The following is a 60,651-nucleotide window of genomic DNA, read 5'->3' on the forward strand; positions in this document are numbered from 1 at the left end:
ACTATATATAAATGGACCCTGTTTTATGCAGCAAATATTTAACTATTGAGTAACACAATTTATGAAGAAGAAGTAGAGTTCAAACACTCGACACACTCTTTTCGCAGCGATAAGCAGCAACAGTTCATGCATTCAGTGGAATATGCTCAGACTGAAGCGTGAGAGCAAACCACACGGCAGCTGTGCATGGGCATTATATCTGAACCATCCATGTGGTTTATCGCTCTACAGATAATAATGAGCCCCTTCGTTTATCATCGTACACTAGACAATCTACTCTGCCCATTGTCTCCTCTCCCTGGGTGAGTGCGCCCTGCTAATCGTCCCCCTGGTCCCTCCAGCAACAAGGACAAAGTGAGAAAAGGCCCCCTTTCTCACAACACCTGAATACCTTTTTTACAGAACACAGAAGCTTTCATCAGGACAAGCATCGACCCACAATGAACGGACACACAAATTTGGCACGGGAAAGCCGGCGACAAAGAGTTTGGTGGAACAACATTGCGAAAATGTTCATTTTTTTGTGATCCAGCATGTGAGATTAGCTGTGGGTATTGTTCGAGCCTGTTATCAAAGAGGAACAACAATGGCGGCGGATGATGAAACAGGCTGGTGCTGAACAGAAAGTTTTTGTTTCCCCAGTTTTCAAAGCCTTCCCCTACGAGTCGCCCTGGGAGAGACGATCACCCTGACACAGGTCCATTGTTTCTGTGGCGGGTGTAAATACAAGAGGCCTAATGTGTCTGTTGTTTACAGTTTCTGGCTCGGCAGTATTCATCACTTCCCAGAAGATAGGTGATCACAGATAGAGACAACAGGATGCCAAAGAGATATCACAGAGAATGTGAGGATTTACATCTGCACCGCTCATAAAACCAGACGCTTTTACAATGGATCTGCAACGGGCCCACAAGGACCAAGCGCGACTGGGTGTGAGTGTGTGAGTGTGCACAATGGATTTCCAGTATTCTCTTGTTATCTGCTGTGTGGGAAACACCTATGGGAACCTCAGCAGAAAAACGCAACAGCAGCAATTTAACACAAAGGCCCAAGTAGCTGAATTATGCCGTCAAAACAAACCTCTGTCTTGGATGGAAGCAGATACACAATCCTTCAAAAGCGCACACAAACTTGCACAAGCACACAGCCAGATACAGGCGCACGGGCACATCACAGAGCACGGAAGGGATTACAATATTTCCCCCCTCAGCCAGATTAGACAAGATCAAATTATTTCCCTTCTGTGATGCCAGTGTGCTGCCGTCTAATGCCGGCTTTTCAAACAACACAAGGTTTTTATTGTGGGAAGTGCATAATGCTGCAGATTTCAAATTCCTGTCAAATGCGGTGCGAACAGAATGCGGCGGCTCCTCTCGCATTCAGCAGGAGGAGGCCCACGCAGGCCACTTACACTGGCTCCGGCTAAGCTGTTTATGTCCCCCATTCAGCAGTTACAGAGGCCAGCGAGTGTAAACACAACAGTATCTTTTTAATTGTGCTGTTTCAAGCCTCGCTTCTCTGTCGAATTAGAGAACAGACCACTCTCCGTCTCTCCCCCAGTCTGGCAGATTACGGGGGCCTCGCTGTAAGGAAATGCCGGGGTGGCTCGGTTTGGGTTGTCACAGAATCAGCTTAAACTTTGCTCAGCGAGCATGGCGAAGAGCGATAACGACCGGACGCTTGTTTGCGGTGCAGAGATGCTGCGGGCGGGGGGGGGGGGGGGGGGGGGGGGTTGCAGGCGTGCCACTAGTGTGTGTCTGTCTGTGTGTGTGTGTGTGTGTGTGTGTGTACGTCCAGCAGACTTTCCCGCTTGTTGTCCCCTTATTGCCGGAGATAAGGAGAAACAGAGTGAGCGGAAGAGACTGAGATAGGTTCTTTGTGTGTGTGTGTGTGTGATACAGACACTGAGTAAGTAGCTCAGTGTGTTGTGTGAGTGAAAGATCCTTCACTTGTATTGTGTACAGTGTAGAGTACATTGTACACATGTACGAGGAGATGGAAGTCATATAGTATCTCCACATGTTAACAAAAGGATGGTGGTGGCCAGGAGTGGAGCAATGATTTCAAAGGTGAAGGGGTGGAACAAGAGCCCCCCCCCCCCCAGTCAGTCTCCAATAAATGGATGGCATGTCTTTGGACTGTTGGAGGAAGTCAGAGTGTCGACAGAAAACCAATGCAGAGACAAGGACAACATGCAAACTCCAATAGAAAGACCCCAGTAGAGCTGGGATTCAAACCACAAACCTTCTTAGTGTGAGGCGACAGTGCCACAAGTCACCATACCGCATTTGATATATATATATATCATCATCATATTTTGCTCAGGCTATCATGATTTTTTTCTTGCTAGCATCCTTGCATCCCCTGCAGCTACACCGTACGATCAATGCCAGCTGTTTGACTTACTGGACTTAAATGGGCTATGAACCAAGCCTGCATTACCATTTATTTTGAAGTCCATGGTCACTTACCTTTCGGTTATTTCACTTCCTGCTTCCTGTCACTCACATGTCACCTGATCAGGCCAGTCCCTGTGTTTACCTCCAAGAAACCCCAGGCAGACCATGCTTTGTCATTCGTTTGTTGCCAGAGAGTCCCTCTACCTTCGTGAAATTAGCCTCTGTCGTGTTTTTCGAGTTCAGAACTTTTTACCAGCACATTGATTTTTCCACCTTTCCCTTTTAGATTGTTTTTTTTTGGTCATTGCCTTCAGTGTCTTCATGTAAGTTGTCTGCCTGTTGTTACATCTGCAGGTGGGTCCCTTCCCCTGAATTTTCTTTCAACGTTACACAATTCACACAAAAGTACAACAGTTTACAGTTTGTGTCATTTTGGTGAACCCTTTTTAATAAATCCTTCTCGTTGTGCCACTGAAATTAAAATCAACTTCTTATTTCCAACCATTAAACTTCCCAGGGAGTGGTAAAGATACACGGGACATGTTGGGTTTTAGAACTTTAAACATAATCTTAAAATGTGGGGGCAGGAATATACAACCCTGGTGGTCGAACTGGGGTCTGCACACACTGAAGCGGTTAACCTTTTCTGTTTTCAAGAGCTGTGGAGAAGAGACAGGGAAGTCTCCGTCTGTCACCTCTGGCATTCAGGAGAGAGGAGGAGAGGGTGAGTTAAAGAGGAGGAAAGAGGGGAACAGAAAATAATAAGGGGGAGGGAAGCTTATGAATATTATAATGATACTGGTAGTTTTTTTTTTCTGCAATAGAGCCAGACCTTGATATGTTCCATGATATGAGAGTGGCATGATCCTGTATATTGTATTTTTCCTGTCTTAATAGGAAACTGAGTGAGTTCAGGAGGTGTTGGATCTGTTTTTATTTTTAATATCAGTTTTATTTAGAGTTATGTAGAGATGTAAGGCTCATGTTTGAGGATCTCAATTAAATTGTTGTTTACTTAATTTCAGTTATTTGGATCAGTTTACATTTAGGCCCAACCACTCCAGGGTTGACTGACTGAAGTCTGACCTTGGTGTGCAACATGGTGGAGACCAAACCATGTTCTCATGTCTGGTTCTGTACAAACAACATTTAAAATTAATTTCTGAATATAGAGACACTGAATGTGGATGACAGGTGTTTAGCATATACTGTAAAAGAGACTGAAGAAAGAAGACATGAGAAGTAAAGAGAGTAAAAATAGATGTGACAGCTCAACAAGTAGACTATTGCTGTTTGTAAAAACATTATCCGGTCCCCAGTGGAGGAATCCAAGTTACTCTTTGTTTATTCTGTTTGTTTATTTACAACCTTTGCATGGTTAGCCATAAAACTTGGCATGGAGAACTGGGGCAACTTTTGTCAATGAAAAAATGATACTCCTAACTAACTTTACTGTGAGTTAAAGCAAAATATGAATTATGAATGTATCGTAACAACTGATCAATTTGAACCCCTAATCGTTCTGAAGTGCCACCTTCGAGTTAAAATGTGTATATTTTGGTTTATGATCAAATGGTTCCAAAACCAATGACACTTCATGATATTTATGACATATTATATATTCAACTGTATCTTGCTTTAATGCTAATGGGCAATTTTGTCAAATGCCAATATTAAACAAAGAATGTGAACACTGTAAATATCATACCTGCAGGAACAGCATCATGTTAGTATTGTCATAGTGAGCATTCAGCACACTGATACCAGCATTCAGCACAGTCAAGGCACTAGCACGAAGATTTATCAGCAAGAGAAATTGTTTATTCCTGAACTAATATGATGATTAGGAACAATATGTAATAGTTTTATTCTTAGTCAATGTTTTTCTTAGGCAAAGGCAACCATCTGGTGTGTACTGTCTGTTAGAATCCTGTGAAACGTTTGCTGTTCAACGCTACAACCTACGTGGTGTAGGTGTTGTATAATCATATTAATGATTATAAATCACCTTTCAAATAGTAGTTTGACAAATAAAAACAAGAACACAGAACATCATAGACCTGAAGCAAGTACTTGGCATGGCTGAGGTTTAAGTTCAATGTCTGAGCCTGAATTGGCATAGTTAAGCTACATAATGAAAATAAATAGATCTAAAAATGGTTAAGTTGTACTCAAAGAATCACCGGTCTATTAAATGTCTGAGGGTTTTTATAAGAAGTTGGGCAGAGGTGGAGAGCAAAAACCGTTTGTGTGAATATCACCTGTGTAGTTCTCAGAGAGCACCTTTCATTGCCTTGATTGTTAAACCTCATTGATATGCTCTTGGTCAGGGAAGATCTTTTAAAATACATAAATTCAGCAGTAAAATTGAATTTATATTAATATTTTCAAAGGCAAAGGAAAAAAATCCGGTCTGAAGAGCACCGAGGTGATGCCTATTAATCCCCTTCTCTCCGACAGCGGCGTCAGAAAAGGTAGAATTGTGAAATGACAAGCCCCTAAAAAAAAAGTGAACGCGCACACTTGAGCGATTTCGACTACAGCTCCCCTCAACCATGCCTGTGGTTTTGAAAAGGAGGCGAATATGGTGAATTCTGTCTCTCGACTGACGCAAAGCCAAGTGGACAGGCAGGTAATAGGAGGGTGAGGTGGGGAGTGAGACAGGCATGGAGCAATCATGAAAACGAATGCAAATGGAGGCAAGGGCAGCCATGGGAGGTCCAGGAGCATGAAGAAGAGGGTACTTAAAAAAGGATCTGTTCAAAGAGCACGGAGGGCCGAAACCCTCACTAGACAAATGGATTTAGAATCATGGATAACTTGAACTAAGAATAAACACATATAAGACTAGGGGCACTTCCACCGAGGCCAAACAGTCCCCTTTGGAAACCACATATAAATTCACTTGATCCAGATATTATTTTCGGATCTGCACCAAATTGCATAAAAATGTCACTTCACTCAAAATGCCAATTTTTTTTAAAATCCCAATTATTCTCTGAGAAATCAATTATCTTGTAGTGTTAAAGAAATTGAAAAGTAATTCTGGAAATGTCCACTGATCCAGATCCACATCAAAATCTACTGAGTTCTTCCTCGCGTCGTGCTCCACCTCTTCAAGAAATTTCATGGCAATCAATTGAGTATTTAACCAACTAAAATTTATTTTAAATTTCTTCAAACATTGTGAGATTGTCCTTTTTTGAAATTTTTACTGATATCCCAAATATCTGGCATATTTAGGGGACTGATGCTAATCCATATATCCAAATAACACCTTGCCAAGTAATCACATGTTTGCCAAAAGTGACCGACATTTGTTGTGGGATATTTGCGCCATATTTGCTTATTTACGAGTGGGCAACAAAAAGAAGGCCAGAAATATTGCATCATTGCCTGAAGTGGTCACATCTGTATGCTGTTATGTTTGGCAAAATATGTGTGTTATTATTCATATTCTTAGTTCTCTTAGATTTTTTTCAGTTTTTTACTTTATGTTGTGACCTGGAAATATTGTCTCAAACTTCCTTCTCCTCTTTTCTCTATGCTCAATGCACAATGTCACCTCTACGTTCCCTTCCTTCTCACCCCCAGGTTGACCTTGCACCTGGCTTCCATCTTTGCCTTTATCACCTTGCTTTCTGCGACCCCTTCACCTTCCACTCTCCGACCGTACCAACTGCTTCTCCCAGTTCCCCATATCTCTGTCAGTCCCTCTCCAATCTACCCTCCTATTTCACTTGGCCCTTCACTCCCTTCCACACCCCTCCTCCCCTCCACTTCATTTACCATACGGTGTGGAAGCAGGGATAGCAGCTTTTCTGCTCAGTCGTCCCAGACTGACAAGTACCTTTTAAAAACCCCTGCCAGTTTAAAAACATGACGTCGCGTGACCTTCCCATGGCCAATAAATAAATGCAAATATACATCAAAACTGTGAGGGAAGTGAGTGTATGTATATATATGTATGTATGCACTTGTGTGGTCGGGTTAAGTTCCACACATGCAAATGCAAAAAAAAGGAAATAAATGAATGGATATGAATAAAACAAGAGAGACTCTTACATTTGTATGATCAAAAACTTGAAAGGAAGAAGGATTCACTTCCACTTCCAACCTGCTCATGACAATAGAAAAAGCAGACAAATAGCCTCTTTGTGTGTGGTTGACTACAGTTCTTAGAGTTTAGTGACTTTCCAGATAACTTTGAACCCAGTGACTGTTGGGGCTCATGATAAAGTGTTGGCAAACATGCATACATAATTCCTCTGTCTCTCTTACGTATCTGCCCTCTTTCCCCTCACCACAGGTTCTGGCCGTCCTGCAGCTCTGAACATCTCAGCTTGTGGTTGCAGATTAATAAAACAGGAAATTAATGAATTTTGGATGGAATCTTCCCAGTTGGGGGCAGCTTGCGCCTCATTAAGGCCTGTATTATTGATCAGATTGAAAACCTCCACTACCTCTGGAACCAAACCGTTAGAACCAGGCGCCCGCATCCCCCTGGTCCATGAAGAATGCTAATTGCACGGAGGTAAAGGATTAATAGCTAATCGAGCATATTTTCAGACAAATCATCGTCATGGCTTGACACTAAAACGAACGTCTTTAATATGCATGCGCCGTGTCACACACGGTTAGCGTGGTAATGTTGTGGAGAAGATTAAGGAAGGTCTTGCAAAACCAAGAGAGCTGTTCTGTTCTGGACTTGGGGGAAATGACTGCATGAGGTGTAGACAGTAATTGGCACATGTTTTAAACTCGCTGTCCATCAAATATAAGCCTTCAAATGTTATTTGTAAGAATTTAAAAGGTCGTTTTCCGATGGTTTGGTTTATCGGTGGTTTGCATTTTCATTCGTAGCATCACATATAATGTCCGGCTTCTTCGATCAGCATTCAGCAGTTGTAAGAAAATGGGACTTTGACACTTCAGCAGAGATGTTCCTTTTTGCGTGTATAAAAAAAGGGTTAGGGTTAGCAACTGCTAAATTTTAAACTCTGTCCTTGAGGTTAATCTTTTATTTCCTGCTCTTCTCTGCTTTGTTTGAATCTCACAGTTAACTCTGAGGTTGTGCTCTTCTTTCCAATATACCCCCCCACCCCACCACCCCAACCCCCACTGTGTGACAACTATGTGCAGTTGCATCCTCCATGGCTCCATTTTGTTGTTTTTCTCTTCGGTGACCATATTTTTTTCCCTGCACAGCAGCTTGCCATGAAAAATTTAATGGATGCTAAGTGACTAATGCATTTTCTCAGTCGTATGTTGAGACAATAAAAAATTAACAATAGAAATAATTAATTTTGATTGGTGCCACAGTACTGAGAAACTTGTGCACCTATAACTAATTCATATCTCATGCAAATTCTCCTCTTCTCTTACATGCAAAATAATGTTGCATCCATGTTCTATAAATTCTGAAAGACTCTTAACTTATGTTCCGGCATGTTGTGATTTCAACATGCCCCCTTGCACTTTGGCGTGGCTCTGAAATTGTATTTGCTTTTATTGTGAAGTTCCACCCAGTCATTTAATATGCATTTAACCAGAGGTAAACATGCTTCCCGAGCAAGATCTCGCTTTGTATCTATTAATTCTTACCTTTCTCCCTGGCATGGCTCATTGTCACACGATTGTTAACATCTCTCCTTTTGTTTTGCTGTCTGTTGTTTGGCACATCGCTACCAGCCCCGCACGCCTTGGATTTAACTGTCATTTAGTCTAATGCGGCATCCAGTTCTCCTTGTTTACATGATGTTAGCCTGACTACTACCAGGTTAGTTTGTCTGTTTCCTCGAGCGATGCAACAAATAGGTCCAATGTTACCGGGATACCTACGGCACAAATGTGAGTCACCATCTCCACAAGAAGAACAGAGCTTCTACTTAACTCTTATGTATGGGAATCCTTCACTTCAGGGTGTAAGAGTCCTATTTGACTTGTCGGCAACAATTAAAAGATGAATTCTTACACACTTGGGTGTAAGTGGAAAATATTTTTTATTTTATTTGACTTGGGTTTAATACATGGGTAAAGTAAACGGAGCAACGCATAGCAATATCTGCATCAGGACTTCAAGTAATTTCTGCGTTGTGGTATTATAGAGACATATTCCACACACTTGTAAAACCAAAGTCACATGCAATAAAGTGTTTGTTTCTTTCAGTGAATGAAGGGGATAGATTAATAATAATATATCTACATCTACACAAAAACAAAAATGATTCACAATCCGTTTTTTAAACCATATTTGCAAGTATTTTTATCTTATATTGCAAAATACTACATCTCTCTGTAAGTGAACGTACTACACGCTCCGTAGTTTTGTAGTGAACAAAAGCTGCTTTTATCGCAGGTGACAGATGTTTCACCTGTATGTTGTGATCAGCAACAAACATTTTATCTATTTATCAACCCTATTTGTACAGGAATAACAAATAACACACCGTATAAATAACCAATATGAACTTATAAATATTAGATGATCTGGTGTTTAGCTAGTAAAACCAGCTGGAAAGTCCAGGACAAAAGACAACACAAAGGACACAGTGAAAAATATATTGTAGAAGAAATACTTGAAACATGTGGATAAGAAATGCCTCAAGCTGCAAGATTCACACTCACAAAGACGAGTAAAGTTCTCCCTGTAAACACCGCTGAGCACACAAACACACACACACACGCGCACACACACTCCTCTCTGCCCCTCATGATCCCCTTGTTATCCCCGTATGGCATCTTGCTGAATGAGTGAATCCATCCTGACAACAAATGGGATATAAGACAAAGAATATGTTTCCCTTCACTCTCTCATATTACTAATAGATAGACTGTTGGGTTGCATAGCATAAATACTTTAACCACGTCGTCTCCATTTGTAACTGTGTGGCCCAAACTGATTCAAACAGGAACATATGAAATATGAATTGATATTTTATAATGGCACTTTGTGTGTGTGTGTGTGTGTGTGTGTGTTTGTCAGTGTGTGTGTTGTATTGTAGTGACGCTCTGCAGGGACTCTGCAGCCCGTGTAGACAAAGTAAATTGAAGAAGAAGAGAGACCGAGCTTTTCTGTGGGGAGTTGAGTTGAGATGGCAGGCAGCTGGAGCAGGTCAGTGCAGGGAAAATGTATCCAGCAACATTTCTGCCCTAATTACCCCCTTAAACTTGCACACAACCTCATAAAACACACACCCACAGACACACACTTGCAAAAACCAAAGTCACATGCAATAAAGTGTTTGTTTCTTTCAGTGAATGAAGGGGATAGATTGATAATAATATATCAACATTACAGGCGAATATGACATATTCGCCTGTAATTTGTCATATAAGTTTAGTTAAACTCATCATCCAGTTTAACTAAATGTAATTTGCTTAGACTCATGGAATGAACATGTTTATTGTAATATCATACAGTCTAATGTAATGCATGAACAAGGCAGTGTTCGATTTTGTTCAGGAGTTTATTCAAAATGAATTTTTGGGACCATCATTCTTATAATTCTTTTTCATTATATTTGTATTATGACCTTTATATTGCATGGAAATGTTGGATGCTGTTTAAATTTTGTGCATGCATTATACCCCTTTGTGCATGACCTTTTAAAATTGTCGGAAAGGCAAAACTTAATTTAATATTAAAATTATACTAAAACAAGGAAAACGTAAAAGCAAAGGTCTTATAAAAGACTTGAGGGGGGAGGGATGCTGGAGAGGCGTGAAAGCGGCCCAGGGGTGGAACACGGTGGTTGCTTACCACAAGAGGGAACCTAGTTAGCTGAGCAAATGCACAGACCATGTAGACCAGAAGCAACATGGTTTCTCGGAGCTTGTACTACATTCCTGTTGGACATCATGTCAACCCAGGGCTGATCCATCACACTCAGCAACACCATACACTCTAGTTGTGCATCTCCGACCGCAAATCTGTCATTGTAAAGTCTGTAGAACATCTTGTCTGTCTAACACACACACACTGGAGCTAAACTGCCTTACTACTTAAAATCACGGGTCCATCATCGCACTGGGTGAAGAACATCTAGTCTGTCTTGTTGCAAACTTAGGACCGCGGATTGAAGCAATTACTGCTCCGTGGGTTTTTACACATATACGGCCCCCGCACACATACATAGTAAGAACATTTGGCTTTAGTTTGATTATGTCTGTGTAATACATTTCACACGTCATTACACAGAGAGTTAATTAACAGAATATTAATAACACAAATAAATACATGCATATACAAACTGTGCGGCCCTAAAGCGTCTCAACAGCTGTTTTCTGACACTTAAAGGACCAAAGTCACTGACTTTGTGAACAAAGAAATAGAAAAACATAAAGACAAGCATACGCCGTGTTCGCACATTAAGATATGGATGAATGTGAATTCAGGAGCACTTAAGCACCCAGGCTGCAAGTTTCCTCTAAATGAAGTTGACCATATGCTGTCAAATACAGTCCTGTGAGCAAGTGGAAGTACAATGCCACTGCAAATAATTTACAGCCCAGCCTACATTAATCTTCTTTCAAATAAATCTGAATTTTTCCATTAAATTGTAATTAAAGCCAATCAAAGGGCTTTTTGCTCATAGATGAGACATTTTAGATTGTGTCCGCAATCCCTGATTCTTTCACTCCTCCCTACTCAGTGTAGACAGTTCAACATAGAGGACAATATAATGAGCTCGTCGGGAAATCAGGAAAACTAAATGTTTGGCCAAACGAGCGTCAAAACTGATCAATTCTCATGAGTTTCCTGAGTTTTACTGTGAAAGTATTTATGTAAACATTAAAAATCTAAACCAGATTAAATTTCAGAAAAAAAAATATAATGTCTAATTATTTAAAGACTCAAACACTGAGATGGGACACAAACTCAAACAAATGGTGTCTTCATGCTTTCTGCTCTCTAAGGATTGGAATCACACACAACTCAGGTCCTTCAGATTTCTTTTATTGCTGATTCTCCTGTGGACATATATTCAGTTGACAGTGGTTTGCTGTGCATTGGTTCAGAGTTCTGAAATTCCTCTACTGGCTTAACACTTTCACCAGGTGATAACTTGCTGATTCTGTCTTTAATACCCAATGAGAGCAGAGACAAAAACACAGAGAGGCAGAGATAGGCTGTCCATCCAGCTCAGAGAGACACCAGCTCAGAGTGATTGGGACAGATGTTTCTTTGGAGATGGAGAGTGTCTTCCACTAATCGGAAGGTCGGCGGTTCAATGCCCAGCTCCTCCAGTCCGCCTTGGTGGAGAGACGTTGGGCAACACACACATGCACTCACAGGATGTCTGACCATACACAGCTGCATATGCACAGAGCCCCATGCATATGCAGGAACAATGTCAGGTCACACACACACATTAGGTTTTCAGCCTCAATGGACACACACCCATCCGAGCTTCTGACAGAGCACCCCGGGGATGGATAGCATCACATTTAAACACTTAACAGAGCAACTGGCTGTCTCAATGTATCTCCCACTCTTCCTCTCAATCCTACAGCTGCTGAGAGAGATAGACAGATACTGCAGATGTTCCTGCTAATGGATCAAAAGACAAATGGGGCTTTAAAAGGGAGAGCCGCCCCACAGAAGTGGTGTGTCCAACAGATAATTATGTGACATATTCTTTGTCTGGGGATTTTTATCATATGCCATTTTTATTAGCTCAGAGGAAAATGTATCCGGCGACTGCAGAAGTGTAATGTATCATATAGTGTGCTCCATATATTATTATGTTCTCTCTGTGCAATGAATTTTTCACAATGGCTGTCATCTGAACAGTGACGAATAGCATTGATTTTTACATTGTTACATGTGTATGCTCATTATTTCCTTTTGAGCGTTGTGCATATACATAAACTGGCTAAAGGTAGATCTGCTAACTGTATAAAAAAAACTTGGGCCTCCTTTGGCATTGGTTGAAATATTTTTATAGCGGAATACTAGAATCGTCGATTTAAATTGAAATTTACCTGATCCAGATTTTTATTTGGAACTGCAACCAATTTCATAAAATCATAAATATCTGTCCCAGAAATATGCCAGATTTCCCCCAAATTCAAGATCCATGAATTATTCTCAGAGAAATCAGTAAAAATGTTGAAAAATACTTTCTCGCAATTTTGAAGAATTTGATCTGCATCAAAATGTAATGAGTTCTTCCCAGACCCAAACAAAACCCTTTCAAATGTTTCTAGGTAATCCCTGGCTCTTGTATCTTCAAATAAATTATGATACTGACTGAAATATCTGCTTGGTTTTTCAGTTTTTATTGTCTACTCCAGAAAGGAACTGACTTTTGGCATCTCATTCAAAGGAAGCAATCACGTATCAATGCAAAAAAAAAATACCTGACGAAGGTTATCCATGGGTCAGTGAAATGGTTAAAAGCTGTTAATTGGTGATGTGGAGCGAAACAATAACGGAGATCAAGATTTTTGAGAAACCAAATCATACAGGGTCAGACTGTGGGTCTATGGGGAATGGGTCCCAAGGTACAGACGTCCTAACAGCCTGTTTTAAAACATAGTTACAGAGAACAAACTTGTTTATGATCCAAGAAACACAGGGAAACGCCACAGTCTAGAATATGGGAACTCCCCCCTTGTTTCAGGGATTTGTGTCATACTAGATGATCTAGCTGCTGACAGTAGCTTAATGACTACTCTACACTTTTATCAGTCTTTACTCTCAAAGAACTTTGCCCTCAGCTTGACTTGCTGCAGTAGCAGAGAAACGCATTTGGAGAACTTGCCATGCATGATGAACAGACTGGAGGAAATTTTTTATTTTTTTATTTGTCATCTGTTTACTTATAAAGATACACTTTATGAAGACATAGATTTGACAGATCTGATAACTGAAGCTTTTTAAGTTATAGACTGTTGGATCCAAGACATAAACTGTGGAATATCAATAATGTTGCTTGGTCTGTTTGAGGGAGGACTGTGAGAAAGAGGTACAGAGAGAATGCCACTGAGAGAGAAAATGGGAGAGAATTAAACCTTTAGTCAAATGTTATTAATGACTCGCCCATATGCATGTGCTGGTCAATTAACCATTCACAGGTGAATGTAACCGATAGGCAATGCGCTTTCTCTGTGGCAAATCAAATGAACTTCGATAGCATCAATGGCATCCCTCTCTTATTCCTGCACTCATTCATTCTGCCCGTTCTTTTAATGCATTGTCGGCGGCGCGCTGGTGTCCTTTTGGTTATCAAACTATCGCCAAAATTTGCCCACCCCATCTATCGAGGCAGAGAGAGGGAAGGAGGGTGGCGAGGGAGGAGAGAGGGAAGAGCCTAATTACTTTAGCCTGTTCCTCTGTCAGGTCATTAATAAAACCTAGTTATCTTCCCGTGACACCCAGCCAGGAGCCTCCCTCCGCCGTATCTTCACCTTATCTGCCATAAAATATTTGGGATTTTTTTATTTTCTCTGGAAATAATTCAAGATATTTGTCTGGGTTAGATATTAAGGAAGTTGCCCTGTGCCAGAGATATTCATGGCATAATGGAAAAATCCCGCTAAGTGTGGGAGCTTGTGTCTGCTCCCATGTGCATGTCTGCACACGTGTGTGTTCCAGCTGGATAAATGTACTAGAATTACACTGGCCTCGGCTTCATAAACATTGATGGATCTGGGCAACCTGCAAATGCAGATAAGGACTGTGGAAAAATCACTGGGGCAGCTTTTTACTTCTTGGCCAATGTATATTTAAAAAGGAGTATATATAGGTTACATATGCATTACTTATTCCTTTGCCCACATACATCAATGACAAGCGGGGGAAATGAATAGTCAATAATAGCAAGGCGGGGGTTGTCCTGCCGAGGCCAGCCTTGCATATTTTACACCTGCCTCTATCAAAGAGAAATAGTAGCGTGATATTGAGTTCATTTCCTGTAGTCTAACCTGTTTGGCCTGTTTGCTCGGGAGTCTGCTAGATAGAAAACCGAGTGCAGACTCTGTAAATCAGGTAGAAAACATGGGCCAGTCCTTTTTTTTAACCTGCTATCATTTGTCTAGCTACAAGCCTGGAACCAAGTTTACATTCTAAATCCACGGCCAGCTGTATCAAATCGGACAAACTGCTGACTGGGCCTGTGAGGGCTGGATAGCACCACAGCGTAGTAAAGTGATCATTCATGGATATTATGCCAAGGTCACTTGGGTAATTTGTCTTTTGGTTTGTGTTAACGAAGTGAAATTGGACCATTTCAGCTGTATGGCTCGTGTTACTCAGGTATGACTATGAAACACACAACATGTGTGTGTTTGATGTCCCCATAATCCTCCAGATACAATCCATATAATACCCATCCATTTCCCTCTCATCTCCCCTGCTGCTGATGACAGATCTTTTCCAGCTGCTTTGAAACAGAAGCGCCCTCAGCTGTGTTCGGGTCTCTGAACACACAAGAGCCGTATTCAGCGGGAAATGGAGTCACTCGATAACTTGGATATGGATCATAAAATATGCTGTTCGCTCACAACGTCTCATCCAAAGCATTCCAGGGGAACTTAACCCGGCAGACGAGGGAGGAGGACAGAGAGCTCAGAGTGTCTGGAGAAAACATGAACAGGTGTCTCCTCGTGTTCACCGGTCAAAGAGAATGAAAAACTACGTTCAGCCAGTTTCTGCTAATACATTATTTGTATTCTTTATTTAGTGAAACTGTTTGTTGTGGTTGTTTTGTATGTATCAGAGATCACATTGAGGAATATATCCAGTCCAATCTTTTTCAGGAGGGGTCCAACCTTCTTGCAGGAGACCTGTGGGTTTCCATGAACAGGCACATCATTTTTGTTTATGTTTTATTAAGATACAAAATTAATTTAACCTTGGTAACACTATTTTAAGGTTGTTCTTGTCGGCACTGAAATCAATCTTCATGCAACCATGACAGAATACATATTGTCTGAAATCTCTGTGCAAAGCATTTTCTGATTTTATTGCAGCATGTCAGTAGACACAACGAAAAACCTTCTTTGTAAGAAAATTACAAAGACACATGTCAAAGTGGTAAAATGGTTCCAATGAACCAACAACTTGACCAGTCTTAGTTGCGATTACTGATAGTGACGCTGAAATGACCATAATCAAAGGTCTTGTAGAATATCAGCTATTTTATTTTGCATGAATACATTTTAAGGCTTCGGCCTAAAAATAGGGTTGTCCACAAACCAGTTGAGTTAACAAGTCATTTTTCATTGAATTACATATTCTTATTTTATCAGTCTCAACCTGACCTGTTGGACCTGTGATAACATATATTGGGTTTTATCAATTCCATGAAATCAATATTTTATGTAGAATACCTGTGATTTGAGGGTTAAACGTCCATAGACACCAGTCGGATAAATATTTAAGGATCAGATGTTTCCATAAATGTGTGTGTGAAATTGAAGCGTATGATGAGAGCTAATCAAAGTTGACTATATCCTTAAAGTACCCCTGCATGAGCACACGCTCCAAACTCCCCTTGTCCTACTCTCTACCCTCACTGTCAAAACTTGTGTGCGTGGGCACGACGAAAAGAGCATGTTTTATAAATAAAGATTGCATATGCTCTTTGTTTATCTTAGATGGCCTGGTGGATAAAGTCAACATCGCAGCTGGTGTACCAACTTTGATTCAATCACACAGCTTTCATCTAATATCCCCCAACACACACACACACACACACACACACACACACAACCACACACACACGCACGCACAGAGCCCACCCCCTATGATTCAGGGTCAGCCATGCCCATCTCCTCTACTCTGCATTTAGGACTCATGAATAAGTAATGACGTCTCTCATCACCTCAGAGCACTGACAGTCAGGCCAAGAGCTTTCATCTGCTCCAGCCCATGTTCAATGTTAATGTTTTTTCTTCCTTCCTGATCATGTGACAGACAAGCAGCTGACCCGAAACCACCATAAACAGCAGCAACCTGTAAGTGCATGACGGTGAGGAAATGGAAATATCTCACCAGATCATTTGATTTTCATTTAAAGTCATTACTCAGGCAGGGTCAGCTCTCAAGTTTGCAAAGTTTGGTCACACCCCGGTGCAGAAATGTAGGGGTGCTGAAATGAATTTGTGAAATTCACCGGAGAAGAAAAAAGGAATTGAATTTGTAATGTTACCATCTGAGTTGCTTGAAAGTCATATAGGATCTTAAATCCGGCCCGCATCTGCCAGGAACTAGCACAAAACAATGTTTTAAAATCCCAGAATAGCAAAAAAGATGAAATATCTAAGTCAAGAGAGCAAAAATGGGCATAAAGTAAGTAAATGTTTGTGGTTTTATTACCTCCAATGATGTTAGGTTTGTTTGATTGAAGAATTTGCCAAAAAGCATTGAGCTGGTTTGCATCAAACTCAGAGGAAAGACGAGGACAGGTCCAGACAAGAGCCCATTCAATTTGGTTGCGATAATGGTTCATAATAATTATTTCCTTTCCATGGGCACCAATATTCCCATAATAACCTGATTATACTAAAAGTGTGAATAATAGCATTTTCTGATGACCTCAGACCTCAGAACATCATCTGACGCATTGGCGTAGTGGACGTAACAATGTGGACCATAATCAGACTATGCTCTTTGACATGTCAATGGGAATATGAATGGAATATTTAGCAACTCATTTAAACACCATAATAATACAATGTCTTATTTTGATTAAGGTCAATCGCTGTCCATAGTCACTGAAAGATCACGTTGATACATTTTTGGGAAATAACACGTATATTGATGTGAAAAATCATATGTTTACCGTGTTGCAATCTATAAGCTTGTACAACTTCATGAAGATCATCACACTTCTCTCTTGTTGGACAGACATGAAGGCTTGTTAGGCCTTGGCAGAGGTACGAGCTCCACTGATTGTCACTCTAGCTATAAACATGTCTCTGAGGTCACAGTATTGAAAGAAGCACCTAATTCAACATGTGACCTTTGGACGATTTTGAGTCACCCTGTAGAGCCCAATAGTCACTCTTGCATGTTCACAGATTTATAGACACATGCCGTCTGCAGACATGTCAAAGCAGCATCATTAAAGTCACTAAACAGGAGTTCTCTCGTCCATATAGGATTACATAATCAATACTCAAACCTTTCCCTTCAATACCAGGCAAATCAAAGTCAGGGTTAATGTTTGATAACTGGTCTGTGTCTATAGCCGCATCATCCAACGTCACCGATATATCGATCCTTATACCATCGATGAAGCTTCAACTTATTCACATATAATGTTCAGTATTAGACTGTCAGATGGTAACACAAAGCTTTCGCAAATATCACTCTATATAACCTATGGCCTATAATTTCTCCTCTCTCTCCATGTGATGAGCTGTCTATTTTTATTTTCAAAATCCAAACAATTATTCAAACGTGGGGGTAAATTTGAACTGTAATGACAGGTTCAAATTCAAAATGTACAGTCTAGAGGCGGCGTGTGGCAGTATTTTGGGTTCTACACCTGATAGCAAAGTAACAAACACAGGTGAGGGTTTTTGTCATCTTGATACTGTGTGTCTGTTCGACATAACATATCTGTGGGCTAACCTGTTAGCAGCCTTGAGGAGACGAGCGGAGCAGGCTCTAAAACATAAACCATATAAATGAATTGGAATTGAGAGCCGGTCCCGATTGAGAACCAGTTCTAAATTGACCAAAACATCAGAATCATATGTTTCCCAGCTTAGTTACATTTTTTACTGACGGATGCACATTGCAAATCTATGATGCCAAACTTAAGTGTCTGCTCTGCTGGAGGTCATGGCAGAGAGGAAGAAACTGTTCCAAACGTGGCTTCATTTCACAGAGAATGATGTTTTAATTACAGGTAAATACAGGTGGTCCTGAATCCCACAATATAAAGGTCCAAATTAAAGATGGCCTATGGAGCTTTCTATATAACTTTACCCACAATAAAACTTTGAACTGATGCTAGACACAATTACTTCCTTTGCCAAGTGGGTTTTTCTTAAAAGTTTGAAACGGCATTGTGTAGATTCATGATTACTTGCTAGCTTGCTGCATTTCTTGGAACACCTCCACCACCTGTAGATGAGAGGAATAGTGAAAAACTATTCTTCCACTTTGTAATGGGGGGTTGACATTGTTCATCTAGTAGTGGTCAAACTTCCCACCGGGTACCTTTACCATTATATGTAAGGTTGCTGTCCCCTCTCTTGCTTCAAGTCAGAGTTTATCTATCTACTAATTCTAGAAACATATATAATGAGAACCAGAATATTTTTAGTGTGTGTATCTTTAAGGGCCAAAAGTACGGACATCGTACTGGAAGGTCGCTGGTTCGATTCCTCGCGGTGACAATACAACATACCTGCCAGGACAACACCCGGATCTGTTCCAAAGTCCAAAGAGCACTCTCCCTACCCCCACTGTTTAAGTGCCCCTGAGCAAGGCACCTTACTCCCCCAACATCTGCTCCCCGAGCGCTGTGCATGTCTGCCCACTGCAGTGTGTGTCCATGTGATGTTCACCAGATGGGACAAAAGCAGAAGACAAATTTCCCTACTCTGCATGTCGTGTGATGGTGCATGTGTTTGGGATCAATAAATGTATCTTTAAAAAGTGTACTTTGGACACACGCTAACTCATCAGCTCAAGTGACTTTGTCAATTCTGACAACAGAATATTGAGAAAATTTAATTTGTTAACAACAACGGCAATTATAACTGTTTCCCCGAGTTTGTGGTTTTGCGTATACCGAGTCGAGCTTCACTGAACTTTGAACAAACGGGTGAACAGCTCTCTGTGCAGCAGCGGTGGTGCAGCTTCGGGGTTTTGCACACTGAGTCCTCCAGCCTGTCTTTACATGCCGCAGGTCACTTTTACAGTTTCAGAAAGAAAGCCTCAACCAGCATCACCACGGGTCAAACAGGCAGGTGCAGAACGGCCCCTGCGCTCGCTTAACCAAAACCACAATCTCTCACCAACGTACCCCCTGGCGTACCTGGACCTTGTTCCGAAGTTGTCCTACACACATTCAAGGCATTGGGAGTGTTGTCCTTACAGGTCTCTTGATTCATCTTGAACAATGTTACGCAGCTGATGGCTTCTCATTAGGTGATTTATCGATGCGGGCGACAATGAAGTGTGACCGTGATTCCGGCTCCAGCGCATCTTATCTGTCATGTTGAAATATGGTGGAAAAACAAAACACCTGGTGATGGATTTGCCTTGAAGATGAGCGTGTATGGCTTTTTTTTTTTTGTGTAGGTGGTAACTAATAATACAAACCCATCCCCATCCATTACGTTCTCCCTTTCTCTCTCTCTTTCTCTATCCTTTCATTTATTCGTCGTCCTCTTTTGTCACTGTTGAAGGGGTTACCCTCCCTCCCCCGACAACCCCCCCACCCCCCCCAACACACACACCATTGCCACTTTTGCATTTTGCATATTCATTTCATGTTAAATTGATGGATTAAGTTATCCCTGGCTCAGAATCAATCGTGGCTCGCCGTTCCGTATTCCCTTACACTGGACCACAATCCCAGAGCGAGCGAGGGAGAGGGACAGTGAGGGAGACTGGGAGAGAGAGAGAGAATGCATTGAGACACTGATAAGGCTCACTCCCATTATATGTCATTTTAAACAAAGAAGCAAAGCAGCCTGTGGAGACTCCCTATCAGCTATTAAACAGAGACGTAGCATGCAGCCTGAGATTGATGATTAGCATTTTCTCCTGGTAGAATAAAGATGCCGGCCTGGACCAGCGATAACCGCAGAGAGTGGAAAGCTCCCCCTTTTTCTCCCCCTCTTTTTCTCCTCTTTCTTCTAATATTGTATCCTTTCTCTTGCTCTCGAGTCCATAAATATTCATAGCTGGAAATAACTATATTGTACTCTTTTTTTTTTTCTCAGACTCTCTTTTTCTCACCCTCTTAACCTCCACCACTCTCCCCCCTCGTCTCCTTTCCAAGGCAAATAAATGCACAGGCCTTGTTGCCGTCCTTTTGTCTTCTGTCCTTGTGTAATCTGTTAGGAGTGGACAACATGGAATCCCTTATGTCACAGCCGGAGACTTGTAAGTCCTGGCCAGATACAAGGCGGAATGACACAGAATGAAAGCAGGGTAAAAGGGGGGATTTCAGCGAGAGTTTGATAGCAGCGTGTCGGCCCATTGTTTTCTTTGCTGCAAGACCAGTGTCGACCATTGTGCCGGGACAGTTTTAACAGCGTGTAAGGGCTACAAGACAGCTGGCTTTTAGATGTGAAGAAAGGATGGTGGTGCTTGATAATCTGTCTGCTGTTGACTGTCATTGTATTTAGCCACATTGGGAAAATTACATTTACTCTTCAAAACTATTGTAGAATTCTGCATTTCCCCTGCGGAGTCCTGCTTTTCAAAAACGTTTGCCTCGACAGAAAAGTGTCACTCTGACCTTCACGTCTTTACTTTCTTCTTGTTTCTAAACCACCGCCTGGGTCAAGGAATTATATCATGATGGACAAAGATCGCTCTCTATATTATTTGAGCCTTAATTCATGAGGCTGATTCCTCATAAATGTCCATTCCTCTATCACTTTTACGAAAGAAAACATTTCAATTTATTTTACAGGTTTTACTTTAACCTGATTAAACTTTCGATGGACTGTAGGTTGTTGTCCTGAGATCGTCGTTCACATGTGAGACCTTGATAGCGTAGATCTAATAGTGCTGTATAATAGGACAGTTTATACATAAAGGCTTCTTATATCTCACTTGTATTATACTCCTTGGCCTCTGCTTCTTCGGTTTCTTTATTTTTATATTGTTTGCTTTTGCACATTGTTTTACACCATTAGTCCTTAAAGAGCAATCTTTCAAACCAAATTTTTTGTCCTCATCTTGTCTTCCATCACACTCAAATAAATGTAGAACTATGAAAATAAAACTGCAGCTAAACTAAACCTATTGTTTCAACATATGACTTCTCAAGCAGTTTACGTTTCCTGATGTTCTACATATTACACCTTGAGTCCGAACACAAACTTGGCTGGCTTGCGGTAAATCAGTGCTGCTATTGCTCTTTGACACTTCCAGTTGCCTGTTATGATCTCCATTATTACTTTCATAGGATTTTTTTTTTTTTTACTTCAATCAACATTGGACAATCTTGTAAAAACTCTCAGTCAGGAGCGTCCGTTGTGTGACACAACCAAGCAAATTAAAAACTTGGTTTTATTTTGACCTAAACAAGCAAAATTGTACTTATGACCAAGCCACCAGCCATTCTAGAAATGTATTTGTTGCATCCAAAACATCATTGTTTTTATTTAATTTGCTAGAATTCACATTATCGCCCATGCATAAACAAAATGCACATTGGGACATGCATGTATTAAACACGAGTATGCATATACATAGAACCACACCCCCCAAAAAAAACATGTGCACAAATGCATTTGTGCCGTGGTTTCCACACATAATGTACATGCAGTAGTAGCTCGTAAACAGGAGCAGGGAGGAGGCTTGTACACACGTTCATGCAAATTTAGATGTTCACAGACACACAGAGACGCAACATTTGTCTTTTGGTCGCCCCAGTGGCCCTCCCCAGTGGTCCAAAGAACATCACTAGAGCTCCTCCTTTTGCTCACAGCTAGTACTGCAACAAAGAAAAAAAATCCTTTATGAAGTGTTTCACCTTCTTGCAGTTGATAACCAATGTGTATCTATTTACACGTTTTTTTTAAATATAGATATAGATTATTGTGTATAACATTGTAACAGGGGATTTTTCATATCATAAGAAAATGTCTTCAGTTTCAAAACATAGTGCAAGATAGATTTTCAGTCACATGATTATTTTCATGCTGCAAAAAAAACATAATTATACTGTAAAATTGGTACATATGTTATTATGGACTTTGCCATACAGATGTACTACAAGAATTTTTTTTTACAGGATATGATAGTCTTGTAACACAAGCTTAAATGTCATGTACGAGGTGTTAAACTATATGCTCACTTTCTACATTGTAATAAACTATGTACCTTGTAGCTTAGTAAAAAACAAGCAGGTCTAAAATATGCAATTAAGCAAAGTATAAGCAAATGCAAACTATTGTTTGATTGTGTTGATCAATTTACACAAAAACGAATGTATTTGCAACTTTATCAAATAGGTTTTTCTCTTACAAAATCTACACATATTTTCCCCAAGTCTCAGAATACAGGTGTCTTCCCTGCAATCACAAAGTTTAACTTCAAGCTTGTCCCTAGAGATTTTCACTAGATGTCAGAAGCTGAGGAGGTGACTGAGAGAAGGGGAAAGTCCAACAGGAAACGAGAGCATGGAATTGAAATCCCAGTGCTTTGATTCCTTTGTCATCACCGTAGATGGTTGAATTAGACTAAACAGAACAGAACAGGACACGATGACAAGAGAGTCAGACACAAGCAAAGAGCAACATCTGTTGCAGTGTTGACAGATGTGGGGACACGTAAGGACATTTCCCCCCAGAAAAACTTAACCAGGAACATTAAACAGAAAATGTGACATCAGTCTTTCATCAGTCTGACAAAAAAGTCATCCTCCCCACTTGTTTCTATCAGAGGGGAGTAATTTTGGTTTTGTCGACATTTTTCTGCTTGTCAGGAAAATAATTAACCCTCTGTCTCTCTCTCTCTCCTTCTCTGTCCAGCCTTGTCTACTTGATATGTGTTCTGAGTGTTGATGTGATGTTAGTGTCCGTCCTGGAAAGTGTAATCTAATTGGGACAAAGCTTTCTTGTGAATGGCTGGTGATGAGTTGCGTGCTACTACAGATGTAGTGTACATTTCTCCGAGAGAGTCCAGTGTAGACAGAGAGAGGAACTGACAACAGCCAAGAACGAAGGCAGGGAGAGAATGAGCTCCATCACTCACTCGCAATCACTCAAAAGAGTCTTGGGAATCGCACATAACAAGGGCCTGTGGCTACGTTCAAAGAGACTATAAAGTCTACGAAGATGGATGGCGCATCTCCACTTCCTCCAACATACAGATATTAAGCTAAGTATCCTGGATACGAAAATAGCCATCTTGCACAGTTGGACAATGGAGCCGTGGTAGCGAAGTCCCGTTGACACACATGCTCGACCAATCGTGGGTTAGTCTCAGCTGCTATGACCCTAATTTTTTTAATCTAAAATGATTAAATAAAACCAAAACATACCAGATCAAATTGACACATCATTGTTGTATGAACTACCTAAAATGATTTTACTTTGACTTTTTACTTTGGTCCAGGTCCCATTCACCTACATGGAGGAGGCAGGATTTATGACCTATACCACAGCCAGCCATCAGGTGACAACAAAAAAACTGTGTTCTCTATATTTGGCAGCTCACGTTTCATGTCGTCTATATTTATACACGGTCGATGATTCAAACCTTGATATTACAATGACATGGTGGATATAAGATATCTATGGTAAAGTGATACTTTTTATTTAAAAGAAATGATAACTCTTGCAGCTTAACCAACCAACCACCTGTATGTTTAAAAACCTTTTTGAATGAATATTTGGACACTTCTCTTTCTTGGAGATAGTTTTGATGAGGATCAATATCCCCTTCATAGTATTTCACGGTAGCCATTTCCCTGGCTCAATAACTTTCTGGATCAAAGCCACAACACAACCACCTCATGTTGTTTGTAAAACGGCTGAAAATATAACCTCCTTATGAGAGTTAACTATTCCTGTAACTTTAATACCTGCTTCACTATCGATAGACAAAACCCTTTGTGGGCACATGCTTTTCCAAAACATGAAATATACCATAAGATGCCTTTCCAACTTAATCTCAGGGGCTTCAACTCCTGTTTGTTGTCAAATGAGAGATATACTGGAATTTTATATTTGGCAAACTGCAGGCCATAAATGGAACATATTAGGATTCCAAATTTCGCAGTCTTTTTTTTTGTGGTCTTCATCTAAGAGTAACGACTGAGAGGTGGATGTTTGTACCTTTTAGTGAGTACCATTCAAGCCAAATCATATACATAATGGATAATCCCTACTAAATTATGTAGCTAAACACCTGCCACACTGTGATGATTTCAGTGTTGTTTTATGCTGTAAAAGCCAGTGTGACACAAGTTGAAAGATCCGGTTCTCGGCCAGAGGATTATGACCGTCTGCTGAGCATTGTCAGGCTGCTCCACATATGGTAGAAAACATGATTTTCTCACTTCTGTTACAACTAGAGAAAACAATATTCACAGCCTGTAGCTTTGTTTTGTTTTTTCTGAAGGGAAACCCTTTATTTTCATCGGCATTTCTCTCTCACTACACACACACATACACACACACACACACACACGTTCACACAGACAGGTCACAGATGTCCTGGTGCCTTATCAAGGTTTTAGCACTGAAGCATATCAGTGGCTTCTGTCAGCTAACACTCAACCCTTGATGATAGCACAACAGGGTACATGTATCTCTCTGTGTGTGTGTGTGTGTGTGTGTGAGTGTGTTTTTGTGTCCACGCGCACAATGGCTGAATGCAAGTTTTATCTGTTTCCTCTTCCTGCTCTCCATCACCCAGTCACATTCCAAAGCCATGACCTCCGCTTTCATCCCCAAGCACGTTTGTGTCTCTATTTATTGTCGCTCTTCTTTTATTTTACATTTTTCTTTTCTTTCCTTGAACAAGTGAGAGTGAAGCTTTACAAGGAGAAGATTAAATCACGTTAGAAAACCCAGATTTTCAGTCACTCAGTGCTCTTGTCTGTCGCAGCCCGGCTTCCTCTCAAGGTCAAAGGCCAACTCGCGAATATTCCAGCGACATCTTTTCGGTGTCAAGTATCAAATGTCACATTCATTTGATCAGTACATCAGTCTCACCTCCTGAGAGGCTGGCCCTTTTGAGGTGGAGGGTGATGATGCCCCCGTCAAACATTACCCTTCCGTAATAAGAGGCCACTCAACACCAGCTACTGAGTTCTTTACGGAAACACGAGGGCACAAACACCCGTCTGTGTAAAATCCATCTTTACTCGCCTCCCCCCCTGTGTCGCATGCCTTTTGTTTTTGCTTGTGTAAAATTACAGTTGTGCAGGTGTCCAGCCGGCAGGCCAGCGCCAACAGACAGGCATGCGAGAGCACAGCCAAGCACTTCTGTTCGCCACAAAGATCTTTTCTTGTCTTACAACTGGCCGTCCTGCCCAACATGTGGCTTTGGTTACAAAAACCCCGCTCTTCCAGCAGGAGCCCCCTTCATCTCCGCGACGAACACAGAGGACGACCGAAGGTGCTTTCCAGGATGAAGCGGCAAAGTGGCTTCCTCTTTCAAAGGGCCGCAGACGTACACGGCTCACGGATTCCTGTGTTAGCTGTGAGATAGCGCGGCACCTGGAAAGGCCAGACAGGAAGAAAGGACAAGAGGCGGGAGGAGGGAGATGAGAAAGGGGGGGGGACAGAGAGAAGCCGCTTAGATTTGATGCCAGGGCCGAGACTGGCAGCTCTCTCCGATTTCAGTTGTCGTTGTGTGAAATTGTAGATTCAAATGCGAAACAATCTGCCTGCCTTCCCACCCCCTATACCCCTCTCATCCTGCACTCATCATCCGTGTATCATGAAATGCAAAGATGCACCTTCAAAAAAAATATAAAGAAGCATGCTGCACTGAGACAGATTGCACCTTCACCTGTGGCTTTTGACAAAATCCCACAAAAACTGTTTCTTTCGCCTCAATCCAAATGCAAAACAAAAAAATGCACACGTTTATATTCAAAACAAAGACAAAGGTAAAAACGTCTTTGTCCACAAAGCTTGGGACAGAGGTAAAAACAAAGGGCCGTTGGTGATTGACACGTCCATAGAGTCCGTCTGCCAATCTTGCGGACAATCTATTTCCTCAAGCCAAAGTGTTCTCTTTGTGTGTTGAATATGTTTTGGAACATGCCGCCCATTGATTGACATGGGCGCAGGGGCTGGTAAAACATTACTGTGGTGTGAAGCAAACAACGGTCCGTCTGTCACTCGGCCTCAGATGTTTGGCCTGAGGGGTATAGTGGTATAATAGTGGTACGGAAATCTGGACAGTCTCTCTCTTGTTCTCATTCCCCCTCCTCTCTTTCCCCTTTCACTCATTCTGGCCACGGTGAAATGATCATTCTCGTGTTTATTTTAAATTCTTTCATTGGCCACTGATCTGCCTTATGTCTTTCTCTGAGGGCCTCTTCTTCTGTTTCAATGAGACACAGTTGGTCTTCAAATTTCCTACGTGGCAAATTATTAACGTGCAAGAAGCTGTTCAAGTTCAAAGGTGCACCTATATCATCCAACGCCCACTAAAGTTTATTTTGTATTATCTTATTCCTATGATGAACATATGAAGAACAAAGGCTACTTTTAGTGATGATATACCACTAACTTTCATTGATAACTTTCCCATCTTGGGTTATCCAGTATCCAGCTCATACAGCTTTTGGGTAAATACAACGTAGAACAATGATAATAACACATTTGTACTCGTTTAGGATATTGAAACTTTTTTTCCCCCTCTCTTCAAACAGTTGGAAGGCGTAGCAGTGACACCCAGTGTGAGTCACCACCTTACACCTTTTTGTTTCAAATGAAAACAATAGGGGAGAAAATGCCGTCTATAAAACGTCCCGGTACTTGTGTATTTCCAAAATGTCATATGGATTGATTCAACACCGGCATTTCAATTTTAATCAGCAGTGTAGAACCAGGTGTTAAAACGCATGCGGCAGCCCTCCAGGCCATAAGAAATTGGACAAGGCAGCAGGAAATTGTGTCTCCTCCAGAAACAAGTGTTTTGTGATTGTTTACCCCATGTCTTTAAATTGCATTTCTTCCTTTTTAATTTAAGCACCTCAGCTATGGGATTGAAGGGGGGGAAAGAGGGAGGGAAGGGGGTGTGGGAGGAACAGGGGAAACCTTTTCCACTGTTTTTTTTTTCTTTTTTCTATCCATCCACTCTCTCCAGTATTAACCCTGTCTGATGTGATTCCTGTCAAATGCAAATGTCACGACCTGATATGGTCAGCCCACAGGGCACTTTGACGACATGCTCCACACCCAAATTAAAATAAGAAGTCGAATAGAGTATGTGTGTGAGTGTGTGTGTAAGTGTGTGTGTGTGTCTGCCCGCAAAGTATGCAGGCCACATTTGTGCACATGTGTGTGTTTGACTAGTTGATCTTGACATGGTTGCAATTACAAAAACGTAAGCAAAACATGATTGCCGTGAGAACAAAGAGAAATCAAGTGTGATGAATAAAGCCTCCGAAATACAACACTTTTTTCCTACTATGCTTTAGTACCTATATGAACATGTAGTGCAGTCAATTGGTTTGCGAATGGGGAAGTGCTGTGCGGGCACAATTCAGCTTATACACACTGTGGTGCAGGTGAATGATGCTTTTGTCTTACTCAACAATATGTTCCTTTTGTTTCCAAAGAACATTTCTCTCCAAAAGGTTATTGGTTAGTGTTTTTTCCAAACTGACCACGTGACAGCTTTGGTCTGAATAATGTAAACTACTGCTCTCAGACACACGCACCCAGACACACTCACACTTTCCTTTTACACCCCTTGGATGGTGTAAAAGAGTCAAGGGGGCATAGGATATTCTGATAGAGAACAATAGTTATTTAAAACAATGAAGCGATAATCACCAAGAGGTCACTGTCATTAATGGTACATCCAAATCAAAGACTGGTACATTTTAGCTGATACATTAGTTATTATTCTCATTCAAGTCCATACTGGCCATGGCTGCTCAAAGGAGGCAGTACCTCCTTCACAAGTGAAAGGATTTGAGTATTATGAATGGACTATAATTACACTCCAGCTCTTCTTAAGGAGTGGGTGAAATGTATTGGACCTTGCTTTGAATAATCCATGAGAGCTAAAGTGCGTGCTCACGTGTGTGTGGGAGCATCGTGTGTGGTGGAGAGGTTGGAGCTTTCCATTATTGTTTATTCTCAAGTACAGCTCCTCTGGTTGTACTGTGAGATTGTAACCACTAGATGGAAGCACATAATCATTCATGAAACTGAGATCGGGCCCAAAATTGTATGCAAACAAAACGAAATATACGTAAGTCCTGCATATGAGAATGAAAATGATTAATTATACGTTTGAAGAGTAATAAGTATTAACCTTCCTTTTAAAAGGAAATCGCAAAATATTTATTTTAACAGTGAAACATACATACATACATACATACTGAGAGGCGGTGGACCATTGGCAGAAACTTGGACTATGGGCAGAAAAGGTCTCTGGTTGGACTCCACGGAGAAACAACAAAAAGACGAACCTGGATTGATCTGTCCAAAAATCCAAGAGATTCTCCCTACCCTGTCTAGTGCCCCTGAGCAATGCACCTTACTCCCCCAACATCTGCTCCCCAGGCGCTGTGAATGGTCGCTCACTGCTCTGTGTGTCCTGCACCAGATGGGTCAAAAGCAGATGTTAAATTTCCCTACCTGCATGAATGTGCCTGTGCATGTGTTTGGGACTAATAAATATATCTTAATCTTAATCAAAAGAAAAATGTCGCACTCATTTTGTAGTTAATTTTATGTGGGTCATCATTCAGTAATTTAAAAAAAGTGGCATAACTTCACCCTTAATATAGCAAATCATAAATAGTACAAGTCATATGCATTTAATTTCACTGAAATGAAATAAATGAAAAAGTTATATTTTATCCTTTTTGCTTAATACTAGCTTCAGGATGCAACTTATAACTCCATCCAATTACATGTAAAACATCTACAAACATCATCTATGAATATAATATCTATGATGTCATGACAAATCCAGCTGTTATGAGTCATTTCATAAAACCAAGTGCACTCAGAGTGTTACACCCACTCGAGTGTGTGTGTGTGTGTGTGTGTGTGTGTGTGTGTGTGTGTGTGCGCAAAAGACATACAGCTCTTGTGGCCCTTGTAGGACATTTTCATCTAGCCATCCAATAATATAGACCAACTCTTAAAGTCCACAGCTCCCACTCTAATGCTACATGAATACACCTGCTCTAGTCTGCTAATGGTACTGTAGGTACAATATTTAGAAAAGTGGATGGTAATACCCTTTCATTAACAGCCCTACAAGCTGGAACACACATCATTAGCTGGACAGAATATTGATGAAAATATCAATAACAATAGATCTAATCCAGAGAGCGTGCTAGGGAATCAAAGATGGAGCCAATCTTTCAGCTGGTTGCACAAAGATACATGGAGCTGCAGGTCTCTACATTTTTCTACTTTGCATATGTGCACTCTACCCATTCAGAAACCCACTAGATGAAGCACATGGTTAAAATGCTTTGGTCATTTCAATTTCTTGCCTGAAATGAATTGGCAGAAATACAGGAAGCTACATGTGCTATACTTCAGCACTTTTCATCCACACTATCAATTTTGTATTGCAGTGGTCTGTTATGGTGTCTACAGTTAATCAAGATGAACTATGATTTTGACTAACTTTTCTCACAAGTATTTGCAACAATGTGGGTTAATTCAAATTGAGAATAAAAGAAATTCCACAAATGGGAGCCTTACTCTGCAGATCAGGGTGCAGGACACATTTGAAAATAACATGAGATACATCATCCATGTAATGTTTAACAATACCAAACAGGAAAAGAGAGCAGAGAATAATGACAAATACAATAAAATAAAATAAAAAAATTAAATGAATCCTGCGCAGTCCACTTCTGCGCAGGAGTTGGTCAATTCATGGTCAATGTATGTCCGCGATACAGAACATCATGTTTTATTGGCGTGTAATTAAACTTTGACGCCAGGACACGGTCACACTGTGTTACGAAAAACGATCTTTGAGTTAGTTTGTATCTCCGTCTTATTGTGATGACACTCATCTCAATTTGAAGTTGATCTGATGTAAGCCCTGGTACAAGTACCTCAAAGTAAAATTGGGGGAATATGGCCAAAATGGCCACTAAATCAAATATAACAGGCTTCCTGTTACGATTTTCAAAATACCTCTACAGACTTTTTTGTTTGCCTGGTCGAAACATGTTTTGATTTGTGTGAAGATCGGTCACTGTGAACATGTTGTTCACAGTTGGGGGGTCATGGGGGGTACCGTTGAGCCCTTTGCCAAGAATTTGAGCATGTTAAAGCCCTCAAAAAGCCAATTCATTTGTTGATGTGAACAATATGTCATTTATTTGATCACCAAATATAGGGTAGAAGGTTTTGCATGAATTTTCAGAATTATAATAAATTGAATGTATCCCACACTGTAATTCTTTTAAGGCGTCACAGAGGCCAAGGTTACTACTGGATTATTCTCTAACAGTAGGTGTTTAAAGCATGTTAAATAATCCAGTATCTAAAGTCCAAAAATGTGAAAGTAACTTTTAAGTAAGGCTGTCAAATCCTTAATGAAAATATAAAGGCAGTTTGGCCTGGTAGAGTGGTCGTTCTCCAACCGCAAGGTTGCCGGTTGAAACCCCACTCTTCCCCATCTGCATGCTGAAGTGTCCTTGCCAAGATACTGATAACAGGTATATTGCAAAATTTGGCAGAACTTCAACCACCTATTCATTGCACAATATCTTAAACTATGTCAAATATTGGTACCGCTTATTGCACATATCTTTTTTTCGTACTTAGTTTCTACCATTTGTAATATTCATTGTACTGTTTAGATTTGTTTGTTATAGTATATATTCATGCTTGCACTTGCAAGCATGAACACACCATAGCAAATTCTTTGTATCTGTAAACTTATTCGGCAATAGACCCAGATTCTGATTCTGCGATGTTCAGTGTTCAAGACTTCAAGGCTTTACTTGTGATGTGCACATAAATTACTCAGGATACCTCTAACCATGCTAAACAATATTTAGCAAGAGAACCACAGAGGCAAATAAATAAAACAGAAAAGCTCAAAGAGATATATAAAATAAAAATAGATCAATATAAATAAAGTAATAAAATACTGTTAGGTGGGTTGACCCCAGCAGACGTGCCGTGAGGTGTGAAAGATTGAGAATATCTGGTGCAGATGTGAAATCACTGCGATCACCCTCGGCCGTGGAGGCAGCGTCACATCGTGAGACACCCTGTGGCGTCCTCTGCGCATGCGCCCCTGCCAGAGCGGAGGAATCGTGGCTGCGCTAGCATCGGGCTTAGCATTCTGGAGCTAACACACTGGGAGCGCTGTGCGTGCGGAGGGAGGAAGGGAAGGCGTCCTGCACACGGGGAGGCACAGAGACAACGGCGACTTCGAACACCTCCAGCTAATCCTCGAGCTAACCATTATCCCTCCATGCTGCCCGGGGAGGGAAGATAACGTTAATAGCCCCGGCGCTGCCACCTCAATTAGCGAGGCGGTGTGAGGCAGATAAAGAGGAGGAGGAGGAGGAGGGGGGGACTGCGTTTTTTTTTTTTGGTTTAAAGCGTGAAGACGACCCTCTCTTCCCCGACGGAACCACAGGTTTCTCCCAGCACCGAGGAAATCCACCCGCAGCCTCGCCTCGTCTTCAGCATGAGGCTGCCGAGCCACCGACAATGTGCGACGGAGGCGGACGGGAAGAAGATGGACCAGCCGCCGCCGTTCAGGAACCCATTTGTGCACGTCTTGAAATTCAGCCCCCTGGAGAAGGCGAAGGTAAATATTGTGCCCGCGGACGTGTTGCTCCGCACGCTGCCCTGTCGCGGCTGCTCGCGGAGCCGTGTGGCTCCGGTGCCACCCGGGGCAGAGGGGGCTGTCACCGCACGTTCACTTGGCAGGGTCTTTTCCCCCCTCTGATTGCTAGAGTTAGCCATCCTGCTAACGTTAGCTGCATACATGTTGCTCCCTGGGCTTCTGGCTCGCTGCATCCCTCTTAAGTGCTGCTGTACGTGTTAAAAATGGATGCTTGGCTGCAGCCGTGGTGTGCACTTCACATGTGAGTGCATATAACTGCGAAATGCAACATGTCACAACCCCCCTAGATTCAAATGCAGGTATTTGAGCATGGCCGCTTGAGCAGGCTGGGCCTTGCTTGTTGCTCTTTAGCTGTTACCATAGTTATTGTGCATCAACAGCACGTGTCTTTGCGGAGAAATTACCATTTATTATAATAATTTCAGAAACCTGTTGCTTCCTATGCATTCACACCTATCTCTGTTGCCTATAGCGGGTCGTCCCAGTCAGCCAGCGGCCAACACTTGTGGATGTGCAGGCTCGAGAATGGAATGGGAAACTGACAGTCATGTTCATATTTGCCCCTCAGCTGCAGCGCGGATAGATTTCCCCCTCCAGCTGTTCATAACAGACCAGTCACCTGATTGAATTCAAATCAGAGCAGGTCTGCAGACATGCTGCCCAGTTACCCAGTCATTGCTGTTGATAATCAGATTTAGGGCTTTCAGGCTCCCCTGGAAGAGGGGTTCCCTTGCAGGCTGCCTCCAGCTTGAAGCCACAGGTTTTGTGTTTTGGAGCTTTGCTGGTCAACAGCTATGAATAGATATCATTAGAATGTATTTTGCACATGCATTAAATACAGATAACTTAAAGGCGCTGTAGTCTGATTGATAGAATCGTGTCTTTCTTTCCAAATATTACAAAATAAGAGTAGAATTATTTGCAGGTGATGCAACTCTAAACTCATATATGTCCGAGCATTGCAATATCCTCCTTCAAAACTGAAACTGCTCACAGTTTGGAAAGACGTGTGGGCCCTTGAAGTCACCTCAAATGATCTCAGTACAGCTTAAATATTTAAGGAAGTAAGTTTGTGATCAATAATCGTACACTGAGTAGATCCTGATCCATATGTCTGGAGGGAATCAGATGATGTTAAGCTATTTCCCTGCTGAACATCATGTACTACATTTTATCTTGTTCAATTGTGTAGTTCATTCACACCAGGTTAAAAATATCACAAAGTTGTAGTTAAAATATCAGCCTGTGTTCTAAAATAATTTGATATGAGTGTTTTGTTGGTGAGCTCTTAACTCTTGCTCACAGCTCCAGGATAAGACAGGTAAAGACATGTTTGTCTTTTAACTGGAAAACTTCCAAAGCTGAAATTGGTAACAGCTTCCCAAAGTTGCAGTGTACTGACTTGATGTCAAACCATGATTTCATTTTAATCTGTAAACACAATAACAGAGCTTATTTATTTCTTAGCATGTTAAATGCCAAAACTGTTACCTTCAAGATTACAAAATATAACATTTAGTGTGTTAGAGTTAGTAAACCAGTGTGGAACTGGGGCACAGGTTTGAGGTATTTCCAGTAACACCAAAGTATATTGGGCAAGCCTATTTTTATGAATGGCGCTGCCCAGGCATACAAGGTGTGAGATCTTGTTACTAGTAAGAATAGTGACTAGGGGAGGTTCACACACATTTCTTTCCTCTTGGCTTTTCTGTGAGAGGTTGATGGGGGGGAAGTTAGAACATTAGCTCGGTCAAAGCTAAGGGGGAAAGTATGTTCTCTCCTAAGTATAGCATAACTTCACAAACGGAGCATTAAATGCACCTTATTTCTTTAGACTAATCACATGTTCCTTGTTTTTTCTACCATCAAAATACATGTGCATATTACAATTTGCGTAACGTTTCGACAACTGGGCCAAAGTAGATAAGATATCGCATGTAACTCCCCCATTTTAACATAGGAATACATTTACAAAGCTTTTTCAGTACACAAACAACATGTGTTTTAACATTACATTAAGGATGTTACAGTAGATCGGCGCTTAAAACCCGTTTCTTGTAAACCGTAAGTGCTGAGCAAAAACTGGGTCATGGAATGATAGAACATGGTTTCCTAGTCGTTCTGATGTTACTGGGAACAGCTGTTTTCAGCATGTTGTACTGGTCTTGCTATCACATCCATGAGGAAGATGCAATCTGAACTGAAACAGAGAACTAGAGCAAAACACGATACTTTTGTGTGTGACCTGACTAGACAATACATTGATAAACCCACAGAAGCTGTTCTAGGTTGACATGAGTATTGAATGACACTGTGAGTCAAAAGCATTATGATACCCAATTTCTACTAATTTCTATTGAATTTTAAACAAAACAATTTGTTTTTGAATATTCCTGCATGATATGAAATACATTTGTCAGGGATTAAGAAATTAGTTGCAACTTTCCTCAATGGAGGTAAATGTTGCCTTGAAAGTTATAGTGCAAACAATTCTTACAGGTTCCCCAACTACTGTCTATACAGAAGGAAATGTTGGAACAAACTGTATCTACACCCTCTATTGCTTTATTAAGACAATACTGTACTGCAGGAAGTAGTGTTGTAGGATCAGCCTACAGCAACGTAACATGGCGAAGGAAATATCCAGATGATGGGAGAGTAGCTCAGTCTCCAGACTTGAGTCCCATTGAGCTGGAGAGAAAAGCAACCTGCACAAGTGATGCACAATCACAGGAATTGTCTGGGCAATATTTGATTTTCATTGTAGATAAAATGCCACAGGTTGTAGGTGACAGACTAACTGGATGATGTATGAGTACTCATTTTGAATTGTTTGTATGTATTGAATTGTTTGTTTTTCTGGTGTCACCATCACTACAATGAAACCTATTTTTTGTGTTGCAATGGTTGGCCACAAACACATATGATTGTCTCATAATTGTATTTTGACAAATACGTAATATACATTTAAAACCCTCTAGAATCCCCATTGGGAGGGTAACTGATGGTAATAGGAAGATTTGAACAGATGAGTTATTTTGGATTAGCCCAGGCCATGAGTTTGCTTGATGTTCGACCATAAGACCATTGCATATAAATGCAGGAGCTAATGAAACCCTTATTTTTGAAAAAAGTAGAATTGGTATTGTGGTTCACAGTGCAAGGGTCCGTTAGGTTCCTTTTGTAATCTATGATTCTCAGTTTTATCAAAAGGAACAGCTGTTAAGAAAAGGGGACATATTTAATAACATGGCAATTTCTGACTAATAGCCACATTAGTCAATCGCCTGAAACGTTGGTTTGAGTGCGGTGACTTGCAGATGCTCATTAGCAGGCTGCACTGTAATTCAGTATCCTGACCTTTGAATCCAAATAAAGATTTGCTTGCAGGTTTGCACTTTGATGAGCTAATTAATGGATCAACAGAGGTTTGCATAGTCCTTACATGAAAACATTTTGCTGTGTTCTTTTGAGATTTGAGGATATGTGAAAACATTTCAGTCCTAATACAGCCACAAACTCTTATGACTGTTGTTGTAGTGTCAGTCTGAAAGCATCTAACGTTACAGTAAATGCAATTGCCAGCTTAGCTATGACAAGCCTAATTTATATTCCTGTGTGATTGATTGGGGAACTCCAACAAAGACCTAAATCTGTTTTGATCCTCTCAGAGTCAATAGATTGTTCCCACACTATATAGATCAGTATTTCTGTCTATTTGCGCATTTGATTACATGAGTAGTTGCATTATCATCGGATAGATTTAGAAGGTAATGTTTTCTCAGTTTAAAACCCTATGTTTAAAATGTCAGGTGTCAGTTACGTGAAGTATTGCTTTCCGTTAAGCCCAGAGGGTGTGGTTGAAGTAAACCCAATAAGGTCTCAGCTATAAATTAGCTTTTACCGTTTCTAATTCACTGTGTTCTTCCATTTTACAAGTATTTATAACTCATGGATATATTGTTGTTTTCCTATTTTGACTGAATACCTGAGGTAACTCATGATGTTTTCTGCTTTGACAGATGCGTAGTTTCTCTATGATGTGTACTTGCACATTTTAGAGTAATAATTTGAGTAATAAATTGTCCTGCATGTCCAACTAACACACAGAGAAACCTTAATGAGTTTGAGAAACTAAAAGCATCGCTTCATCTTTCAAGGGAATTGCTTTCAAGTGTGCAACATGTGCACTTTGGAAACAGGAAGCTTGTACATGCATCTACTAGCAAAAAAAGAGCTGCAGGCTTTCTGTCAGTGAGCACATATGTCAACAAGGTAAACCCTGAAATGAAGCCTGATCTGTAACCATGGTTGTGTGTTTGTCACGGAAAGCACATATAGACAAAGTTTGTAACAACCGGAAACGTATGCAAATGGTATTTGCTACATAAAGCCGGCACTGAACGCCTGAAGTCAGTGTAACTTCTAAATAACCTCTCTGCTTTTTGTAGCATTGCCTGTATTTAAATTCTTAGTGACATTCATGCACTCTCATGCTTTGGGTCTGAATAAATCATTTAAGAAATGCATTATCATGTGGCTCTCAAACATTTCTAGCAAGACCTTTTTTATAGTAAAAAAATAATATTACTTACAGTGGTTGTTCTTTTCTTGAAGCACATCATTCAAATACACTAAACAGATGCAAGTCTATAAATGGAACCGAAACTAATGTGATGTGTGACTTTGAAAACAAGTGGTAGTATTGGTGCATTGTGTCCTAAACATCACATCATAATATAAGTATGGTCACGGTTATGTTTCAGGGTAACTTGACAGCCAAAACAGAACTTATTTTAGTGCTCATTCTGTGTCAGTAGTTTAACAAGCAAATGTTCAGTTGATTGATGTCGATTTACAATACCACCAGACCAGAACTGTCTGTGGATAAGAGACTTCATACTCATTTGTAGTGGTTGTTATCTAGGCAAATATTGACATTAGATAAGGAGGATTATCAGAGAGTCATAAAAAGAGCTTAAGTAAACAGCCACCATTTAGCTCAAACAATGAAGCGCCAGGTTTTGGCAAAGCTTTCAAGAACAGACATCATGTCTTGTAACATTTACATGTGTATGTTTGTGAAGTGCCGTATGCATGAAGGCCTTGTGTCAATGTAATTTCATTAAATTGTCTATAACATGTAACACACACAGCTCATCATCTAGTGTCGCTGGTGTTTTGTATTGCTGAGTTGTTGCTAGTAGTTGTGTGCAGAGGCCATGCTGCAGATTTATTGTCCTTGTATAGTATATTGGACACATGTATAAGGGAAAAAGGCAAGTTCAGCTTCACTAGATCCTGGAAGTTGACCTATAAGCAGCTTTTTTTGTCTTTACAACGGTTCTTATCCAATAGATAATGCTGATCATCTACTCAGCTCTGGACGGAGTTTCCTTGGGCAAGAGAATTGCCGCTCATAGAACAAGAGTGTGAAAGTACAGTGAAAACTGTACCTCAAAGCACTTTGAATGGTCATCAAGAATATAAATGTGCACTATAAATGGACCATTTACTATTTTCAGTGATTGCCAAGTCTCCAAACCATGACCAACACATCTGAGAGGATATACTGCATGGACTAAAGTGAAACTGAAACTGTCTCCAAAATCCCTCCTCATTTACTGCACACTGTTCTCCATTAACCTTCAATCCTCAAGAACTCCCCAGTGGAACCAAAGCAGTTCCATTGTGTCCGTGGCTTGCTTAGTGCTGACTGCATTCGATCACACACCGCAAGGCTCAGCACTGTACAGATGCAAACTATAGTCGATTGTGCGTTATTTAACAGTTGCTTCTGAGGATGAAACATGCTGATAAGTGTGCATCCGAAATCTCAATTCACTGCCCACTATTTTGAGCATCTTTTTTGTTGTTGAATGAGTGAATGGCGCAGTGATTTATTTCTTCCAGCGGAATAATTTTTTAAAGAGAACAGTTGTGATGAGTGACAACAATTGTATCGATGTGGATCTATTTCTCTTCACTTTTTCCCATTTCTTCAATTTCTTACAGATTGCATTGATGACAGTCACACTATTCCCCATCCGTCTCCTCATAGCTGCATTCATGATGCTGCTGGCTTGGCCTTTTGCCTTCCTGGGCTCAGTTGGGCGCTCAGAGACAGTCGTTGAACCCCAGTGCCTCTGGAGGAGGTGAGTGCTTCATATGTATATTTGTTTGTGTTTGTTAAAAGGTGGATTTTCTATTGCATGAAGCACTACAGTTCTATCCATTTTGGGACGTTTGCCTTGGAGAGATTTTTTGGGACTTGACACCAGCAACAATAGAATGCTATGATACAATCAATACAAGCATCAGTGCTGCTTTCAGCACGATAGAAGAACCATATTGTCAGATTTTTTTATGATTAGAATTAATTTGATGCTTGATTAAAACTAGTAGAATTTATGCTACTAGTATCTTCTGACTTCAGCAATGATATTTGAGAACAAGTTCCAAATTAAATAGATCTTGTTTTGAGTCAAACAAAAAGACAATAAAATTGATGATTTGTTAGCTGTCTCCTTTTATCCGAATTCATCCTTGGGCTTTGATAATTGTCCTGTTTGACCCTCTGCCTTGTGCTCCTTACTCTGATTGTGTAATGGGCTGTGCAGGTAAGCACACAGCAGCTGTCTAAAAATAGAAGTTTTATGAATAGGCAGATGAACAGTGTCATATTTTCAATGGAGACTTAGGTGTAGACAGTAGTAGTATTTCAAACGTGTGGTTATGGCAAATATAGATTTTATTTTTTTTAAACTGACTAGCAGAGTAGAGAAAGTACAAGTCAGTAAAGTGAATGAAAATGCTACAGGTGGGTAGCAACCGACATTGTCATACCATCATTCAACATATAGCGGGATGGGTACTACTTGTGTTTTTGTGTTTGAGCATCTTAACTACACCAACTGGCAACTATCGATTGAGTTTTGTTTTTCTAATCTTGTATTTCGGTTATATTTAATTATGATGCATTGTGCCCTGCTGATTTATTTTAATGATGTTAAGCTTTCATCTTATTAAAATTAAGATCTAAGATGGTTTGACTCTTGCTTGGTCTAGATGACGTCAGTTTCGAGCTCTCACCAGTCTCTCAAGGCAGGGCAAAGGCAGAACACAGACTCAATGTGCAAAATGGCACTAATGTCAGGTCCTACACATTGTGGAGATGTGCGTTGAGGTGTTATTTCTGTGTGTCATCTCTCTTTTCATGGCACAAAAACCATATTTATTTTCTTCAGTAATTCATTACTTTAACTCTACTCAACCCTGTCATTGGAAATATGATTGTCTTCTATCATCCAGTTTTTGTCATTAGAGCTTAGTAACTTCTATTATAGCAAAGTATATTATATCAATGTAATGTGTCTACAGACTTTCTTTTAATGAAATTACTTATCATGTATAATCTTCTTTCCAGACTGGTGGACATAATTCTGAAGATCATCATGCGGGTCATGTGGTTTGCGGGAGGTTTCCATTGGATTACTGTAAAAGGGCAAAAGGCGTTGCCAGCAGAGGCGCCCATCCTCACTCTGGCACCCCACTCATCTTACTTTGATGCCATCCCAGTCACCATGACGATGGCCTCGATTGTCATGAAGGCAGAGAGCAAGGATATACCTGTCTGGGGCAGTAAGTAAACCTATATCTATGACATAACCTTTATTGCAAAGAGAGGGAACAGATATATGAAGCAAATTTGGGGAAAAAAGATCTGATCTGATTGTTCTTGGCAACCTTACAGTTTCTATTTGATCATGACCCAGCATCTCTATCCTTAGAAAACGTATTACCTATGTTGGTTACTCAGTACAGTACGTGCCTTATGCTGTAATGTGCTCTGAGGCAGGCAAAGGCCCTTTTTAAAGGGCAAGGCACAGCAACTCTTTGTGATGTTGCAGTTGTATCAGTAAATAAGAGGGAATTGCCCAAACAAAAAAAGATTTCACACATAAAAATGCACGTACACATAACTGTTGTGGAAGCAGAAGTCAGTTTTTACAGTTCTGTCTCAGCAATTTAATTCTAAAAAATGTTGGGATTGTCTTGTTATTATACTTCTGTAGTTGTGTTAGATGTGGTACATGACATTGTTTCAGAAAGAAAACAAATCAAATGTTCCTGTCTGTTTTTCTCGATCTCAATCCAACAAGGAAAGAAAAAACAGTAACTCACTGCATCCCTAAAACTCTGAATGCTATGGATGTCAAATAAGCTTTATATTTAAGGTTATCTCAACCACCTCATCCACCTGTTGGAGAAGTTTATCTTGTTGACCAGCAGAGTAATGTGATGTTATGCTGCCAAGGGGCTAGGTGGGGCCATCTGATACAGTAAAGGCTAAGGATGCAACACACAAGTTTAAACTGAATGAATGTCAAATCAATGTTGAGAGCACTGACCACTGTTGTAGTCAGATTTTTGTAAATTATAGCACTTATACACTTCTAACAACAATAACAGTCCAAAATATTTTTATAGCAAATCAGGCTAGTGCAAACCTCTAGAAGTCAAGCAGCGATAAAAAAACAAAACATGTATAGAAATACAATTCTTTGATGCATCGATAATAGTTGTATAATTGAATGTTAGCTCCCTGAATGGGTATATAATTGAGGTACCAAGAGATTCCCCTATAAGTCAATAATGAGCCACTTTTCTACCTCTAGTCTTAGTGAATCTTGCCAAGTCACTGCAGCTGCATTTGAACACATTTGCACATTGACAAACTGATATTTTTCTGAGCAGCATTCATTCAACATAAAAGTATTTTGTTGGAGGATTCATTTTAGTGTATAGTATTATATTATTCTGGTACGTCTGCCACCCAATAATGTCTCTGTTTTAGTTAGCTTGACTAGTCCTTTGGCTTTGCAGAAGCAGGCTCCAGGCCTGGCCAAACAAGTGCAATCCAGAATAAGCATTAAGAGCTGATCAGCCGCTGTGACGTGTGAAGTGTCTCTCAGGCCACTTGCTCGAGCCCTAATCCCTTCGTATAGGCAGAGAGCTCACAGTTGGAATCCGTTTCTCCCTCTGCATGGTCTCACCCACTTCTTTCTTCATCTTGTGTTATCCTCGCTCTCCTGAACTTTTTCTCCCTCAATCTTTTTCTTCTCTCCTCTCCCAGTCAGAGGGCTACCAGTAAATTGTTTTTGATAATTCTTCCATGTCTTAAGATGGGATGCACAATACATGTTTTTAAGTATCTACAGACGCCTACAAATGTAATCTAATGTACTTAAACACAGTCTTTCTGTTTGCTGTTCCTTTTTTATTGCATTGTACATTTTCCTTTGTGGGTCAGCTAAGCTAATGGGTCTCGCATCGCTGGAGAAGAGGCGCTCTCAATGTTTGTCCTGCAGATAATACACTATGCAAATATCATTGAGCCGAGTGCTCTTTCAATAATTCATCCACTTTTTCGTCATTTCATTACATCTGAGGAGTTTCTCAGTCTGACACTAACAAGTGGCTGTGCTATGTGAAAAGAAATTGGCAAGTGGTGTGTGCGTGTATGTCTCTTCTATCAAACAATGTATATGTATGTATGTATATGTATATATGTATATGTGAAAGAGGTGAGACTTTATGTCTTTCAATTTGTATTGTAGTAAAACTTATTTAACATCTGAAGCAAAAAATATCGGTAGTAAAATACCATCATGCCATTTTTAATACAATTTTTAATTAGATGAGTTCTCGGCTTGCTTCTATTACATGAGCACACTTAGCAGAATGGGGATTTTGTTTGCTGATGCCCTCGAATGTTTGATTGTGACAGGATCTGCGAAATTACAAATGTCAGTCTGCATTTTGAACTCTGGTGCTACTGTTTTGTTCGTCTAAAGTCCTGACAGGGCTGTGTAGGATGTCGCTGAAACTACCTCATCCTCATTCCTAGGCTCTTATAAGGTTAAGCATTAGGAGCATATGACCATGTCTTAATACAGAAGTATGTAGCTTCTAAAAAAAAAAAGACCGTTTTGATTATTTTATTTTCAATATATAAGGTATGAGGTTGGCTGCTTCCACTCTCAGCGTGAATAATCTACTGGCTGGTTAGCAAGGCACATTAACTCTGTAATGCTGTGATACAGATCAGTAAACATTAATGGATACTTTTGTGCCTTTATCAACGGTAGTTTCTCATAGGTAACAAGCTTTACAGGAATCTCACATTGAGCACAGCTACATTCTTCCACTCTTCACCCCTGTGCAACGCTGTTAGATTGATTAGATTTAAGTGTTTTGTTAAGCGATGCCATTAGAGTGGTGGCTGCTGTAAACAAGAGGATTCCATTCCTAGTCAATACACTGAATTTTTATTGCAAAAGAATCCATCAGATTATTCAACGCTTATAATCTCAATATCTAATGCCGACATATTGTAATTTGATTCTATTAGACTTTGACATTAACATATGCGTGGAAAGGTCTTACTGGGTTCTTGTTGTGTTCAACCAAAGCATGCAGTCGATAGAGATGATGAAAAGAGGATGTGGAAGGATATTTCTTTTGTACATTTATATTTTCTCTATTCTCTCTTTGATTTTTGCTTCTAGCTTTGATCAAGTTCATCAGGCCAGTGTTTGTGTCACGGTCCGACCAGGACTCCAGAAAGAAGACAGTGGAGGAGATCAAACGCAGAGCTCACTCAGGAGGGGAATGGCCTCAGGTAAGTGAACGCAAGTCTCACAGCTGCCAAACTACCAAATCATTGTAACACAGCACCTGATATTTAACACTAACAGTCAGCTGTTAACTTTCATTGATGCACATGTAATGAAGAGCAGCCATACATGATGAAATAAACACTAACTCTAGTTTATTGACTCTATGGCAGCAAATAAAAACGAAAGGTTATTGGTGACTTTATCACAGCTAAATGTAAACACAATTCTAAAATAGCAGTTTAATACATACAAAACCAGGGTTTCACGACAAACTGCAGTTTTCATTCTAACAAGGATGCTGCTGACAGACCATTCCAATCCAGCATTATTGACAACAGTGTTGGACTAATTGCTCATCTGACTAACTGTGACTTGCATTATTTTGCAAATTAATAAAACTGTACAAACAACATGCTGTCCAAACTGTATTTTCCAATATATAACCTCTTGTCCTCTCTTTCCAACAGATAATGATCTTTCCAGAGGGCACATGCACCAATAGATCCTGTTTAATCACCTTTAAGCCAGGTAGCTCCCCTGCAATCCCTTATGTCCTCATTGAACCGTCTTCTCCTCTTTTGAAGCCGGCTGTTTCTGTTGAATGTGATGTGAAAATTAAAAACTAAGTGACCATTAACTTTCCACAGGACAAAGACCATGAATATACAAATTGCAAAATGGTATGAAACAGAAATGTGACTTGTTAAATTGAAACATTATTTCTCTCATAGGGGCTTTCATCCCAGCTGTACCAGTGCAGCCTGTGGTGATTCGTTACCCTAATAAACTGGTAAGATTGCTTCTGTACATTTTGCAAGCCTTTCCACCTTAATAATTGCACAATTATATGTAGAAAAATCTAATTCACATTTTTTTTTAATACAAATAGTTAAAGTAACCTGTATGACGCGGATAGTTTAGCCCATGGCAATAATTATATAAAGGTTAAATAATCATATAAGGTTTTTATTAGGAAAGCATTAAATGACCCTGTTCAAGTTTCAGCAACTTAATGGAACCCATTTTATGACCAACAGATTTTCTGCCTGAACCTGATTGCACAGTTGTCTTGTTTTTGGTCCACAAATATGCTTAGTGTCGCCTTTTATTTAGTCCAAGGACAGCTGCAGTTAATGTGAAGAATTACTCCAATACCCTTTTAAGTGTTACGTACATAAATATATACATTTATATTCCATTCTGTTTATTGTACTGACATTATGTGCTTTTGCAGGACACAATCACATGGACATGGCAAGGACCTGCAGCGTGAGTCCACAATTTATTTTCATATTTGTACGTAATTGTTAATTTTGTAATTTTCTCAAATTGAAGGAGAAACATCTTCTTTCTTCTTTCTCTGTTGTGTTCTCACATTACTAAGTCAGTTGATTCAGCCTCCGTCTTTATGGTGCCTTCTCAGCTCAGTTTAACAGAACTATACACCACATAGCGAGGGCAATAGCTTTCTTGTGTCAACCTTTTAATGTGGACAAAGAAAAGCAGGTTCTCAACTGTGAAATTAATTGCCCTATTAGACATGGACCCTGTTTTAGACTGTTTGTGTTTATTGTTGTTTGTGTCTTTTTATTATCCAGGTTTGAAATTCTGTGGCTGACCCTCTGCCAGCTGCACAACGAGTTTGTGATTGAGGTAGGCATCACGTTGTTTCTCCATACTGTATGTATCAACAAGAATATAGATCATGTCCTGTTTTCTGATGATGACCTGTGCAATGAATTCCAAATGAATTAAAGATGCCAGACGTTAATTCTATTCTATTTATTTCTTAAAGATATTGTTATGTATATGCATGTCCCTTCTTTTTACCTAACTCTGCAGTGCTCTATTTTACATCAGTTCTGTTTGTGAATTTTGTATAAAAAATTATTGAGTCAATATAATATATAATTATAAACTTCTCACTCTACAGTTCCTTCCCATCTACACACCCTCAGAGGAGGAAAAGAAGAACCCTGCTCTGTTTGCTATCAATGTGAGACGCATCATGGCAAAGTAAGTGAATGTGTTGTCATTATGTTGGCAGAATATCATTTATTAGATAAAAGAAAAATTGTTGCTTATTCAATTAATAATTGACACCCAATTTATTTTCTAAACAACAAAGCAACTAATGCAGTTTAAACAAATCTGCGTACATCAGTATCAGTGAATGTTAGAGGACTCAAAACAGCACTATTTTAAGTATATTATTCTATGGTTCTTTTATTTTGTTTAAAATTTAAAAACAAACTGGTTACAAAGTCTACTTTGAAAACAGATCTCCCAAAATACAACCTCAGTATAAATTAAGTGAATTTGCTGGTGATTAGCTATTAAGGCCACTTGTATGAACAAGGTAAAAATACTTTTGAACAGCCCCTTTCTATGTCTGAGTAATTAAGAGACCTGGTTAGGAGATGTCATATACACAGTTGTAGAGGTACAAGAAGAGCCATACTACCAGTAAAAGAAGCCCCTGCAGCTGTCCTCAAAAAACCTCAAAAACCTGACTTTGCTGTGAAAAACGCACACCTAAGTGCTTCTGTCTTGACTTAACGATTATCTGTGAAAACCAATGTTTCACTGACTACTCAGTGTCAAGGACATTGCATGAAGTCGCTGTTCCAGAATGCAAACATTACTTTTTACTGCATAAAACGTGAGGAGAAGCCTGATGAATGTTGGCTGCATTTTGTGTGATTGAGTGAAACAAAAATAGATTTGTCACAGCCGAGTCACAGCATTTTTTTAACTCGATTGGGTTAATGGGATTTCAGGAGTGCAAAAGGTGTAGCAGGGATGACATTTATACATGACGTTATAAATATTATTTGTGTACTTAAGTACTGACAGTATAGATGACTTTTCAGCATGACCCTGATCGTAAACACAAAAATCCTGCAAGAGCTTGTAAAGAAGTAAAAGTGAGTAACCTGATTTCACTCCAACAAAACCTTTTGAGAGTTAAAAGAAGAAAGAAAAGCAGAGAGCAGCTTAAGAAATTCAGAATTATGACCAAAAACTTTTACCATCCATGATCAGAGAGAGCAAACGTGTTGTCAAAAATTCAAAATAAACCCTCCCGTTTTTTCAAATGGTCAACTTTTTCTTGACTAAAATGTTAGAAATGGCAATTTAGTGATTGACATTTTAGTGTGGTGGGTTTTGTTGTATATTGTAAGTAACTTGTCGGTCTCAGCATTTAGAAAGGACAGAGACGAGTTCAATTCCTCTTTCTCACAGAGCAAGTGAGAACAGGTCCACCGCTGCACAGCCTCACTCTGAACTGAGGTTATGAAGGCCCACAAGCACACGTTTATAGATATTATCCGGCTTTGAGTATGACACCTTAATCATGATTCACATAATTATGATTATGATAACACAGCACCTCCCTTACTTTCATGCCAACTCCTTCATGCAGTGCTTGTTTTAAAGGCTACACTAACTACCTGTTCTCTCATACACCCCCACACACTGTGCTTCACTGCTGTGAGCCTGGAATTGTAAACTTGATGCATACAAAACATGTATATTTTTCTAAACATCAATGTTTTTATATCAGCCTTAAAGAAAATGTTCATGGTTTTGCACACAGTGATTTATTTATTGTCTCCTCTGTTCTTTGCCCAGAGCCCTAGGTGTACCCATCACAGACTATTCATTCGAAGACTGCCAGCTGGCCATGGCAGAGGGCCAGCTCAGACTGCCAGTCGACACCTGTCTGCTGGAGTTTGCCAAGCTCGTCAGGAGACTGGGGTGAGTCACTCAAACCTTCCAATGGGATGCAACCATCGGTGTGAACTAAGTGAGGGGCACAAGGGTGAGACGGCTAAAATACTCACAGCACACTGGGGGCAACCAGACTAAGTTTATCTGTCAGTGGTATCTTTGGGTGGGGGGGCCTTTAGGGATCCATGTCCCCTGGCCCCTAGGGATTCCGAGTAAATGGTTTAGCTGCCGGCACAGGATCGGATCTGGGGGGGGGGGGGGTACTGTTATCTACACTCAGGTACAGTTTCTATGTAAATGACAGTCCACTCCTCTTTGGTCTGATGGTAGAGGGGACCATGAGGTGGGAAAAATGTAAATAGATAAACCCGGTCACTTTATTATTTGAAAATATTGCAGCCCAACAAAATACAAGTTAAAAAGGTGTCACAGCCTTTTCTGCTCTGACAGTGTTGCTTTATTCATTTTTCTCTGAACTTATTCATCAACTTAACGTATCCTCCCCTCACTCATTCAGGCTTAAACCACGGAACATCGAGAAAGTTCTGGAGGAGTATGGGAACAGAGCCAGGAAGCTGGAGGGGCAGAAGCTGGACTTGGACGACTTTGCGCAGTTCCTCGACGTGCCAGTTTCCGACATGCTGCAAGACATGTTTGCTCTTTTTGATGAGGTAAAGATTGAGGAGATTTTTTTTACTGTTAAACTCGATAGAACCCCAGTTCTCAGGTGTGATGCTAGCAATATGTGCTTTACCTCTGGGCATGATGCAACTCCTGGCAGTTGACAAAGTGCTGGGAAAACACTGCTTAGCCGAGAAAGTGGGTTTAATATAAAAATGCATTCATAACACTGATCACAGTACCTTGTCTTTCACGAGGGGGATACTTTGCATTGTAGCACATAAACACTCATGGTTTTATTGCTCTGTGTAGTGGTCTTTTTCACATGCTCTGTCTTCATCTTTCATAAGGTGTTGTTCTCTCTCTGTTTTCCAGCATGAAGATAACTGCATGGATATCAGAGAGTATGTGGTAGCCCTATCTGTCGTATGCAGACCTGCCAAAACTCTGGAAACGATGAAATTAGCCTTCAAGGTTGGTCCTGATTGAAGCTTCTCTATTCGCCCGGCAGAATATAAATTCCTGTGCAAATACTACCTTAAAATGCCACATTGTGTTGGTTGTCTCAAATTTTGCAAACAGAGTTTATCATTCCAGCCGAGCTGTTGTTGTTGCTTGAAAATCAAGATTGCTCAAGTTTGAATCACTTCCATGTTTCGACTTGAATTGCTTTATATAATTCTTCAGCATATTCTTTGACCTTAGTGCTCACAATGCCTCTGAGAACAGATTTATTATTTATGACAGCTGGTGTTATATCAGACGAAGGGGCGTCCGTTTAAAGACTGATTTCCGTGGCTTGTAATCTAACAACCCTATCAGAGTGACAAGCCACGAGGTAACGTCCAAGAGATCTGACTTCTGCACTTCTCCCCTTTTAATCTTCTCCAGATGTTTGAGGCAGAGGAGGACGGTGCGATCACAGAGATGGAGTTGGCAGTTGTACTGAAGACCGCTTTAGGAGTGACTCACCTCAGCGTGTCGCGTCTATTTGGGGCCATCGACTCTGAAGACACAGGAAAGATTACATTTGGTAAGAGAACAAATAAAATAATAAAACCGTCCCTGGTTATTGATTGACCTAAATATTTCTTGAGTGAATCTTTGTCCTAAAATTTGGTTTGTCATCAAAGCAGTTGTCATCTTTTCTGTCTCCAGGCAGTAGATGCAACCACCTGGTCACTTTTTTATATCTTGTTTTCTTTGTCTCTGGTGCCCTCTTGTGGTCTTTTTTTTCACAGACAAGTTCAGATGCTTCTTGGAGCAGCACCCAGACTTTGCTGAGGAGTACCTGCACACAGAAAACCCAGGACTTTACAGCGGCCCCTGCCACGGTCACCAAATAAAGACCAGCTTGTCTTCCCTTAGCCTGCGAGGCACTGCCCCCACCAAAACTTCTAACGGTATCTGCCCCGATTTTACCCACAACGACACAATAGACGGACTCCTCAAGAAACACAACTGAGAAGGTTTAAATTGTAGTGGGAGAAAACGTACTCCTCTCCTGGTGAGAGGATGTTAATAAGGGGCAAAGAGTTGCTGGTTAGATGTTGTTAACTTGTTTGAACAGTAAGGGACTACATTTCAGTAACCATGACGACACAAATGAAGAAGGTTACCTTACCCTTTTTTATTAATACTGTATCCATGAAGTTTTTCTGAGGTTGTTTTCTGCCTGGCAACAGTTTATTTTGTTATAAATTCCTTTTTTTCCTTTTCTTTTTTTTTTCATAGCAAGAATTGTCAAAATGCCAAACACTTGTTGTTTCAGATGAAATGATTGAATACTTGAAGGGCAAGCACTTCCTGGGACAAATGTAATTTTTTCTCTTCTCCCTCCAACATAGTACTGACTGTGCATCTTTTTAACAAGAGGGAGGCAAGAAAAAGAATCGAGCCCCAGAGAGTGAAGTGACTTTAAGTGAAATCAGTGTTCGATTCTCATTTTATTTGTAACTTTTGACGGTTTCTTTTCTGTCATGGTAGCTGCCTTTTGGGGGTGCAGAATGCATGGGCTCATGTTATTTTGAGCAGTATTGAGGATTATTAATCTGACGGTGGGAGGCCCGAGGATACCAGTGACCATTGTTTGACCACTACAAGCGTTCAGCTTTAGTTGTCACATTTGAGGTGAACTCAGGTCTCTAAGAATTGATGGTCATAATTCCTATGAGCCTGATACATATATATATATATATGTATAAACATATATATACATATAATTAAATATTTGATTTAGCTCAGGGTTCAGTGACAAAAATGAAAATTTAAACTTGTATGATGTCATCATTTTTGATGCTCACTGAGTTACGTGCATGTTTTTTGTTCTTATGACATCAGTTCTCCTCTGCCCGGTCATTCCTCATCCACATAAACATCCCTGATGTTTTCTGTCAGGGCGGCAGATTCAAGTGTCTTTTTATTTTTTTAAATAACACAATGTGGACCAAAAATGTATTTGGTGATTTGACGTCACCTGTAAATGTCCTTTTCTTTGAGTCAGTGGTGTAATGGCTTTTAAAGGAAAAGATTCACAACGTGTGACCATTGAAAGCACATTCTGTTGGCCGGTTAGGTTTGGTTTTCCAAAGGCGAAGGTCATAGCTTTTCCCTTTTCTGCATTACACTGTTTTAACTTCAAGTAAGTCCTCCAATCTTCACAGCATATGATTCCTCAGTCTGTCTGAAATCTCCAATGTTCCAGCATATTGTCACTAAACATTGGCCCCTTCGTGTAAATTTACCATATTTCAGATGTGCATGTTCTTCACTAACTGACGCTTGTTTTGAAAGTGAAACAAGCACTGTTGCCGTTTAATCACATTGTAGGGACCAGTCTGGAAATATCCACCTGTGCTAATATTTAAGCCTTATTCTTCAGATTTTTTTTTTTAATGTTGGTGTTATTGGCATGAAACATTTGTCACAAATATAATTTAATGACTTTAATAACTTCTCACTAAACCTTACATACATACTCTGGCTATAAAATGTATTTATAATTATAAAACTGGTGGTCCTATGACTGGTTGAAATAAAATGAAGGAATATTTAAGATAACCAATTTATTTTTGAATTAGGCAAAAAGTAGAACTGTTTATTAGTAGCTTATAGTCTTTAAATTATTGATTTTAAATTAAAGTAACTGGGAACTTATACTGGGAAGAAGCAATTCTCCCGGTACATTTTTACATTGTCCAGTACTCGTCGTTCTTTTTGTCAGATTTTAATACAAGAAACCTAATCTGAAATTACAATCAAGTGACAAAGTGTTTTACAGTGATGCTTATTCCAATCATCCCAGAGTTTAATAATCGGCTGTTTTTTTGGCTTATTGTCTCTGGAAACAAACAAAATATCCTAAAACTATAGGAAAACACACACAATGAAATGTAGATGACGCTGCAATTTATTTAGAAAAGTACGTATCGTGCTTTATATCATGTTTTATAGGAAAATGGTTTGTTAAAGGGATTACTGCTCCTGAGTAAGTTAAAATAGGTTTGCAATCAGTTTTAGTTGTGATCTATGAAATGTTGCTCACTGACATTGAATGAATTTCAGTTTTCCTTTTTTAAATCAATGACGTTGTCAGTGAGCAACATGTTCCCCTCACACTCATGACCATGTGCGCTGTACACGTTTCCCTGTTATGGCTTTTAGTGAAGCAATATTTCACATCCCTTAAGCCTTCTCCAGACGTTTGATTTTGAAGAGTTCTGGTATGTATTTTGAATATTCCAAATGCAGGACATTTTGTGAATTTTTGATATACGTATATGAATGATTTTTATTTTCACTGCCATGACAGAGATCTGTGATCTTCTCTCCTCTGCAGATTGTATTGATGGTGAAAATTGAGCCACGTGTTATCATTTTTTCCTTTGTATAATACTGCAGTTGTTTTGTGCTGTATTCCTCCTACACAGTGTAACGTTTTATCGTTGTTATATTATTACAATTATCGCTGAGTTGACTGCTTAAAAACAAAATGCAGATTTCATATGGAAACCGATAGCCTTGAATCTATAGAATTTTTATGCTAAAAAAACAGAATGTATAGACAATCCTGTCACAATCAGAAGCTACTCGAAGCGCTGATCTCCAGTGGACAAATTTTCCTAACACAGTTCTCAATTGTACATTTTCTTTTTATCCTGTCTCAATTCGCTTTTGTTTGTTACTTTTAAGGCGTGAAGGTTGAACTAAGCAAAGTGTGAGTGTGTTCAGCGTGTCAGGCCTTGAGGTAACGTCTGCCGCCACATGACGGGCCACACAGCACAAACACTCGAAACTGTACGCACTCCAGAACTAACATTTGATATGTTCACAATCCTTTAGTTCCACTTTGTCCTTTTATCTCTCTGTATTTGTGCTTGCACTTTAGATTTTTTAGATTTTTTTTTTTTTTAAAGCAAACTCACATTGCTTAAAAGCATAGGTTAAAGTATCGTAGCTCACCCCTCTTATAGTTCTGGATTCTTATATTTGCAATGGGAGCATAGAGAAAATTAGGACCCCAAATAAAGAGAAGCTGCCCTATCTTCCACATTTTATTTGACTGTATATAAGAGTTGAGTTACTTTAAAACACCTTCTAGACCGACTGCTTTGTTTCAGGATTGTGGAAAGTCTGTAGTTTGAAAATTACCTCTTATACATACAGAGCTCAATATCGTACCTATTTGAAGGACTACAAATAATTTGCACCTTGGAATGGATTAAGTATTTAATGTACTCCAGAGTGATGTGATTTTTACAACAGGATGTTAAATGTACAAGTCACCATGTATGGGGAAATCCCGCGTTTTTTGTACATAGGTAGGGGAATTCTGATTGTGATTAATGACACATGATACAAAGACATGAATCGATATTTTAATCCTGAAATGTACTGAGCCACAGTAAACCCCCCTCATGCAGTTTTGTAATTTATTTTTATTTAAAAACAGAAAACTCCATTTAAAGGTTGATGTCACACGTCATGGGCAAGTCAAATATACATTTATATATTAAATATTTTCAAATAATTCTGCACTAGGGTTATATGAAAATACTGGGTCCATTTCAGTTCACACTTGTTTTACTTCCCCTTATTTCAAATACCTCACTAGAGGAGAATCTCAGTTTTCTACTTGCTGAGGAAAATGTAAACCTGCGAGAGATAAACCTGTATTTATGCTACTGCTGCCTGCGCACCACAGTTTGTCCCGCAGTGAGCCTAAGACGAAAGACTTGTGTACTCTGACCGAGCGATGGTGTCTTTCTGATGGCTCTCCGTGTGAGGACCGAGAAACTGAACTCATCTTTTCTCTGTAGCTTTACTTCCTGTCTTTTTCTATACTCTACAGGTTTTATTTTATTAATGCATTTTGATGATGAAGAGTCATTACTGCAAGCTACTTTGAATTTGTCTGTTCAGGACTGCTATGATATAACTTGTAAATGTGACTCTTGGATTGAATTAAAAAAAGAAAACTTAACGCACAAGTTGTGTCACTGTCCTAATTGTGGTTTATAATGTGTGTGTCTAGCTGCGTGATGTAGAACTAGAGTGTGTAGATGTACAAGTGTTGTATGAGGAGTCTCGCCACCACAGTACAAGAAAATTAAGCACTAAATTAAACCTCACACTAAACAGTAACCAGATTCCTTTCTTTCCTCATGTGCCAGCTCATGGCATAAATGGCACCCTCATGAGGGAGAAAGATGCATGATCATGCAGGATATCATTTCATTTTTAGTATTTATTAAAAAGGTCTACTTAGTAGACAGAAGGTATAAAAGTAACACATCTGAAGGTCTTCAGATGATTCTCACTCCCTGGAGAATTCAAATGGCAGAATAGTCCATCATAGGATCCTTCCTCCTTATCCTCTTCCTCTTTTTGCCCTGTACACAAAGACAAACATGTCAGACACGTGTGATATCACCTGCAGTGACCGTGTTGCATCATGAGTGGAAAATCATAACATGTATTTGAGCATAGTACGCAGTACATACGTAATTTTCACAGGCTGACCACTCGGGGAAGATCTGAGCGTGGAGCCGCCTCTCCCTGTCTGCATGTCCATAGTATATCGCCTGCTCCTCTTTGGGCAATGACCTCCACTGTGGACGCACAACAACACAAGCATAAGTACACACAGATCCACATGAACAAGTGTAGGCTGTGAAATGGATCCACCCACAGTTTGTTTGTGACATGAAATGATGGAAATGCTCTTTTCAAAATTAGATTTGCTCACTAGTCATGTGACAGTACATACAAAACTGATAAGATGTCCAGAATTATAGTTAGAGGAACAATTCAGTATTGAAGTTGTCTTCGACAGTGCTCGATGGCAGAAAGCTTTTAAATCTTTTATCAAACTGTGGTGAGGTTTGTGCGACACCAAGAGTTTCACGAATACAGAGCAAAGACACTCACCATCTGTCCGATGACTTTGTTGATAGCTGCACAATCCCTCTTCTGCAGCTCTGCCGCAACTGTTGGCCTCTGTTCCGTGCGATATATCATGAAAGCGTTTGGAGGCTTCTTGACGTAAGGCTTGCTCTCGTCTGGTTCTGTGCAGAACTTTCTCTTTCTGTGGGAAAACAGTAAAGCAGGGAGAGCATGAATTTCCACTGTGTAAAATTGAGAGGAAAGAAACAAACTCCCCAAAAAAGAGGATTAAGGCAGAAAATATATGGTGATTTAATTTTGAGTCTGGCCATGTTGTGGTCGGCCACAGGTGATGAAGCAGTCAGGCGAACTCACCGTGGAGCGTGGGCCTTAACAACAGGGACATCAGAAGCGACAGGTGGAGCTGTGTAGTTCGGAAGACTATACACGATCTGTCCATTTCTGTATAGACACAATCAGGCAGACACATTAGATGACACAGTAAGTGGGTTTGAAGAACAGAGGCTCACAGTTGTGTGTTCGTTTGCATTTATGTGGGAGATACATACATGTATCCAACAGGAGTCAGGTTCTTCTCCCAGCCACGAGGGAGCTTCGCTGGCACATTTTTGACCTGGAGACACAAACACAAAGTTTTGTTTACTGCTTGAATGAGCTGCCGTGGTCTAAAAACACAGACTGTGCATACTAACTGTATTCATACCTAACCCAGCTTAAATAATCTCTGTCCTGATGCTAACACTCTCATCCCAACAATGACAGCACAAAGATTGATAAAGTGTCAGTCGCTCTGTGAAATATCCCAGAACTCAGTCAGGATCACTGGTTAGGCCCAATCCCATTTCCCCCCCCACACCCCTGGTAATGGTTGAAAACTTCCCCGACGAATTGGGACAGCCCTCCAAGAAGCCGTGACGTCATCAGCAGCCGTCGATGTAAGTGACATTGTTGAAATCTTAAATCAACCAATTCAATAGCTTTTATTAACTAAAGTGACACAAATATATTATCCTAATAACATATTACTGCAGATGAATCTATGACCTTTGAACTTCAAAAGCTTGGACGCTCCGACTTAATTCAAATTTAAATTCAAATAAAAAGCGCACAGTTTCAGGTTGCTAGGCAACCCTGTCAGGATGCATTGTTGTTGTTTGAGCAGCTCGGTCGTCAAGGTGTGTGTGTGTGGGGGGGAGGGGGGTGCGCGAAATGAAAACGAGTGAAAATAAGGGATTATCAATGCAAAATAAAATATTGCTAGCATGCTAACTCCAGCGCGCTAACGCTAGCATGCTAGCGACATTATTTAAAGTTTGTTTTGAAATAAAGATTACCATAATTCATTGAAACAATATCAAACTAAGATTTAACAATGAGTTTCGTAATGTTTAAATCCTTATCAATGAGGAAAACGACACATGTGTGGGTCTCTGCTAGTTTGGCGGTGAACGCGCTAATCCAAGGGGAACAGTTTAGCAGTGAAACGGGTTTAGTATCAATGGACTGATCGTGAATAAGTGAATACGAAAGATCTTTTCCCCTAAGTGTTAACAAAGTTGTTATGAACCGATCTGTAATTAGTGAAGAGCTTACCTGTCTGCGGCGGCAGGGAGCTGCCGGCTGCATGTAGCTCGGCTGCAGGGCAGTTGGTGGCTGGTACATGGGAGGAGCCGGTCCGGGTGCAGGCAGGACCTGCTGCTGCAGGCCGAACGGCGCTGCTCCGTAAGGCATGGCGTGTGTGTGAGGCTGCTGGGGGTGGTACCCATCCGCAGCCGCGGCATAACAGGGAGGACGAAGAGGAAAGTCGGTCGGTGCAACATTAAATCCAGGTGCAGGCAGGACCTGCTGCTGCAGGCCGAACGGCGCTGCTCCTTGGGGCATGTCGCCCCCTGGCGGGGACTGCTGGGGGTGGTACCCGTCTGCAGCAGCGGCATAATTAGGAGGAAGAGGAGGAAAGTCGATCGGGGCATCCAGGGATCCAGGTGCAGGCAGGACTGGCTGCTGGAGGCCGAACGGCGCTGCTCCGCGGGGAATGTCGCCCTCTGTCGAAGGCTGCTGAGGGTCAAACCGGTCCTCAACAGGATTCTCATCGGTAGGAGGAGAGTTGTCAAAGTCCGCCTCCAAAAGTTCCAGTAAAAAGTCAAAGTCCAAAGTGCTGTAGTTCATGGCCTCCATCTCCTCTCTAACCTGGTAGTTCGCTGGTTTCAGTTCCTTCATCCTTGCAGGTAATAGTAAAAATACTAGCGAAGTGAAGTTAGAATGGCGAGTTCCTCTCTGAGCGTCTCTCTCTGCGGTGAACTGCCAAGGCAATGAGTGGAAATCGCATTTGTGTTTTAAAACGAGTTTACGTATCAAGATCAAAGGAGTGTGTCGTCACCTGATTTGGAACTTTGGAAGTCCGCTATGCAACTCGATATTACATGCGTTTGAATGTAATCACGTGATTCATAAGATGCATCTGTATTTATACAGAGAGATAATTCATATCAGCATGTTTAAGGGATTCAAACTCATAACTGTGTTTTTGGGAAACAGAATTCACCTCTAACACTTTGTCCTTTTAAACTGTCTGTATTTGTGCTTGCACTTTAGATTGTTTTATTTAATTTTGTCTAAAGCAAACTTACATTGCTTAAAAGCATAGGTTAAAGTATCGTAGCTCACCCCTCTTATAGTTTTGTATTCTTATATGTGCAATGGGAGCATACAGATAATTAGGAACCCAAATTAGAGAAGCGGCCCCATCTTCCACATTTTATTTGACTGTATATAAGAGTTGAGTTACTTTAAAACACCTTCTAAACCGACTGCTTTGTTTCAGGATTGTGGAAAGTCTGTAGTTTGAAAACGACCTCTTATACATACAGAATTCGTCTGTTCAGGACTGCTATGATATAACTTGTAAATGTGACTCTTGGATTGAATTTAAAAAAAGAAAACTTAATGCAGAAGTTGTGTCACTGTCCTAATGGTGGTTTATAATGTGTGTGTCTAGCTGCGTGATGTAGAGCTACAGTGTGTAGATGTACAAGGAGTCTCACCACAACAGTACAAGAAAATGAAGCACTAAATTAAACCTCACACTAAGCAGTAACCAGATTCCTTTCTTTCCTCATGTGCCAGCTCATTGCATAAATGGCGCCCTCGTGAGGGAGAAAGATGCACGATCATGCAGTCCCTAAGGTAACTAATGAATTATACAGGACAGTTTTCAGACCGTTGTAGTGCAAATTCAAGAAAATTGTATTACCAAGAAATCCATGTTATCCATATTAGTGGAATTAACTATTAGGCATTTTAAAGAAATGTATCTTTGACTTTTAATTGGTAAATTGACTTTGCTATTATCAGAGCTTTGTCAATCGAGGTGTATTATTTATTTTTTCTGATGGTGTGCTGTGATTTGGTTGCTTGTCTGATGAATGACTAGAAATACTCCCCCTGTCTCTTCTCGAGGCCTCGACAGTCCAGAGCCGAATATCTAAAAACCTGCTTGTTGTGATATTTGTATACAAACATTCCTTGGAGCCAGAGGATGGATCCGTACAAAGTCAGTGATCCTTAGACTTTTCATCAAGGTCCGTCAGCTGGTCACTGATCCAATTCCTCGGCAGCCGCTGGATGATTTGCACATTATTTAGCAGGACCATTTATGGACCCCAGACTTTAAGTCATCGCCTGATGTCTAGTGTAAGTATGCATGTGCATGATCGTTGTTTGTAGGATCGATGCAACCGTTTCAAGGCAGCCACTTGGACCTGAAATTGTGTGTAAACACAGTTCCATAGGACTGACAGTAACTTTTCACTATGTCACCTGATCGTAAAAAAATACTGTAGATATTTTCTTTCTTGCATTGGTTTGTTTTCTACCACCTCAAAGTCAAGAGAAATTTGAAAACAAGTTGATTTTGTACTTAATGATAACCTGATATTGATCAAAATAACACTGCAGGATATCATTTCATTTTTAGTATTTATTAAAAAGGTCTACTTAGTAGACAGAAGGTATAAAAGTAACACATCTGAAGGTCTTCAGATGATTCTCACTCCCTGGAGAATTCAAATGGCAGAATAGTCCATCATAGGATCCTTCCTCCTTATCCTCTTCCTCTTTTTGCCCTGTACACAAAGACAAACATGTAAGACACGTGTGATATCACCTGCAGTGACTGTGTTGCATCATGTGTGGACAATCATATCAACATGTATTTGAGCATAGTACGCAGTACATACGTACTTATCACAGGCTGACCACTCGGGGAAGATCTGAGCGTGGAGCCGCCTCTCCCTGTCTGCATGTCCATAGTATATCGCCTGCTCCTCTTTGGGCAGTGACCTCCACTGTGGACGCACAACAACACAAGCATAAGTACACACAGATCCACATGAACAAGTGTAGGCTGTGAAATGGATCCACCCACAGTTTGTTTGTGACATGAAATGATGGAAATGCTCTTTTCAAAATTAGATTTGCTCACTAGTCATGTGACAGTACATACAAAACTGATAAGATGTCCAGAATTATAGTTAGAGGAACAATTCAGTATTGAAGTTGTCTTCGACAGTGCTCGATGGCAGAAAGCTTTTAAATCTTTTATCAAACTGTGGTGAGGTTTGTGCGACACCAAGAGTTTCACAAATACAGAGCAAAGACACTCACCATCTGTCCGATGACTTTGTTGATAGCTGCACAATCCCTCTTCTGCAGCTCTGCCGCAACTGTTGGCCTCTGTTCCGTGCGATATATCATGAAAGCGTTTGGAGGCTTCTTGACGTAAGGCTTGCTCTCGTCTGGTTCTGTGCAGAACTTTCTCTTTCTGTGGGAAAACAGTAAAGCAGGGAGAGCATGAATTTCCACTGTGTCAAACTGAGAGGAAAGAAACAAACTCCCCAAAAAAGAGGATTAAGGCAGAAAATATATGGTGATTTAATTTTGAGTCTGGCCATGTTGTGGTCGGCCACAGGTGATGAAGCAGTCAGGCGAACTCACCGTGGAGCGTGGGCCTTAACAACAGGGACACCAGAAGCGACAGGTGGAGCTGTGTAGTTCGGAAGACTATACACGATCTGTCCATTTCTGTATAGACACAATCAGGCAGACACATTAGATGACACAGTAAGTGGGTTTGAAGAACAGAGGCTCACAGTTGTGTGTTCGTTTGCATTTATGTGGGAGATACATACATGTATCCAACAGGAGTCAGGTTCTTCTCCCAGCCACAAGGGAGCTTCGCTGGCACATTTTTGACCTGGAGACACAAACACAAAGTTTTGTTTACTGCTTGAATGAGCTGCCGTGGTCTAAAAACACAGACTGTGCATACTAACTGTATTCATACCTAACCCAGATTAAATAATCTCTGTCCTGATGCTAACACTCTCATCCCAACAATGACAGCACAAAGATTGATAAAGTGTCAGTCGCTCTGTGAAATATCCCAGAACTCAGTCAGGATCACTGGTTAGGCCCAATCCCATTTGCCCCCCCCCCCCCCCCCCCCCCACCCCTGGTAATGGTTGAAAACTTCCCCGACGAATTGGGACAGCCCTCCAAGAAGCCGTGACGTCATCAGCAGCCGTCGATGTAAGTAACATTGTTGAAATCTTAAATCAACCAATTCAATAGCTTTTATTAACTAAAGTGACACAAATATATTATCCTAATAACATATTACTGCAGATGAATCTATGACCTTTGAACTTCAAAAGCTTGGACGCTCAGACTTAATTCAAATTTAAATTCAAATAAAAAGCGCACAGTTTCAGGTTGCTAGGCAACCCTGTCAGGATGCATTGTTGTTGTTTGAGCAGCTCGGTCGTCAAGGTGTGTGTGTGTGTGTGGGGGGGGGGGGGGTGCGAGAAATGAAAACGAGTGAAAATAAGGGATTATCAATGCAAAATAAAAGATTGCTAGCATGCTAACTCCAGCGCGCTAACGCTAGCATGCAAGCGACTTTATTTAAAGTTTGTTTTGAAATAAAAATTACCATAATTCATTGAAACAATATCAAACTAAGATTTAACAATGATTTTCGTAATGTTTAAATCCTTATTAATGAGGAAAACGACACATGTGTGGGTCTCTGCTAGTTTGGCGGTGAACGCGCTAATCCAAGGGGAACAGTTTAGCGGTGAAACGGGTTTAGTATCAATGGACTGATCGTGAATAAGTGAATACGAAAGATCTTTCCCCCTAAGTGTTAACAAAGTTGTTATGAACCGATCTGTAACAAGTGAAGAGCTTACCTGTCTGCGGCGGCAGGGAGCTGCCGGCTGCATGTAGCTCGGCTGCAGGGCAGTTGGTGGCTGGTACATGGGAGGAGCCGGTCCGGGTGCAGGCAGGACCTGCTGCTGCAGGCCGAACGGCGCTGCTCCGTAAGGCATGGCGTGTGTGTGAGGCTGCTGGGGGTGGTACCCATCCGCAGCCGCGGCATAACAGGGAGGACGAAGAGGAAAGTCGGTCGGTGCAACATTAAATCCAGGTGCAGGCAGGACCTGCTGCTGCAGGCCGAACGGCGCTGCTCCTTGGGGCATGTCGCCCCCTGGCGGGGACTGCTGGGGGTTGTACCCGTCTGCAGCAGCGGCATAATTAGGAGGAAGAGGAGGAAAGTCGATCGGGGCATCCAGGGATCCAGGTGCAGGCAGGACTGGCTGCTGGAGGCCGAACGGCGCTGCTCCGCGGGGAATGTCGCCCTCTGTCGAAGGCTGCTGAGGGTCAAACCCGTCCTCAACAGGATTCTCATCGGGAGGAGGAGAGTTGTCAAAGTCCGCCTCCAAAAGTTCCAGTAAAAAGTCAAAGTCCAAAGTGCTGTAGTTCATGGCCTCCATCTCCTCTCTAACCTGGTAGTTCGCTGGTTTCAGTTCCTTCATCCTTGCAGGTAATAGTAAAAATACTAGCGAAGTGAAGTTAGAATGGCGAGTTCCTCTCTGAGCGTCTCTCTCTGCGGTGAACTGCCAAGGCAATGAGTGGAAATCGCATTTGTGTTTTAAAAACGAGTTTACGTATCAAGATCAAAGGAGTGTGTCGTCACCTGATTTGGAACTTTGGAAGTCCGCTATGCAACTCGATATTACATGCGTTTGAATGTAATCACGTGATTCATAAGATGCATCTG

General features: G+C 40.7%; 1 protein-coding gene across 1 annotated transcript; it reads left to right on the top strand.

Moving 5' to 3' along the window:
• The first annotated feature begins 31,562 nt into the window (after positions 1-31,562).
• On the top strand, positions 31,563-52,618 carry LOC133965348 (lysophosphatidylcholine acyltransferase 1). The gene is made up of 14 exons (XM_062399843.1): positions 31,563-32,052; positions 38,107-38,246; positions 39,518-39,732; positions 42,663-42,775; positions 43,241-43,301; positions 43,505-43,563; positions 44,008-44,042; positions 44,372-44,426; positions 44,707-44,789; positions 46,410-46,535; positions 47,026-47,179; positions 47,505-47,603; positions 48,021-48,162; positions 48,371-52,618. Exons 1-14 carry the CDS (start codon positions 31,930-31,932, stop codon positions 48,592-48,594), a joined length of 1,629 nt encoding a protein of 542 aa, XP_062255827.1. The 5' UTR covers positions 31,563-31,929; the 3' UTR covers positions 48,595-52,618.
• Positions 52,619-60,651: the final 8,033 nt, after the last annotated feature.

Source organism: Platichthys flesus, chromosome 11 (genome assembly GCF_949316205.1).
Source record: "Platichthys flesus chromosome 11, fPlaFle2.1, whole genome shotgun sequence".
Classification (NCBI taxonomy): Eukaryota; Metazoa; Chordata; class Actinopteri; order Pleuronectiformes; family Pleuronectidae; genus Platichthys; species Platichthys flesus.

What these genes read in the sequence shown, in the direction of transcription:
- LOC133965348 (XM_062399843.1), top strand. Translation starts at nt 31,930, where the DNA reads ATGAGGCTGCCGAGCCACCGACAATGTGCGACGGAGGCGGACGGGAAG. An exon ending in GCCCCCTGGAGAAGGCGAAG is followed by an intron (nt 32,053 to 38,106) that starts GTAAATATTGTG and finishes AATTTCTTACAG; the next exon opens with ATTGCATTGATGACAGTCAC. An exon ending in TTCGTTACCCTAATAAACTG is followed by an intron (nt 43,564 to 44,007) that starts GTAAGATTGCTT and finishes GTGCTTTTGCAG; the next exon opens with GACACAATCACATGGACATG.